The 71,366-nt window shown below is 45.0% G+C and overlaps 2 protein-coding genes and 1 pseudogene across 2 annotated transcripts; 2 read left to right on the top strand and 1 right to left on the bottom strand.

The window, feature by feature from the left end:
- Window positions 1–19,207: 19,207 nt before the first annotated feature.
- LOC127486733 (carboxypeptidase E) lies at window positions 19,208–46,416 on the top strand. Its single transcript, XM_070047263.1, has 8 exons — window positions 19,208–19,795; window positions 21,780–21,947; window positions 28,643–28,760; window positions 30,566–30,748; window positions 32,556–32,695; window positions 40,186–40,285; window positions 43,718–43,835; window positions 45,637–46,416. The coding sequence occupies exons 1-7, from the start codon at window positions 19,448–19,450 to the stop codon at window positions 43,807–43,809; spliced, it is 1,149 nt and encodes a 382-aa protein (XP_069903364.1). The 5' UTR covers window positions 19,208–19,447; the 3' UTR covers window positions 43,810–43,835; window positions 45,637–46,416.
- Window positions 34,499–36,967, bottom strand: LOC127489454 (suppressor APC domain-containing protein 2). Its single transcript, XM_051840921.2, has one exon. The coding sequence runs from the start codon at window positions 36,907–36,909 to the stop codon at window positions 35,887–35,889; it is 1,023 nt and encodes a 340-aa protein (XP_051696881.2). The 5' UTR covers window positions 36,910–36,967; the 3' UTR covers window positions 34,499–35,886.
- On the top strand, window positions 43,859–54,696 carry LOC127489659 (interferon-stimulated 20 kDa exonuclease-like 2 pseudogene; annotated as a pseudogene).
- Window positions 54,697–71,366: the final 16,670 nt, after the last annotated feature.

Below are 71,366 nucleotides of genomic sequence, written 5' to 3'. Positions count from 1 at the left end.
TGGCTCCGCAGGCCATGGCTTTAACCCGCTATGCCACAGTGCCAGCCCCGTGAATTTGTTTCTAAAAACCTTTTTAACAACCCAACTGTTGTGTGGACTCTCTGTTCCACCATGTGGAAACTCTCCTAGGAACCCCATGTACTTCCTGAGATGAACACTCTCATCAGAGCCGGGCTGCATGCCCCAGGGCTGTCAGGGACCAAGCAAGGATGCACAGGAGCCGTGGATGGGTACCCTCTTTCCAGGGTGTGCTGACCCCCACTCTACCCCCTGGCACGTGCACAGGGCACATCCTTTGCTTCTGCTCCTTTCCTGTGTCCAGGACTTTATCCTGGGCTTTTGACTAGATCCATTCCTTCTCTTGGCCAACGCCAAGTCTTGGAGGGGAGCTCAGCCTTCAAGATGGAGCGGGGTGGGCCAGTGAAAGGAGTTCCTGCCTAGGCGAATGAAGAGGTGAGAAGAAATTCCACCCTGAAGCTTAAGTGAGAAAATCTGCTGACGTAAGCAGAGAACTAGATGCAGTTTGCCGCTCCACAAGCACCAAGAGAAAGGGCTGGCAGGAGAAGCCGGGGCGGAGGTGGGGCGTGCTTTAGGCGAGCTATTTACATAGTCTCTTTCCTCTCCCAGCCATCAGTCCTCATGGCCACATGACTCCTGTGGGACCCTCATTCTCTGGCTGATCAGTGGGAGGAAGGACTGGGACAGAACTAGGCCTACACCATGCTTCTTCAGGGTTACCCAAAGCAGCAAGGCTCCTGACCCTTTCGATTCCAAGTTGTGTGAAGTTTCCTTAAAATTACCAAGACCTGCTAGAGTCCTGCCAAGAAATCCTTTTTTTTTTTTTTTCTTTTTGGTCTTATATGACAGTGAACAAGGTGTTTTCTATTTGCAACCAGGAGTTAAAGAAAAGTAATTGGAGGGGCCGGTACTGTGGCACAGTGGGTTAACGCCTTGGCCTGAAGCGCCGGCATCCCATATGGGCGCCAGTTCTAGTCCCAGCTGCTCCTCTTCCAATCCAGCTCTCTGCTATGGCTTGGGATAGCAGTAGAAGATGGCACAAGTCCTTGGGCCCCTGCACCCACGTGGGAGACCTGGAGGAAGCCCCTGGCTCCTGGCTCCTGGCTTCAGATTGGCGCAGCTCTGGCCGTTGTGGCCATCTGGGGAATGAACCAGTAGATGGAAGACTTTTCTCTCTGTCTCTGCTTCTCTCTGTAACTGTCTTTCAAATAAATAAAATAAATCTTTTTTAAAAAAAGAATAAATAACTTGCTCAAGACCATAACACAGTAAATGTTAGAGAGCTGGGACTCTGATTAGGCAACTCTTAGGTTCAGGCTCTTGGCACCAAACATGCTGTCACTTTTGAAGTTTTAAAATTGGCATCACCAGCTGGGTTCCTCCCCATCCCAAGTCACCTTGTTTCTAAACACTGTAACGCTGTCTCCTTTCACAGCAGATGTCAAGAGCACAGGCATTAGAATCTGTAGTTCAAAGATTACTGCTTCCTTTTTAAAAATACACTTTTCATCTTGGAATAATTTAAAATATACAGAAAAGTTGCAAGGATAGTACAGAGAGTCCTTGCTGTTTCTCCCAGTGTTAAGTTCGTACATTCCCATGATACATTTGTCAAAATTAAGAAACCAACAGAGACATTACTATGAACCAAACTCCAGACTTTATTCAGATTTCACCACTTTTTCCACTAACGTCCTTTTTCTGTTCCAGGATCCAATCCAGAAACCCACATTGCATTTGGACTGCCTCAATTTCTAACTTGGAAAAAAGAAAAAAACCTGAGACATTTAAAGCAACTGAAATTGGACCTAAATACAATGCTAGCTTTCCCATTTTTGGACACTCTTTCTTTGGAGACTCTCCTTCAGATTCCAAGTTGCTAAATATTCCTTAAGCCTGGAAGATGATAGATTTGTTACCTTTTCCACTTCTTTCTCCTTGTAATCTAATCTGGGTCATAAATGGTTTGCAATGACTCAGACCAAGTCATACAGCTTTCTTATGCTGTGCCACTTGGAATGCAAAATTTTCATTTTTTAAAAAATTTTCCTGATTTTCTACAGTAAGCATGGGATATAAAAGGGATCTTCAAAAAGTTCATGGAAATGCATAGTATGAAAAAACTATCTGGGGATTTCAAATTTTTTGCACCAAATAAACTTATTTTTAATTCAATTTTCTCATGATTTCTCAGGAAGTACTCTTGTGGAATTGGTTTTAAAAAGATGGAATATTCTATTGAGGTCGGTGGGTTCATCCTGGCTTTAAGGGTAACATGTATTAAAATTGTTAAGGTGTATGCCAGTATGTGTGACTGGGAGAGTACATGGAATTGATTTTGGATTTCTTGGGATTTGTGAATGGTGGAGTTTATGAGAGATTTTCAGGAAGTGCTTTCTCAAAGGATGGGCACCAGTGGCCAAAAACAGAGGTAAAGATCCTTAGTAAATGCTGGTCGTTGAAGTCCAGCAGCCTGGTGCAAATGCAGAATGAGGCAAAGCAATCCTGACTGATGAGTCCTTGTGTGTGTTTTCCCCTCCAATAAACCTTTTATTTAAGGAATACAAGCTTAATGCATTTCACGAGTACAACTTTAGGAATACAGTGATTCTTCCCACCAGAGCCGCCCTCCCACTCCCACTCCCATCCCTCCTTCTCCTTCCTCTTCCTCTTCCATTTGCAGTCCCATTCTCCACTAAGATCCATTTTTGTTTAACTTTGTACACAGAAGACCAACTCTACACTAAGTAAAGAGTTCAACAATTAGCACACACACACAAAAAAACTGTTGCTCAACAGTCCAGACAATGGCTGTTCAAAGTCATTGTATCTTGAAGTTAATTTCAGTTCTTCTTCTTTATCAGCTGCATAGTTTGCAAATAGTTTCTCTCGATCTTTTGGTTGCCTCTTCACTCTCCTCAGTGTTTCTTTTGCATACAGAAGCTTTTCAAATTGATGTGATCCCATTTGTTAATTTTGGCTTTGATTGCTTGTGCCTCTGGGGTCTTTTCCAAGAAGTGTTTTGCCTGTGCCAATATCTTGCAGGGTTTCTCTGATGTTCTCTAATAATTTGATGGTATTGGGTCATAGAGTCAGATCTTTAATCCATGGTGAATGGCATTTCTCTTGTGCACATTTTAGAATCTTTTATTTGTTTTACTGTGGGGAGTTTGATTACAGTGTGTCATGGTGAAGATCTTTTCTGGTCATATCTATTAGGAGTTCTATGTGCTTCCTTTACTTGGATGCCCTTTATTTCTCCAAATTAGGGAAGTTTTCTGTTATTATTTCACTAAAAAGGCCTTCTAATCATTTCTCACTTTCTACACCTTCAGGAACTCCTAGGACCCATATATTGGGTCATTTGATAGTATCCTCTAGATTCCTACAGTGTTGTTTATTTCTAGTTTCTTCTTCATGTTTTTCATCTAACTGTATAATTTCCTGCGTGTGTCTTCTGTGTTGGATAATTCTTTCTTCTGCTTCATTGATTCTATTGTTCAGGCTTTCCACTTCATTTTGTTTGGTTCTATTGAATTTTTCATTTCTAGTATCTCATTTTGATTTCTCTTTTTTTTTAAACTTTTTTTTGACAGATAGAGTTATAGACAGTGAAAGAGAGAGACAGAGAGAAAGGTCTTCCTTCTGTTGGTTCACTCCCCAAGTGGCCGCTGTGCTGATCCAAAGCCAGGAGCCAGGTGCTTCCTCCTGGTCTCCCATGTGGGTGCAGGGCCCAAGCACTTGGGCCATCCTCTACTGCCCTCCATCCTCCCCTGCCCTCCCAGTGCCACAGCAGAGAGCTGGACTGGAAGAGGAGCAACCTTGACTAGAACCTGGTGCCCATATGAGATGCCAACACTGCAGGCAGATTAACCAAGTGAGCCATGGCGCCGGCCCCTTGATTTCTCTTAAAGATCTGAATTTTGGGGCTGACGCCATGGCTTACTAGGCTAATCCTCTGCCTGCGGTGCTGGCACCCCAGGTTCTAGTCCTGGTTGGGGCACCAGATTCTGTCCCAGTTGCTCCTCTTCCAGTCCAGGTCTCTGCTGTGGCCCAGGAAGGCAGTGGAGGATGGCCCGAGTATTTGGGCGCCTGCACCTGCATGGGAGACCAGGAGGAAGCACCTGGCTCCTGGCTTCGGATCGGCGCAGCGCACCGGCAGTGGCAGCCATTTGAGGGGGGGGGCACCCCCTCCCATCTCCCGCTCCCTCTCCCATTCCATTCACATCAAGATTCATTTTCAATTATCTTTATATACAGAAGATCAATTCAGTATATATTAAGTAAAGATTTCATCAGTTTGCAGCTGGTACCTGTTTCTTACACGAATTTCATTTCCTTCAGCTATATAACCAGAAGAGGTAAAGCTGTTTTAGGGAACTCCATGCTGTTTTCTATAATGATTTACTAATTTACATTCCTACCCACAGAGTACAAAGGCCCACTTTTCTCACACACTCACCAGCACTTGTTAGTTTTTGTCTTTTTCTGATATTAGCTATTCCAGCAGGAACGAGATTACACCTAGCTTTGTTTTGCATTTCCTTGTGGCTAGTGGTATTAAGCATTTTTGCATATATTTGTGGGCCACTGATATTTCTTCTTTTGGGAAATATTTATATCTTTTGCCCATTTCTTCTTTTATTTTATTTACTTATTTTAAAATTTATTTGAAAGGCAGAATGGCAGACAGAGAGGAAGGGAAATAGATCTTCAATCTCCTCCCCAATCATCTTCAACAGCCAGGGCTGGGCAGGGTACAGCCAGGACCCAGGAACTCCATCCAGGTCTCCCACATGGGTGGCAGGGACTTGAACCGTTACCTGCTGCCTCCCACAGCGCACAGTATTGTCAGGAAGCTAGATTGGAAGCAGAGGTGTGACTTCATCCCAGGCACTCAATATGGGATTCAGAGGGCCCAAGCCATGGCTTAACCTGCTGCTCTCAATGCCCATCTCCTTTTGCTCATTTCTGAACTGGATTTTTTATTTTTGTTGTTATTTGAGTTTATTATATATTCTGGATATCAATCCTTTGTCAGATGACTAATTTGCAACTGTTTTCTTTCTGTCAGTTGTCTCTGTTGATTTTTAAAAAAAGATTTATTTATTTATTTGAAAGAATTATAGAATGGGAGAACAGAGAGAGAGAGAGAGAGAGAGAGAGAGAGAGAAATCTTCCATCCACTGGTTTACTCCCCAGGTAGCTGCAACAGCCAGGACTGAGCCAGACCAAATTCAGGAGCCAGGAGTCTCTTTAGGGTCTCCCACCTGGGTGGCAAGAACACAAATACTTGGGCCATCTTCTGTTACTTTTCCCAGGCCATTAGCAGGGAACTGGACTGGAAGGGAGGCAGCCAGGATATGAACTGGTACCCATATGTGATGCCGGCATTGCAGGCAAAGGCTTTATTGGCTATGCCACATCTCTGGCTCCCAGTCTGTTTTTACTTTGCTGTGCAACTTCTTAGTTTTATATAATCACGTTTGTCTACTTTTCGCTTTTGTTGCCTTTGCTTTTAGGGGTCTCATTCAATAAATTGCTTGGCATTTTGAAGTGTTTCTCTTGTTTTCTTCTAGTATTTCCATAGTTTCAGGTCTGATATTTAAGTCTTTGATTCATTTTGAGTTGATTATAGTATGGGATATACTATACATAGAAAGAGATGGGGGTCAGGCCGGCGCTGCGGCTCACTAGGCTAATCCTCCACCTGCGGCGCTGGCACCCCAGGTTCTAGTCCCAGTTGGGGCACCGGATTCTGTCCCAGTTGCTCCTCTTCCAGGCCAGCTCTCTGCTGTGGCCCGGGAGTGCAGTGGAGGATGGCCCAAGTGCTTGGGCCCTGCACCCGCATGGGAGACCAGGATAAGCACCTGGCTCCTGGCTTCGGATCAGCGCAGCGCCGGCCATGGCAGCCATTTTGGGGGTGAACCAACAGCAAAGGAAGACCTTTCTCTCTGTCTCTCTCTCTCACTGTCTAACTCTGCCTGTCAAAAAAAAAAAAGATTATTTTGGTGCAAAAATTTTTGAAATCCTTGTATAATTTTTTCATAACGTGTTTTCCATGAAATTCTTGAAGAGACATTGTTGGAAGAAAATACAGCATTTCTTAATTTGAAATTGAAATACATGGTGAAAGTATCTATACAGATAGAACTATATAGGCTTTTGTTTGTTTGTTTGGCTTGGCTTTATGCAAGTTCACGTGGAATTTTTCTGATCATTTTAAATACATTGTTTTTAAAAGTTTTATTTATCTCCATTTTATTTGAAAGAAAGAGATAAACGGAGAGAGAGAGATCTTCCATCTGCTGGTTCATTCCTCAAATGCCTACAACAGCCTGGGCCAGGCTGAAACCAGGAGCCAAAAACTCAATCCAGGTTTCCTATGTTTGTAGTAGGGACCCAACGAAATCATCATCTACTGCCTCCTAGAGTTCACATTAATTGTAAGTTAGATTGACAGCAGAGGGGTGGGACATGAACCTGGTACTCTGATATGAGTTGTGACTGTCCCAAGAGATCACTTAACTGCTGCACCAAATGGCCTGCCCAGAAAATAAATTCTTTTCTCTTGCTAAGCTTTGGGTATGGTTATTTATCTTTTTCTGAGTTGTTAAGCCATTAGAAAATCTTTTAAAATAAGACTGATATTTTCAATGATTTTTATCATCAAGTTTGAAAGCAGACAGTTCTTTGTTTTTTTCACAAAGAAATGTTTCAGTAAGGATCTTTTTGACAAGGTATCTTAAGCCATCCAGATTGGAATCTTATATGGTTTTAAAAGAATCACAACCACCATAATCCAAAAGCTGCACCTATGAAATTTATATTCATTAAATAAAAGCTTTCTAGGCCAGCGCCGAGGCTCACTAGGCTAATCCTCCGCCTTGTGGCGCCAGCACCCCAGGTTCTAGTCCTGGTTGCTCCTCTTCCAGGCCAGCTCTCTGCTGTGGCCCTGGAGGGCAGTGGAGGATGGCCCAAGTGCTTGGGCCCTGCACCCGCATGGGAGACCAGGAGGAAGCACCTGGCTCTTGGCTTCCAATCAGCACAGTGTGCCAGCCATGGCAGCCATTTGGGGGGTGAACCAACAGAAAAAGGAAGACCTTTCTCTCTGTCTCTCTCACTGTCTAACTCTGCCTGTCAAAAAATAAATAAATTAATAAAAGTTTTCTAAAACATAATCACAAACTTATTAGCAAAAACAATGACAATGTTCAGCATAAAATTTTATGTTGGTGTTAATGTTTACTTTGGAGGCACATGAAATTAAATATTAGTTAATATTTAGTAATATAGTAATTCTCTATTTCTTCATTGAAGTCAGGTGCCTTGTATTTTATTTAGCAAAATATATCAATATTTTAAATTTTGAATGGCTGTAGAATGTTTAAGTAATAGAGATCCATTAGTGGACCCCTAAGGGGAGGGACAGTTGGAACACAGTAGAAACTAATAAAAAGTATTGTATGTTCAGAAATCTCAGGTCTTTGTTAGGGGCTAAGTTTATCTGTTTAGTTATCTACTTGAACTTATGGTAGATTTTGCCTTTCATTTTACTGCTTTCTTCTCTTTATAGAAACAAATTTCTCTAAAGGTCTCATCTTAGTCTCCAGAGAAATAAATAAGAGTAGCAGAAAATGGATGAGACTGAGTGGCAGATAAAATTAGAATAATTGCAGTCAGTAAAAAATCTTGAAAGTACTTTAATGAGGAAGCCACAAACAAAATATGATACTGATACTCTATGAGGATCCATGATTACTCATAATTTATTCATAAGTGCATTAAAATGTAAAGCCATGCATAATTATTTAATGTATATTTAAAATTTAAATATAGAATTTAGAAATGAGATGAGCAAAACACTGCATTCTGAATAGTCTGGAGCATTTTAGGGTTATATTCCAGGAAACTCTATAATATTCTACTGTCTCCCTGCCTCGGATTCTATATGCGTTAGCAGATACTGGTTTTGGTCATGCAGTTTGGCACATAGAATGAGTCTCACATCTGAGGCCATTTAACTGCCCTGCAAATGATCCCATGTCACTTGAGTGCTTAAATTGGTTGGAATAACCAACCATAGGAGAAGAACTCAAGGCTTTGTGTTTTTTTTTTTTTTTACTATCTATTTAAGAGTAATATTCTCTCTCTCTCTCTCTCTCTCTCTCTCTCTCTCTCTCTGCTTCTCTGTAACTCTACCTTTCAAACCAACAAATAACTCTTTAAACACAATGCTCCAAGGATCTTCTGGGAAGAGATGGTTCACAGTGTTTACATTGTTGGTTTTGTTGAAGGTGGTTAACACTGCGACCTCTTTATCTGCTTGTTATAATGCCTCTGTCCACGCTCTAACTGACGTTTTCCACCCACACAGGTTCTGATGACATCACTTTTACTCATCCTCTTATGTACTTAGTTTTGCATGGATGAGCTGTTCATTCGTGGGCACAGAGTTGGTTGGTAGCAATAGACGAGTGTTTTTCCACTACTTTTGTAATCACGTCTTAGGTGTCTGGTGAACTGTTTTCTCACTGTTTCAGAGAAAAGGAAAAAATGTCAGCTGACCTTTATTGAGAACTATTACATATAGGACCTCCTTAGAAACTTCAGTTCCAACAGTCAGTCAAACAAGAGTTGTAGGCCCTGTTCTGATAGAGTTAACGAGATGTTTCAGAGATTGCCTGTCAACTTTAGGGCGTGCCTCTTAGCTTTCTGCTTGTGGGGGAACTAAAGGCTTCCCAGCAGCTGTCTTTCTTTCCTTCTTTTTTTTTTTTAAAGGATTTATTTATTTATTTGAAAGGCAGAGTTACAGAGAGACAGAAGCAGAGAGAGAGAAAGAAAGATCTTCCATCCGCTGGTTCACTCCCCAGATGGCTGCAGTGGCTGGACTTGGGCTGATCCAAAGCCAGGAGCCAGGATCTTCTTCTGTGTCTCCCAAGTGGGTGAAGGGGCCCAAGGACTAGGGCCATCTTCTACTGCTTTCCCAGGCCATAGCTGTGAGCTGGATTGGAAGTGGAGCAGCTGGGACTCGAACCAGGGCCCATATGGGATGCCGTTGCTGCATGTGGCAGCTTTAGCTGCTAGGGCACAGCGCCGGCCCCCCATCACCGCCTCTCCGTCTTTCAATAGCTCTGAATGAAAGAGTCTGTGCTTCGGCTCTCCTGCATGCTCCCTCTCTGGACCTTCCAGTTCCTGATGCTGGTTTTGTCCTCTGGAGCTTTGCAGGATGAATCAAATCCTTTTCCACACAGCCACCTTCAGCAACCTGAAGAACCTTCCACCTTAAGGAGCTTGATGCTGCCCACAAACCTTCCCAAGCTATGCAATGAACTCTTCATGGAAATGGCTCTGAAACACAACTCACAACCAAATATGCTAATGTCGGAATCAGCTGAGACCCGAGCCGGAATCACTGTGTATGAACCGGGTCCATTCATGCTGCCTTCTCCCCTTCCAGTGGCAGCTCATTTAGCTCTGCTTATTCTTCACCCCTTAGATAAGTCTATCTTTACATTTTGTCTTATTTTGCTCTATAAGAATATTAATTAAAGACAGCAGAATCTGCTGAGAGAATTATCTAAAATAACTAGAAATATTCTGATACCGTAAGCATTCTGATAAGCATTTGATGTAGACAGTAGCTATTATAGTACTTTTAAAAAAATAATGCTTGGTCTTTCTGGATGGCTAATAGCTACAGAAAGATTTCAAGTCATGAAACTATCATTAAAACAATCTCTATCTTAGCTAATATCTCTTCATTCATAATCTTATTGTCATATATAAGAGAACATTAAACTTATAGAAGCAGCTAATTTAAAATTAAAATTTCCAAAAATAATTCTGTAATATGTCTCTGCAGAATCGTTGTGTGATGCATGCCATTTTGACTGCCCATTAAAAAAAATATCAGATGCAGGCTTGGCCTCTGGCCTAGTGGTTAAGATGCCTGAGTCCCACGCAGTGCGTCTGGGTTAAATACCAGGCTCTGCTGTTACTTTCAGCTTCCTGCTCGTGTAGATACCAGGAGGCAGCAGGTGATGGCTCGAGTAGGTGGACCCCCGACGTACACCTGGGAGATCTGGATTGAGTCTCAGCTTCTGGCTTTGGCGTTTGGGAAATGAACCAGCAGATGGGAACTCTTTTTCTATAGCTCTTTCAAGTAAATAAAAGTCTTAAAAATAATGTGAAGACTTCATTTTTAAAATGTTAATTTAGTTGTTTTAAGATATGATTCTGAAGGAAGGAGAGGAGAGAATATGATGCTTTTTTACATTGTAATTTCTTTTGCAACAATATTTTGTTTTTCTTGGCTATTTCTTGGTTTCTTTTCCCTCCTTCTCTATTTTTCTCCTCATTTCTTCTGGAGAAAAGGAATCTATTTTTATAACCATACCCAGCCTCTTCCATTGTTTATTTGACCCCTGGAGATTGGCAGTTCCTTGAAGAATACGCTCAGCGTTTTAGGCTGCTCGGATGTGCTAAAACATGAGCCAGTTAATGACATGCTTATTGACAAGTTCTAGGAAGCTTGCAGAGTTCAGTTTTCTGTGGGGCTGGTTCACGGGCTATAACAGATTAGAATGTCAAACAGATGGAAACAATTAGTTGCACTAATGTCTTAACCCCAGGTTTACCAGTGAGGGAGGAAGATCATTGATTAAAAGGCCCGTCTGTTTCAGAGATGTTTCCGACTTGCTTGCATTTAGTGGTGCGTAATTCAGATCAATTCAGCAGTAAGCTTCTTTGGATAGCCGTTCACTGTTTATTGCTCAATTTCATTGCTCATGTGCTTATCATGACGTTATTGAGAAATGGAGTTGTATTTGGGATAGTATTGCTACCTAGTACTATGTTTAGTATGAGTGGATTTCAAAAAGTACCGAAAAATGGAATTAAAATAAAAGGTTTTTTTGCCAAAAACATTGAAATCCATACATATGAGGGGTCTTCAGAAGTCCATTTAAAAATAAGTGTGTCATGAAAAACGCCTTTATAAATTTCATAAATTTTTGCACCAAAGATAAACCTATATTTTATTTTGCAAAAGCTTTTTGAAGTTCCCAGGTATATTACTTGTGGCAGGAACATGTATTTTGAAAGTGCCAACAGCTTTGAGAATTGTGTAATCGGGGGCTGGCGTTATGGCATAGTGAGTAAAGCCACCACCTGCGACATTGGCATCCCATATGGGCACCGATTTGTGCCATGGCTGCTCCACTTCCATTCCGCTCCCTGCTAGTAGCCTAGGAAAGCAGTGGAAGTTGGCCTGTGTTTGGGCCTCTGCACCCACATGGGAGATCTGAAAGAAGCTTCTAGCTTCAGCCTGGCCCAGTGCTGGCCTTTGTGGCCACCTGGGGAGTGAATGAGCAGTGGAAGACCTCCCTCTCCCTCTCCTCCTCTCCCACTCACCCCCTCCTCCTCTCACCACCTCCTTCCCCCCTTCACCCTCTCTGTAACTCTGAGTTTCAAATAAAAAATAATATAAAGAAATAAATCTTTTTAAAAATTGCGTAATTAGTGAGTTAAATATATACCTTCCAAATTTGTTAGGGTACTTACATTTTGACTAAAGCTTGATGTTGGAGGAAGAACATATCCATTTCAGTGTGAGACTCCTTTCTATTTTCAGAAAGAAAGATGGGGAAATTCTGTTACTAAAATCAAATTCTTTCTTAAAATATCCTTAACCTACTTTTTTTTTTTTCTAAATGATGATGCCGTACTTCTTGCATAGAATTTCACAACTCACATTTTTTTTTTTTGACAGAGTGGACAGTGAGAGAGAGAGACAGAGAGAAAGGTCTTCCTTTTTCCATTTGTTCACCCTCCAGTGGCCCCTGCGGCTGGCGCACCGCGCTGATCCAAAGCCAGGAGCCAGGTGCTTATCCTGGTCTCCCATGTGGGTGCAGGGCCCAAGCACTTGGGCCATCCTCCACTGCACTCCCGGGCCACAGCAGAGAGCTGGCCTGGAAGAGGGGCAACCGGGACAGAATCCGGCGCCCCAACTGGGACTAGAACCTGGTATGCCGGTGCCGCAGGTGGAGGATTAGCCTAGTGAGCCGCGGCGCCAGCCACAACTATTTGTTACCTCATTTCCCTTTAGCGATTTTTCCCTCTGGTGTTTTCTTGCCATATGGAGGTCATTGAATGACTGACTCTAAGATTTAACAGCGGTCCTTGGGGCCAGCGCTGTGGTGTAGTGTGTAAAGCCGCTGCCTGCTATGCCGGCATCCCATATGAGCGCTGGTTCGAGTCCCAGCTGCTCGGATTCCCATCCAGCTCTCTGCTATGGCCTGGGAAAGCAGTGGAAGATGGCCCAGGAGCTTGGGCTCCTGCACCCACGTGGGAGACCCAGAAGAAGCTCCTGGCTGGCTTTGGATCAGCGCAGCTCTGCCCTTTGCAGCCATTTGGGTAGTGAACCAGTGGATGGAAGACCTCTCTCTCTTTCTCTCCCCCTCTCTGTAACTCTGACTTTCAAATAAATAAATCTTTAAAAAAAAAAAAAAGGCAGTCTTCAAAGCTAACTGATCAGTTGCTGTATTTAGTGTTTAGCCTGCCTGCTATGTCCAAGAGGAGAATATATTGGAAAAGGAGGTAGACTAAGCATTGAGCCAAATAATGGAGTGATATGGTCTCTTTCATGGTAAAGATGGACAACGGCCTGTTTCTTCCAAGTTCAGCCTACTGAGTCCATAGACCTATGCATTAGGAGCTCTCTGATGTCTTTAAGCTATAAATTCTCTTTACCATTTGGGGACATTATTAGCTTGCCTTTGGCATTAAACTTTATCCACGTGGATGTGGGTTTTTGGGGGTGTAAAATATGAGCTTTTTATTTTTATTTTTTAAATATTTATTTATTGGGACCAGCACTGTGGCATAGTAGGTTAAGCTTTTGCCTGTGGCACTGGCATGACATATGAGTGCTGGCTAAAGTCCTGGTTGTTCCTCTTCTGATCCAGTTCTTTGCTATGGCCTGGGAAAGCAATGGAAGATGGCCCACGTGCTTGGGCCCCTGTACCCACATGGGAGACCTGGAAGAAGCTCCTGGCTCCTGGCTCCTGGCTTCAGATCAGCCCAGCTGAGGCCACTGTGGCCGTTTGGGGAGTGAACCAGCAGATGGAAGATCTCCCTGTCTTTCTCTCTGTCTCTCTCAAAACATTTGTTTATTTATCTGTCTGAAATCTCTGAAAAATTTATTTATTTGAGAGGTAGTTACAGACAGAGAGGGAAACACACACACACACACACACACACACAGAATCTTCCATCGGCTGGTTCATCCTCTAGATGGCCATGGCTAGGGCTGGGCCAGGCTGAAGCCAGGAGCCAGGAGCCAGGCGCTTCATCCGTATTCCCATATGGATGACAGGGACCCAAGTACTTGGACCATCTTGCGCTGCTTTTCCCAGACCATTAGCAGGGAGCTAGATGGGAAGAGGAACAGCCAGGACTTAAGCTGGTGCCCATGAGGGATGCCGTTGTCACAGGCAGTGGCCTTACACACTATGCCACAACACCAGCCCATGAGCATTTTATTTTTGAGGCGTCAGATGTTTCTCTTTCTTAAAGTAGAGGTCTTTTATTGGATCATGGTAATACCACACATTGGCTCCTACCGGGATCTGGTTTCTGTAGCTGGACAATGCTTAGCTCCTACCGGGATCTGGTTTCTGTAGCTGGACAATGCTTAGCTTCCATTTGTCAGTGTGCTGAACTGTTCTTTCTCCAGAGATGTCATCCACATGCTCTGACATCCTTGTTGCTAATCACTGTGGCTTGCTGCTTCGATGCAGCTGAATTTGAAGCCAGGTCAATGTCATTCCCTTCAAGGGCTAGCTCATCTCTCTGAGCTTGAGATACCAAACAACCAACACCTGGCCTCAACCGAACCTTGCAGATACGTTTTTCACCCAAGAAATTCTGGCTTTCAGCAAGAGACCCATTCTCCTGATGAAGGCAGTGAGGGGGAAGTGAGTGCACACAGACCTCATCCAGTAACAGAGGCCGGTGTAGCACCCTTGATCGTGTTTGGTCCTGGACTCCAGACAGCGCGCAAGGTAGTCAAGGCCTTTCTCCTTGCCTGCCACTCGTCAGCCTGCAGCCTCTTTTTCTTTTCAAGGAGCCTGATCCTACGTGGATGTGACTGAAATCTCAGTTACCGTGAGTGTGTCCCTTTAGGGCCATGGAGACATTTCCTGGAACACGGACAGTCTCATTGCTTTGCTGACAGTGGTCTTTCTCGCAGTAGTTGTGGCAAAGAATGGACCTTGCTTTAAGTTTCTTTCTTTTCTGATTGATTTATTTTTTGATCTTTATAATATATAAGTTGGGCAAATTGAGAGTTAATTTGTACTTCAAATTCTTTGCCCACTGGAGTTTGGAATTAGTGTTGTTATTTCTTCATGAAAAGTGTGGAGCTAATTTTAAAAACTTAGAAATTATTCTTATTTTGTTCTGATGGGAAGGCAGATCCAACCAGGTCCATTACCTGTTCTGAACAGCATATAAAACTATAATATCCGGCCCCGCTAGGCTGGGTTGCATTTGTCAGATGATTGCTCTGTGTCACGGGAAGTCGCTGGAAGATCACGACATGACATTGTGGGGAGATGGATGCAGGGAAATACTCTTTCTGCCTAGCCACGCACCCTGTGCAAATAGGACTCCTCCTCCATTGCCAGATCAGCACCTCAGGATTACTGTGCAAGAAGCAGAGGTGAGGTCAAGAGTGAGCGAGACCACATATGAATGCACAGACAGCCGTCCCCAAGTGTCCCAGGAGCCCGGCTTCTTGCTGCCTTTTGCTCCCATTGCCAGGAGAGAGATGCGCTAGCTCTGGACTGCATGCATTGCCCAGCGCCTCCACCAGCAGTGACGCACCTGGCAGCTGCAGCCCTGTGAAACCTGGGGTTTGTCCTTCTGTAAACACCGTAAACAGGAAGGCATACGTCAGCCATCTCTCAGCCTGCTGTAAACCTGCCTTTTGTAGCTGCAGAAAAGAACATTAGGTGGTGATGAAGAGCTCTCCCTTTTTAAAAAAAACATTTCAAATAAACGGAAGGGGCACGGACAGAGAAGGGGTTCCCTCAAAACCCAGTGTCTTCCATTCGATTCCTATTTGTGGATTAAGGATGCTGCAGGCAAAGTTTCTTTGGAGCTCATTGTTTAGAATGTACAACAAAAATAGCCTCCGAGAGCTGCTTGCCAGGAGAGAGGCTTTGCCGTGACCATGGAGATTAATCTTCTTCATGGGAAATCAGCTGTTCACAGCACCGCCACAGAATGGCTCTTCCTGCCTGGGTGTTCCGTGGAGCAGCCAGTCCTGGGCTGTCGCCCCCTGATGCCCAAGTCCCTTGCACTGTTCCAGGAAGGTTGTCCATGGCTGTGGCCGTGGCTGGTTGGGGTGGGGGAAGCCAGACTTCTTCATTTATTCATTTACTCGTGAATTTACTGAATCATTGTCTGTGGCGCTCTCACTATGTTCCAGACTACGCTGGGTACAGGTGACACACGAGTGAGCTAAAGTTGACGCCATCCCAGTGCTGAGGGTCCTAGCAGTTCTGGGGGGACAGTAGGGGAGCCAGATGGCCCCATCATTAAATGTATGTTTACAGATTGAGGTATGAGAATTGGCAAAGGGGCTGGAACTAGGTGACAGTTACTCTGAGGAAGCTGTATGTGTGCGGTATTAGGATCTGAGGGCAGGGTGTGTGTCTGAGCAGAGAACATTCCAGGCAAGAGAGGAGGGAAGGCATGGGACCTCAGGGGTGACAGGAATACCCCAGGCCAGCCTGAAGAAGACAGGCATAGAGGTTAAAATTGATTAGGTTTGTGAGCTGTTAGACCACGCCTTCGGCATGCCCCTGTGTGACCTCATGCCCCTAACTGGCCACACCTGAGGGCCCACCGGCCAATCAGGTTAATTAACCACTCCCCTTTGGAAGTGGGTTAAAAGCCTGGGACAGGGTGTGTCCAGCCATTTACCTACTGGCCTCTAGCCAGTAGGGGGCTGGCTGCAGCCCTGGGCCTCCAGGGCACGTGCCCCCCACCCCCCCATGCTTCCTGGCCTAGATGCTTTTCCACGTGGCTGATTCCTGGTACTTGGTATGAACCCAGATCTACCTCTCTCTAGTAGGTAAAGCCCTCACTCTCCTATGCATCTTTTTTTTTTTAAGATTTATTTTATTTATTTGAAAGAGTTACAGAGAGAAGTAGAGACAGAGAGACACAGAGAGGTCTTCCATCTGCTGGTTCACTCCCCAGATGGCCGCAGCAGCTGGAGCTGAGCTGATCCGAAACAAGGAACCAGGAGCAGGGGCCCAAGGACTTGGGCCATCTTCTACTGCTATCCCAGGCCACAGCAGATCGCTGGACTGGAAGAGGAGCAGCTGGGACTTGAACTGGCGTGCATATGGGATGCTGGCACTGCAGGCCAAGGCTTTAAGCAACTGTGCCACAGCGCTAGCCCCTAACTTATGCATCTTTTGCACTGAATAAAAGTTTAAAATGTACCATGCTGCCTCATTCATGTATGCCAGTATTCAGAATTCTCTGAATATTAAGCAAGAACCCACACAGGCTTATTAATATTGGGAACTTATTAATAAGCATATGGTGATATTGTATGGCACCCCAAATTCCAATAACATGTGGCACCTCAGATGGGACTTTCAGGGAACTTTAAGGGACTACATTTTGATACATATTTTAGGGGGCCAAATTCCGATATCAAGACCATGTAGCAGTTAGAGATCTTGTAGAGAATTTTGTGTCAATTCTGAAGGCAAGTGGGAGGTTAGTGATGGGTTTTCATGTACCGGTGACCTGATGAGTGCTGTGTTTTGTAAAGATAACTCTTGCGGGGCCGGTGCTGTGGCACAGTGACGCAGTGGGTTAACGCCCTGGCCTGAAGTGCTGGCATCCCATATGGGCACCGGTTCAAGACCCGACTGCTCCACTTCCCATCCAGCTCTCTGCTGTGGCCTGGGAGAACAGTAGAAGATGGCCCAAGTGCTTGGGCTCCTGCACCCACGTGGGAGACCCGGAAGGAGCTCCTGGGTCCTGGCTTTGGATGGGCGCAGCTCCGGCTGATGTGGCCAATTGGAGAGTGAACCATCAGATGGAAGAATTCTCTCTCTCTGCCTTTCTTTCTCTCTGTGTGTAACTCTGACTTTCAAATAAATAAATAAATCTTAAAAAAATAAAAAGATAACTCTGGCTTTGAGGAGAAAGGGGCCTGGAGACAGTCCTGAGAGGCAGGTGGAACACTGCAGCTTAACACCGTGGGACTGGCTAGTTTCGTATCCGACATTCCTTGGTGCTCCCTCCTCTTTGAGCAGTGCTCAGGTGCTATGGGTGCTCCCCCAGACCCTGTATTCCTTGCGTTTGGAGACACACCTTATTTGCTCTTGGGGCTTCTGTAGTATCCTGGACACCAAGATTTGCGTCTACTCTGTGTGTCTTACAAAATGCCGTCTTTAAACAACGTGGCTAAGTGACTATGAGTTTGGTATTTCTTCTTGAAATGATTTTCAAACACTTGCTCCCAGAGAAGTAATAGGCAATGTTCAGTGTGCTCCTCTCCACTCCCGGGTTGTGGGCCAAGCTCAGAGCTGCACCAGCCTCTCCCGCCTCCCTGGCTGCTTGCTCTCCTTTTCTTTACATACAGGGCTACTGCAACTCCTCCTGTGCCTCAATGAAATTAATACATTGGGGGGAGGTGGTATAAAGTGCGTGAGAGACACAGGAAGAAGAGAGTTACTGTCACTTCTGAACTCAGAAGCCAAGGAACTGCTTCCTCTCATGCCTTCTCGTTTGTTCTCGCACCTTCTGGGCGAGTCTGGTTTTATTAAGAATCTCTCTGTCCAAGTCAAATCCGAGGGGGTATAAATAGCACTGCTCCTACCCCCATCTGACCCGCAGATGAAGATTAGCATAAACTCAGCCGGAGAGGTCAACAGGAGGACGAGGACCTGGGTTCTGGGTTAGTAGCCACTGAAATCAGACACTCAGAATCTCAGGCGAAGAATCTTTAGATACCAGGGCATTCACAGGAGAAAAGGAATTCCGGCTATTTTTCTCGTGCCAGGAGCAGGCGGTCCCAGATGGGAGAATCCTCGGACTGCAGAGGCTGGGCCTGTGGGCTGGATGAGCGTGAAAGGAGCAGAGCGCCAGGGTTACCTTGGGCCACTTCGCTCTGCCTTCTCCTTGCTCCTGCAAAACCGCGTCGGAAAGCAGCAGAGACAGGCGACTGCGATTTGTGTTTGGGTGCCGAGCCCTTCAACACAACCTGTGCTCTTCAGGCAGCCTTGGAGCCATAATGAAAACACAGTCCCTGCCTTCCATAGTTCAGTGAGCTGTTGTAAAGAAAAGCTAGATTATGTGTGCTAAAGCACCATGCAATGACAAGATAAAATGGGGGAGTAATAATACCATGATACCATGGAAAACAAGCGCAGCAAACACGTAGCTCTTGCTTATTGCCAGGCACTGTTCTGAGTTTACATTCACGATTTCACTTAGTTCTCACTGTAACCTTTTGAGGGGAAAGTCTGTTGCTATCTTTATATTTCAGATAGGTGATGAGAACCACGGAGACCTGGAGGAACTCTAAGTAAGCCATCCAGGAAGGACTGGTGCTAGGATTTGAACCCAGGCTGATTCCTTTTAACCACTATGGTTTAGAGGGAAAAAAAGCCACAAAAGCATAAACTTTTGCCCACACTAGAAGACCAGCATTTGAATCCTGGCTTCACGGGCTGTGTTGTGTGGTCAGACTCTTAGGCAGCCTGGCTCTCAGCATGCTCATCAATGAAAACACTTGTAGATGTTTGGTGGGGATCAAATAAGAAAACATGCCAAATATAGTGTTTAGCCAACAAGAGTCATGTTAGCAGCTTATTAATAGATTTTGGTGGTGGGGTAGTTTGGTCAGACTGTCACTAAAAAAGAAATACCACAGCCCAGGTGGATTGAACAACAGGTTTATTTTCTCATGGTTTTGGAGGCTACAAGTCCAAGATCAAGGTGCCACTGAGTGGGTTTCCACTGAGTGCTGAGGGCTCTTGTCCTGGCTTGCCATCACCTTCCTGCCATGTCCTCACATGGCCTTTCCTGTGTTGAGGGGAGGGAGGAGAGAGAGGGAGGGAAGGAGGGAGGGAGATAGAAATAGAGAATAGAGTTATCTTTTGTCTCTTCTTCTAAAGACATCAGTCATGTTGGATTATGACCTCACCTTTATAACCTCATTTAACCTAAATTACCTCTGTAAATGCCTTATCTCCAAATTACAGTCACACTGGGCACTAGGCCTTCAACCTATGAATGTCAGTGGACACAGTTCAGTCCCTAGCAGGTGGGAAGCTGAGGAGAGAGGGCTGGGAGAGAAAGGATGTTTCTAGAGTTTTAATGTGTAAGGTAGATGTCTCAGGCATCGCCTCAGGGAGGAAAGGAAGCTGTGGCTATGTGTCGTCCGGCAGTAGGGAGAAGAGATCGTCACCAGTGTGTGCTATTTGCTTTCTCTTTGGTATTATGGAAAACGTCTTTCTATTTTCTATTTTTGATCTTGCCAGGTGAGCCTGAATTTAAATACATTGGGAATATGCACGGTAATGAGGCTGTTGGAAGGGAACTGCTCATTTTCCTGGCCCAGTACTTATGCAACGAATACCAGAAGGGGAATGAGACAGTCGTCAACCTGATCCACAACACCCGAATCCACATTATGCCTTCGCTGAACCCCGACGGCTTTGAGAAGGCAGCATCCCAGGTGGGTGCCCGGCTGGTCAGGTGGGGCTGGCCTTCCTCGTGATCCATGTGCTTGTACATATGTACACATCTCTAAGTAATGCTGTCATCTGGAGTTTCCACAAGGCTCACTGGAGAGTAAAAGTGGTACAGAATTCAGCTGGCTGGTAAGAAAATAAGCCAGAATGTGAGGGGTTAAAGAATTTCTTCTTCAGCAGAGACTGAATGAGAAGTTTTGTTAATCAGTTAATTTTTAATAATGTTTTGCTTGTGTTGTTAAATAATTCCGATTAATTCATCCTCGTTTATGACTAGATAAATTTCCTTCTAAAAATTTGCCAGTATGAAAAATACTGCTCTGTATTGAAGGGGAATCCCTCGGCTAGGTCTGGATGAGTCAGGGACACAGCGCCCTCTACTGAAACCAAGGAGGAAGAGCTTCTGGCCAGACCAATGTTTTAATAGCTGTCTAATCTTTGGTTAATCATGAGAAAAATTAAAAAAAAAAAATAAATAAAAAAAAAAAAATAAAACAGAGGCCAGCCCCGTCGCACACTAGGTTAATTCTTCGCCTGCGGCGCTGGCATCCCATTTGGACACCAGTTCTAGTCCCGGTTGCTCCTCTTCCAGTCCAGCTCTCTGCTGTGGCGTGGGAAGGCAGTGGAGGATGGCCCAAGTGCTTGGGCCCCTGTACCCACGTAGGAGACTGGGAAGAAGCTCCAGGCTCCTGGCTTCAGATCAGCGCAGCTCCGTCTGTTGCGGCCATTTGGGGGGTGAACCAACGGAAGGAAGACCTTTCTCTCTCTCTCTCACCGTCTGTAATTCTACCTGTCAAATAAATAAATAAAAATCTTAAAAAAAAAAAACAAATAAAACAAAAAATAACTCGCCAATAAACTAAAAAAAATGTGATATACTTTGGCTGTTAGAGAGCTAGAAATGAATGGTATTTAAGAGAAGCTATAGAGTGTATTCTCATTTTGATTGGACAGGATTGGGGATATAATATTTGCGGTTTTCTTCAGTTTGAAATAATTTTCCTATTGTATGGGAACACAAGTAAAGCTTTTAATTTTTATTTTTTAAAGTAAATATTTTTTTTGTGTAGCTGCAATTAAGAAAATCCAGGGACCCAGTAGTTTGACATCTACTCACAGAGTAAATTTCTGTAAATAAGTATAATATTGATATGCTTTCCAAAGTTATAGGAGAAAAATTCTAGTAACAAAACTAAGTTATTTGATGTCTTAATGTGATATTGATCTTATAAGACAGATGAGTAAAAGATTATCATTGTTGTTTGGTGTCTTACAGATTTTTATTTCTCACAGTCTAAGGTATATAGGAGTACATGACTTAAAATTCCATCATAGACTTGAAGTAATTTAATCATAAAACAAAATTCACAACATTAAACCGAGTATCTTGGAAATTCATTAAGTTTCTAGGTTGTAGCACAGTGAAAAGAAGCATTTAAATTGGACAGAAATTCCTCAAATCGCAAGACTCTAGAACTTTTGTTCTAGAGCTTGTTTTTCTTCTTGAGGACTACTGGAAGGAGATGTGTTATTAAAACATGAATTATTCATGTTGGACTTATTTTAAGCTTCTAATCTTATTTAATGATTCTTTTAAATATTTAAAAATAGTTTGCTGTGATTTAGAGGCAACGAATATTTTAGTTAAATCTAAATACAGAATGTATGCTATTATTAATTAATATATACTGAATTTTTTGAAATTGAATGACACATACCTCTTAAATACTTATTAACACTTAAAATATGATTCATCGAAAATATTTTCAAAATATCCAAACAAGTACCTTAAATCGATACCTTCATTCTTTTGTAAGTAAAATGGTGAAAATTGCATTATGGGAGGATATCATTGAAATGAATACTTAATCCTTATTTTAAACTTATTTTAAAAACCATGAATAGAGACCTTATAGTTACACAATGCCGAATAACTGAGCATCTTTGTGATTTTTTTTTTTTTTTTAGCCTGGTGAGCTCAAGGATTGGTTTGTGGGTCGAAGCAACGCCCAGGGAATAGATTTGAACCGGAACTTCCCAGACTTGGATAGGATCGTGTACGTCAATGAGAAAGAAGGTGGCCCCAATAACCATCTGCTGAAAAACCTGAAGAAGATTGTGGATCAGAACGCAAAGGTCGACCATACGTGTCGTCGTCGTTTTCCGGGCTGTGTCCTCTAAGCTAAGGCGATGGGCCCTCACGTGTTTGTTCTTCCTGAAGGATGCAGGCATGCGGCGGGCATCTGCCCTGTCACCTGCCGTGGTTTCAGTTACCCACCACCATCTCAGTCCAAAACGATTAAATGGGCAATTCCAGAAATAAACAGTTCACTAAGCTTTACATTGCGAGCTGTTCAGAGTAGCGCGATGGAACCTCGGGCTGTCCCACTCCATCCTCCCTGGCTGTGAGTCGTCCCTAAAGCATCCACACTGTATCTGCCACCCCACCATTCAGTGGTGTCTCTGTTAAAGAGATCAGCTGTCATGTTGTCACAGGGTTTTGTTCAAGTCATTCTTGAACAGTTTCCGGGATTGGGACCCCGATGTGTGAGAATAGTGACGTTGGCTATTTTATTACAGTATATCATTATAGCTCTATTTTCTTGTGAGTTATTGTTAATCTGTGACTGTGCCTGACTTACAAATTAAACTTTATCAGAGGGATGGATGTCTAGCAAAAAGCATCTTATAGAAAGGGCTTGGGAGTACCTGCAGGCATTCACTGCAGGTCTCAGAAAAGGGGCGAAGACTGTCACGTGTGGAGTAGTTAACTCTGACATGAAAGTCATGGCCAGCGGGCTGGTGCTGGACGTGAGTCCTGCTCTCTGGAATTGGGTTCAGGGGTGGGGACAGAAGGGAGGAACCCAGAATGGGCATCTCAGTCACCACGGCCCTGGATCTGTGTCCCTGTAAGTTCTCTTCAAGGTCTCCTGGCTCCATCGCTCTAGCTCCAGACCTTTGGTGGAGCTCCATTCTCACTTTCACCTGCTCGCTGGGTCCCTTTGCCCAGTGGAACCCAGGGCCGCAAGCTTAGCTTCTCTGGAAACAACTATTTTCTCTTAGAGTCACTATTCTTCCATTATCCTGATCATGAAAACCTTTGATTTTTCTGCTCCCCGCCCTCACCAGCAGTGAGTTCCCACAGCTCCCACCTCTGCAGTCTCCTTTCCTTTGCAAAGACACCCCACAGCTTTAATTCAGGTCCCCACGGTCTGCTCTGCTGGGTGAGACTCCCACTCTTTGTGTCTAGCCTCTCTCCATTCTATTGAGTTTTCTCAGATTGCTCCACAGTGAACCTCTCCACCCCCCCCCCACAGTTACTCTTTTGCTTCAGACCTTGCCAGTGGTCCATAAAGTGAAGAATGCTGACAGAGTGAAAAGCCAGTATGGGAGAACAGTGTGATGGTGAAACTCGGAGACCCTGACTCAAGTTCTGGCTCCGAGATTTGCTGTGTGAACTTTGAAAGGTTACTTGACATCTCTGTGCTTCAGTGTCTTCATCGGGGATGTGGAGACAGCAGCAGTGTCCATCTCATAAGATGCTCATAGAGACTGAAAGAGTTAACAGGTGTAGGGCGTGAGGTCGGGAGCCAGAACTGTTATCATCTCCGTGTAATTTCTCAGCGCTTCCTGTTAGGGAGGTACTCAGGACTAGATGGACACATACTCACTCAGCACTGGTGTCTTCAAACCAACATTTTTTCAGTGCTGCAGAGAAGCTGAGCCCACAAGGAAGAAGCGCAGGAGGCAGCTCTCAGTTCCTGCTTGGTTGCCGCAGGCAATTCTTGCTCTAAGTGGGAGGGGGAAAGAGCCATTTCCCCACCTGTTATAGCTTCAGGGTCATTCACAAGTCCCTTGGCCCCTGGAAGCTGCCAGCTGGCTCACCCCTTAATCTGGCTTGGATGCTTGGTACAACCACACCCTCTCCTTGTTCCCAGGATTTTGTTTTCTGACAGTTCAGTGCCTGGCTCTGAATCGTCCCCAGGCCTGGGATCCCTTGCCTTTGCTCCCAGGTCCCCCCCGGGCAATGTCCCTCTGCTCTTGAGGATGCGTCCTGAGAAGCCTTGCTCTGTGTTCTCCAGGGCAGTGCTCACTGTCGCAGGAGCATTCCTCCTCTCACCGGGATTTGTTTATGTGGCTGCCTTTCTCCATGAGTCTGCATCTTACCCCCTTGTTCCCAGGGCCTGCTATGACTGAAGGTGCAATCCAGTCTCACAAGCAAATCTGAAAAATGTAGGATGTGAAAGTGCAGTCACGAACAATCCAGGCTGGGACACTGGGGAGAGGGTCCTCAGGCAGAGGGTCCCGGATTGTTGACCTAAATTCTCGACATTCTGCTGCCTGTGTTTAGGAGTCCTCCCAGAAACCTGGGCTCAGCCTACAGGCGGAGGCTGGGCTGCCTCTGGGCTGCCAAGGGCTAGGCTCTGGCAGGACCTTCTAAGTGAGTGACCAGAGCTTCCCTGCCTGGGAGTCACAGACACACTCGCTGCTTCTCAGCCCCCCCTCCCCCCAAAGTACCTTTTCCAGGGAGAGGGAGAGCTGGACAGGCGGAGGGCCAGCGAAGAGGGTACAGTCCTGTTAGTATGACTTCAGCAGAAACAAAACTCTGGCCTCAGACTTTCCCATCTTTGTCTTTGTTGAACCCGCCTTTGTTACATCTGAGAAGCAAGGAAAATAATTTCTGGCACCTGATATGGAAGAATTGTGAACTGAACTCATGTTGACCAGATGTTTGATTGGCAACTTTGTGCAAGTGACATTATTTCCAGCTTGCACCACCTTCTCCATCCCAGCTTTAACCGGGATAATATTTGTGTAATCTCTAGATATTTTTGTATTTCCAGCTTAGGCAATATTTGCTTAAATGATGCATGCTCATTGGTATTATTATTTTTTTTAAATATTTATTTGAAAGGCAGAATGACAGACGAAGAAAGAGAGAGAGAAAGAAAAAGAGACAGATTTTCCATTTGCTGGTTTACTCCCCAAATGCCTGCAATAGCCAGAGCTGAGCCAAGTTGAAGCCAAGAGCCTAGAACTCTATCCAGGTTCCCCCTATGTGTGGCAGGGACCCAAGTACTTGGCTTATCACCTGCTGCCTCACAGACATGTTAGCAGGAAACTGGATTGGCAACAGGGCAGGGAGTTGAGGGCAGAACTCAATCCCAGACCCTCCAAAATGGGATGCTGGCTTCCTAAGTGGTGGCTTAACCTGATTGTACCACAATGCCTATGCCGGTGGTATTCTTTTAAATAAGAACTTTTATTGAGGGGCTGGTGCCGTGGCTCACTTGGTTAATCCTTCGCCTGCGACACCAGCATCCCATACGGGTGCTGGGTTCTAGTCCCGGTTGCCCCTCTTCTAGGCCAGCTCTCTGCTGTGGCTCTGGAAGGCAGTGGAGGATGGCCCAAGTGCTTGGGCCCCTGCACCCGCATGGGAGACCAGGAGGAAGCACCTGGCTCCTGGCTTCAGATTGGTGCAGTGCCGGCCATGGCTGCAATTTGGGGGATGAACCAACGGAGTGAAAACCTTTCTTTCTGTCTCTCTCTCTCACTGTCTATAACTCTACCTATCAAATTAAAAAAAAAAAAAAAAACAAAACTTTTGTTGAAAAAAACCAAAAAACAAAAAATCAATGCCGCTACTTTTTCTAGATAAATGCAAATTAAAGAAAAATACATGGAAATCAAAGTTTAATCCCCTTCCTGAAACATAAAGCAAGATGTGTTTACTGTATACTGATTCTTCAGTAAAGCTGTTTATAATTGGGGGATGGTATTGTGCGTGTCTTGTGCCTTGTCTCCGTTTCCCCAGTTTGTCAGTAAGAATGTGGGAGTGTTAAGACCCAGCAGGGAAGAGACAGTTGGCAGGGATTTCATAAGCGTCACTATATATCCCCTCCCACTCCCTTCCCTTCGCCCCTGATACCTCTGTCTGTGTATATCACACCTAGGAATGCTTTGGAATCGCAAGGTTAGCTCTGCTGTTTGCTGGGCCAGCCTTCCCCTGTTAGAGATGCAGATTCCAGCTGATATGGCTCCATGGAGTCTGGGGTGTGTGCTGTGGCCTTGGTGGTGGAAGGAGTTGACATTCTCCACGAGCCCCTGGTGCTCCGGGGCCCCCCTGAGATGGGCCGCGAGGCCAACACTCTCCTGGCCCCTCTGAGCCTCTCTGCCTAGAGCTTCCTCTTGCTCTTCTTCCTGCTGGGTCGTTTCTCACCTGCTCTTGAACTGTCGGTCCAGCTGCCTCCCCTGTCATCCAGGCTCAGTGGATGAAAATGCATCCCATAATTTGTTGAGTTTATACTTACCTTTAATGGTTACCGTTGTGAAGAAACCTAAATCAAATGAGGAACTTCAAACAGTCCATGGAAAAATCAGGGAGCAGCTGTTTGGCCTAGCACCGTGCCTGGGTCCCACGTTGAAGTGCCCGAGTTTGAGTTCTGGCTCCTGCTGCTGGCTCCAGCTTCCTGCTAGCATGCTGGAAGGTGGCAGTGATGGCGCAGGCGATTGGGTCCTTGCCACCCATGTGAGAGACTCAAACTGTATTCCCAGCTCCAGGCTCCAGCTCTGGCCCAGCCCGGCCTCAGTTGTTGTAGGCATCTGGGGAGTGAACTGGAGGATAGGAGGTTTATCTCTCTCTGTCTCTGAAATAAAGAAACAAAAAAATTTTAAAGTTTATAGAAAAGTAGAGTTAACAGATATGTTTAATTTGGTGTAAAACTTTTGAAATCCATGCATAACCTTTTTATGGTATGTATTTTCTATACATTTTTAATACCACTCCTAGAGTTTCAACTTGTTTTGGGAGCCAAAGTCATCTAATGATACAGCCTAATATTTGAGCTGCATTTACAGTCTTTAAATGGAAGTTCAAAGTTAATGAAGAATTTATTTTTATTTGAGAGACAGAGACAGATGCACGTAGATATTCCTCTTCAAACGCCCTCAGTAGCTGGGGCCGGGCTGGCAACTTAATCTTAGTCTCCTACATGGCTGGCAGGGAGCCAAGTCCTTGAGCCCTCACCTACTGCCTCCCAGGGTGCACATTAGCAGGAAGTTAGAAATGAGAGCAGAGCCAGGACTTAAAGCCAGGCACTCTGATGTGGGATGAGGGCCACTCAAGTGATATCTTGGCCACTGTAGCAAATGCCTGCCCCCAAGTGCAGGCTGTAAAGATAGGCCACAGCTGGTTTTAGGTTCCACAGTGGCTTGATCTTAGGGGTGTCTTGGTGTCTTCTCGGTGGGCCACTTAAATGTGAGGAGTTCTCAAAAAGTTCTTTAGGTAGCAAAGTTATGAGTAATTTTAATTTTCTTGTTTGTGACTATCTGTCTCCTCTACAGTTTGTGCAGTGAGCATTTGTTAATAGTGAGGGTAAAATCCACCAACCAGACAAATAGCAAAAATAATACCCTAATCTTTTTGTAACCAACATACAATAAGTTCACGAATTTTTGGAGTATGGTATGATAATACAGCAAACACATTGTGGGGTGATCAAATCAGGGTATCTACTGTTTCTCTTTCCTTAAACATTTACCATTTCTTTGCATTGAGAGCCTCTGGACTCCTTTTTCTAGTTCTTTATACAACATGCAATAAGTTGTTGTAAGCTATAGTCACCCTGCCATGTTGTAGAACATTACAACTTATTCTTCCAGTTAGCCATGTTTTGCTACCCCTTAACAATATCCTAAATCACCCTTTTCCACAGTTCTGAGTAGCACATGTGAAGAATAGGAGAGTTTTCTGCAGTGACGCTGACATACTAAGAGTAATGTGTGTCTTTGGATTGGAATCCTCACCTGTGTGGACTTGTGCATGGTATTTCACACCCCCCAGCATCAGATTCTCCCCTGGGAAGTGGAGCTCCCTGTCTTTGTATACCCAGTGAGGTGTTATGAAGTGCAATAAAATAGCATATATGAGAACTGTTCATAAGCCAAACTGGGATACACAAATACATGATCTCACCCTGACCAGCAACCCATATGGATGCCTTTAGAATTGCTGTCCCAAAGAACAGTACAGATCACATCTCCAGGGACAGCTTTTTTCTTTTTACCACAGAAATACTTGGAGTTTTAGAATCTCCCCCACTGCTATTAAAAGCTCATCATATAAAAGTATCAAGTTTTTGGCTCCAGATTAATTTTTTGGTATAATTTTTTCTCCTTTGTTTTGCTTCCAAGATATGAGGGGATGTGAATCATTCAAAAAACTCAACATGAATTCCTGAAACGTGTGCTTTTGTTTGTAAATTTAAGATGATCATTCCAAAGTAAACTGAGATTTTATAGTTACCTCTAAAATAGACCCAGACTAATATTCTTTTATAGGGACAGTGTTTGAAGTAGTAGAAGAAAACTGGAAAAATAGTAAGCCAAAGTTGGAAATAAAAATCTACCACGTGTTTGAAGAACCTTAGATGAGGAACTCTGCTCTGTAGGCCAACTGTTATCTTCTCTCCTTATCTTATTCTTAACTATTACGAGCCGAGATGCATGAGCTATGACAGATCAGCTAAAGCTGTCCCGACATTTGTAAGTGATTTGCAGGTTTGTTTTCAATTTACCAAAGAGAGAAAAACAGACAGAACTTGTAAAGAAATTTAAGTGCTATTGAAATATTTTTTATTATACATCTGAGAAAGATAGATATGGGGGCTGCTGCTCTTACAGGAAACTTTTCCAATGAAAACAACCGCAAAGTGGTTGAAATAGGACCAGGTTCCAGTTTTTTTTCTTGACCTTTCCTATGTCTTTGCTGTCATGAGAGCGTACCAATGACTCCAATTCATAGTCCTTTTCCTCTCCAATCTTTCATATAGCTTGCGCCTGAGACCAAGCCTGTCATTCACTGGATTATGGATATTCCTTTTGTGCTCTCTGCCAATCTCCATGGAGGAGACCTTGTGGCCAATTATCCCTACGATGAGACCAGGAGTGGTAGGTATTCTTGCCTGTCCAACTGGTTCATGGTTTGCAATGACTATGCTCAGTGAGGGTATATAGGATGACTTGTGTGATACTCTTTTAGATAACCAGTCATTAAGTGATAGACATACGTATTGTTTAACAGGAACATCCCCTAATAATTTCATTTAGCAGTGGCACATCTGTTGGACATAAAAAGACTGTAATGTTTTTTCAAAGCTTAGGTGAATAGAAACAGGATTTTTTTCAAAGGTGTATTTGTTTAACTTGAGAGGGAGAGGAAGAAGGAGAGGAGAGGCAAAGTGGCGGAGGGGAAGAGTGAGTGAGTGAGAGAGAACCTTCCTGTTCACTGGATCAGTTCCAAATGCTTGCAACAGGCGGGACTGAGTGAGTGGCTGGGGCAGAGCCAGGAGCCAGGTGTGCAAGTTCAGTCTCCCACGTGGGTAGCAGGAACCCAATAACTTGAGAGATCAGTGCAGCACTGCTGCCTCCAGTGTCTGCATTGGCAGGAAGCTGGAGCCAGAGCCAGAGTTGAACTCGGGCATTCTGATGGGGCGGCCTGTGTTCCAATGGCTAGGCTAGATTCCTGCCCCCCGCCCCCAAACATGATGCCGATAGAATACTTCTGAAAAGAAAAGAAGACAGAAGTCACAAAATTGGGTCGCTCCTGGTCACTGGTAAAAGGGAGCGATTACAGAAATTACATAGGCTTGTGCGCCAAGGACTTCCATACAGAGACAGCCTCCTGGTGCCTGGGCAGGGCGCCGTGACTCTGTGTATCTTGGTGTGCGCTTTTTCTGGGGATGCCAGGAAGGGGAACTGTTGCTTGGTCTCCTCCATGAGTTTCAGTTGCACCTCAGGTAGCGCAAGCTTTAGCTAGTTATTTCAGCTTATTTTTTCTTGCTCCAGGAAGTTTCCCGCATCGTATCCATTCCTGGGGACCTTGAAAGAGTTAGCGCTTTGTAAACATGTGATGATGCTTTTAGATATCGGGAAGCTTTGGGAGTTGAAGAAAGGTTAGCGAAACAAAATTGTTAAATAAACTTAGAAATTTTGTGGCTTGTCAGGAGCTGGGAAATTTGTAGGCTAGGAATACAAGAGGAGCTCCAAAAACCTCAAAAAACTCCAAAACGTGCAATTGAAAGATAAGTTTATAGGAAGTTTGGAATCCATGCATAGTTTTCACATAATACAGTTTTCTGTGAACCTTTTGAAGTCCCCTCATATTTTATAGTACATAAGTAAGAATTCAAAGCATAAAATTAATATGATGTATTTCTTCAATGTACATAGGAGATTTAAAACGAAATCTAAAGTAGAATACTGAATAGCTTGTGTGAGAGTGGTTCATAGAGTCAGTGAGGTTTGTGCAGGTGCATTTTTAAATAACATTTAATCAGCAGGATTGTCTCTGTTATCCTTACCTGAGTAAGAGTTCATGGGAAATGCATATTATGGGAAAACTATGGTTGCAAAATTTTTTTGCACCACAGTAACCTTATTCTTTAATTCCATTTTTCATGAACTTTTTGAAGTCCTGTTTTATGGCCTTATCAGATTTTCTTGTGAAGTTCCAGTTAGTAAGTGGCATATGCATTCTATCCAACTTCTCCATGGCAGTGCTAGGAGTGGAAGTTACAGAACCTAAGCACAATGGGTAATAGTTTAGTACTTAACCCTTCACCCCATTTCCCCTAGTGACATAGCTGGAAAAAAAAAGTACCAGTAAAAACTCAACACGGAATTGCTCCTTGGAAAAACAAGCAGGGTATTTTGATCAGTGTCGAGTCCCTTCATCTTGAGAATTATTTTTTCAGGAAGTGCTCATGAATACAGCTCCTGCCCAGATGATGCCATTTTCCAAAGCGTGGCTCAGGTGTACTCCTCTTTCAACTCAGTCATGTCTGACCCCAACCGGCCACCCTGTCGCAAGAATGATGATGACAGCAGCTTTGTAGAAGGCACAACCAACGGTGGTGCCTGGTATAGTGTGCCTGGCGGTGAGTTTCCATTCTGATCTTTGTTTATGTGGTGGTTGCTTATTGACAGTTACCACTGAGAGTCAGCCATTCATCCTCCTCCATTGTTATAGAGTACATTGAATTTACAGTTCTACCAATAAATATCCTGTCTATTTTGTGCAAATTTTTTGGTAACTAAGGCATACTTTTTCATGATACCTGTTTTCCATGAATTTTTTTCTCATTTGAGAGACTGAGAGAGATACAGACAACAAAGCTCCCATCTGCTGGTTTATTCCCCCAAAGCCTGCAATGGCCAGGGTTGGGTGGTTGCTGAAGCCAGGAGCCAGGAACTCAATTCATATCGTCCATGTGGGTGGCAGGGACCCAACTACTTGAGCCATCACCTACTGCCTCGTAGGGTGCATATTAGCAGGAAGCTGTAACGAGAAGCAGTGCCAGGATTTGAATCCAGAAACTCCAATATGGGATGCGGTTGTCCAAATGAGCAGCTTAACTGCCAGGCTAAATGCCCACTCCCCCATGAACATTTTGCAGACCCCTCCTATGTAGCATCGAGCCTCCCACTCCATCAGGGATGTACTGTGATATTGGGGATTCAGGAAAGGGATAATATGTCAATCGTCGCACACGACTCTCCAAGGTCTTCCCTGATAGAAAGGTGAGCTTAGTGTTCATGTGTCCAATAGGAGAAGACATCAAAAAGTTCATGGAGGGGCTGGCGCTGTGGCTCACTTGGTTAATCCTCTGCCTGCGATGCCGGCATCCCATACGGGTGCTGAGTTCTAGTCCCGGTTGCTCCTCTTCCAGTCCAGCTCTCTGCTGTGGCCCAGGAAAGCAGTGGAGGATGGCCCAAGTGCTTGGGCCCTGCACCCACATGGGAGACCAGGAGAAAGCACCTGGCTCCCGGCTTCAGATCGGTGCAGCGCCGGCCATAGCGGCCATTTGGGGGGTGAACCAATGGAAGGAAGACCTTTCTCTCTGTCTCTATCTCTCATTGTTGATAACTCTGTCAAATAAATAAAAAATAATAAAAATAAAAATAAGAAGTTCATGGAAAACACAATACTAATTTGAAAATTCTATCCATGAACTTTTCTTTTTAGATAGAGATGATTTATTAATTATTTATTTGAAAGGGAGAAAGAGGCAGAGAGAGAGAGAGGGAGGAAAGGCGGGAGAGGTGGGGGGAGGGGAGAGAAAGAATACGAATTTCCCATCTACTGGTTCCCTCCTCAAAAGCCAGCAACAGCTGGTGCTGGGCCAGTCCAAACTGCAAACTCAATCCAGGTCCTGCATGCAGGTGGCAGGAACTCAAGCACTTGAGGCATCACCTGCTGCCTCCTAGGGTGTACATTACTAGGAAGCTGTAATGAGAAGTGGAAGAAGGACTCAAACTCAGGCAGTCCAGAATGCGATGTGAGCAAACCAAGCGCCATCTTTATAGCTGCACCAAGTGCCCACCCCTCCGTGAACTTTTTAAGGTTCCATTGTACCTTAGTAGGAATTGAATCTTTTACCTTGTTGTCTTTCTTGAAGCCCATTTCAGAAGCAGGGAATGTGGGTAACACCTGCCTTAGCACCCTGCCTCAGCAATGCATTAAGCTAAATGATCGCTTAAGAACCTAGGAGAGATGGTGCTTTAAGGGTAGTGACTGTCTTTTCTAAGTGTGTTTTTCAATACTGATGGTAGGAAGTTTCCTACAAACTTCCGCAAATGCACCAGTTGGTGTATCTTTTGCTTGGCCCTCAAGGTGGCAGAGTGGCCTGTGTAGAGTTTTAATCACCATGAGAGTATTTGATTTTCCATTTGGTGCTTTGGCAGGGATGCAGGACTTCAATTACCTCAGCAGCAACTGTTTCGAGATCACGGTGGAGCTCAGCTGTGAGAAGTTCCCACCCGAGGAGACCCTGAAGAGCTACTGGAAGGATAATAAGAACTCCCTCATCAGCTACCTTGAGCAGGTAAATGCAGTCCTCAGCATGCAATGGGAGATTCAGGAGCATTTACACTGGTGTACAACAGTCTCCCAAGAGGTGTTCAGTCCGAGGCATCCATCTGCCCCAGAATGAGGCTGTCTTATTTGGAAGACAGGTGCTGGCCATGGGTTAATTAGGCTTTCACTTGTCATAGCTTTTGTGCTTCATGACTATTCACTGAGAATGTCTACACAGGAGAGTTGTGGAGAAGTGAGGTAGAACCTTGTTTTCATCTGTATTATTCGAAACGAGCAATCCCGGACTCTCACCTTCCCTGAGCCCCTTCGGTGTGTGGCATCCCAGGAGGCCAGGGGCTGAGTAGGGAAAGTGAGGCCCACAGAGTGCACTTAACTCTTGAGCTCATGCAAGTGTAGCAGCAAGACTGCGGGTGAGTTTGTTCTTGACCGTATGTCCTGCATCCCTTGCTTGTCTCAGCCTAGCTCAGCTGCGTCATGGGTAATCACGATCATGGCAGCTTACACTGGCTGGGCACTTACTGTTTCCCAGTCATTATCCTAAATGACTGGCATGTAACAATAGTGGCACTTTGTCCTCATGACAACCCTATGAGGGAAGTTACATCAGTACTACCACTACCACCACCTCCACCACCACTACCACCACCACCATCACCTTCCTCAGTGTGTGAATTAAAGATGAAGAATCAGCTACACAGGGAGGTTACACAGGGAGGTCCTTCAGTCGGAATTTGAATCCAGAATCACTGTGCTCTATGCCTCTTATGACATAACTGGGACAGTCACCAGAGAGTCACTGATGCAGCCCTTCTGGTGAGATCCATGTAGAATCGCAGAGGTTCTCATCCTCTGCCAGCACTTCACTGCTTAAGACCGGGACAGCCCCTCGCTGCCTCACTCCCTGTACAGGATGTGACATTGGTATTGGGCAGGGGCAGTGGAAGGACGTAGACGCCATTCCTTGCCTGAGTGCCTAGACAGTATTTGAATTCCGTTCTGAATGTGGTCATTTACACCCAAAGTCCAGTAGAGTGATGTCAACATCCATGACAGCAGAAACACACATTTATTAAGCTAATCTGATATGAACAAAGGCTGTTAATATTTAGTCACTTACATATACACATGTGTTTGTATAAACATATATATATATAACCAATTCATTTTTCAAAAATCAAAGTCAGCTTAGCAACTCTTCTACACGTGTCAAACATCCGTACAGCCCTACTAACAAGGACTATCATGGACTAGAGCCACTGGAATGGACCCGATTACAGAATGCCCATTCCACAGGATTTTTTTTAAAGCTTTTATTTATTTATTTGAGAGGTGGAGTTACAGACAGTGAGAGGGAGAAACAGAGGGAGAGGTCTTCCATCCATTGGTTCACTCTACAAATGGCCGCAATGACTGGAGCTTTGCTGATCCGAAGCCAGGAGCCAGCTGCTTCTTCCTGGTCTCCCACATGGGTGCAGGGGCCCAAGGACTTGGACCATCTTCTGCTGCTTTCCCAGGCCACAGCAGAGAGCTGGATTGGAAGAGGAGCAGCCGGGACTCGAACCGGCGCCCAAATGGGTTGCCAGCGCTGCAGGTAGAGGATTAACCTACTATGCCATGGCGCTGGCCCCATTCCACAGGATTTTTTCAGTCAGGGGATTCCTGTTGCAAATTAGCATAAAAATATGTTTGAACCACAAAAGCTAAGGATAAGTAGCCATGTTCCAAACCCAAGATCAGGTTTGGTGGGAACCCTATAGGTCTTCTTTGAAGACAGCTGTGTTTAGATGGATTTTCTTTTTTTTTTTTTTTTTTTTTTTTTTTTTCACATTGAAGTCTCTTTATTCCTTTAGGTGTATAGAATGGGGTTACTATCCATCCTGTGTCCGCACCCACAAAGCCTCCCACTGCCCTTGGCCAGGCGGTTCCTCCGGGCTCTGAGCTCCGCTGCCTGCCTTGGAGCGGGGCCTGCACAGAGCTGGGGGCGGGGGCTCAGGTCCCTCTAAAGCAGGGTGGTCCGCCCAGCCCTGCCCGTCCAACCACAGCAGGGAGTCTCAGCCGGCAACTTTGTTACAACACCCAGGCGCCTGGGCAGGGGGAGGGCACCCCACACACAGCCCGGACTCTCCCCAGCAGGGCGGGGCCTGTGTGCTTCTCCCCTGGGGACCAGGTTTCGGCCCGCAGCTCTGTGTGGGAGGGGCAGCCGGGGGTGCCTGCCCAGGTGGGCGGAGGCGAGCAGCACACGCACAGCCCCCAGCCGTGGCCTGACCTGTCAGGGCCGGGGTCTGCCCTGAGTGGGGCACAGGTCTTTGAGAAGGGGGGGCACCGGGTCACAAGGCAGAGGCCGATCTGGGGGCGCTCGTGGGGCTGGGGTCCTGGGGGCCCCGGCCGCAGGCACTGTGTAGGGACACCTTGCCCTTGGCCTTGGTGTGATTTGGGTCTGACCCTGGGCACCCGGCAGCTGAGCGGGAAGCCAGGTCTGTGGGGCCACCATGGGCAGGAGGGAGCCGGCGCCACACCTGCCAGGGCCTAGCCTCCGAGGCGGGGGGTTCCAGGGGTGGTCCCCACACCACGGAGCTCTGGGGTGACCTTGACTGGCCATGGGCAGTGGGACAGGAGTGACGGTGGCGGGGGGCCCTGCCCAGCTGCTTCCTGTCCTCTCTCTGTGCACAGCCGGGTGGGGGGACTCTGCCCAGGACCCTCCAGTGGTGGGGTCCTTCGGTGGTGACCACAGGTAGCCGGCGGCAGCGTCCTGCCCAGGGGGGACGAAAAGTGGAGCTGATTCCTTCTCCACCTCTGCCAGGCAGGGACCCAGACCCCACCCCTGAGCCCCTCCTAGCTCTCCATCTGCTCCCATCAGCGCCTTCCCTTGAGGGAAGTAGCCCTGGACCCAAAGGGACACGGCGGGCTCTCCGGCTCTCGGAGGCCACTCCACCCTGGCTGCCACAAGGGGGCGCCAGGGGCACGAGCAGCGCTCACGCCGCGCCCTCTGCTGGCCACTGTCCGAAGTGCAGCCGGAGTGACCAGGGCCTTTCTCTGCGGATGCAGCAGCCCAGGGTCAGGGGAGGGAGAGCACCGGTCCTCGTAAACGTGGGGGCAGGGCTGCCTGGTAGCCGGTACTGCGAGGGGACCGCACTGTCCGCCGACCGGGCATGGCAGCCCCACCCAAGCCAGCTCCAAGTCCGCGTCCTGGCCTGGCCGCTAGATGAAGGTGGAGTCCAGAGGCCCCGCGTCCTGCTGGCTGAGCGCGCGGGCCTCAAACAGCTGCTTGATGAGCGCGGACTTCTCCTGCTCCAACTGCGTGATGCGCTCGCTCTTGTCGGTCACCTCCTGCGTGAGCAGCCGGTTCTGCTCCTTCAGCATGAGAATGGTCTGTTGCTGCCGGCCAGGGGCCGGGGGCGAGGTGGACGCCAGGGCTGGGCACTGCGGCCCCAGGGAGGACGTGGGCGGAGCCCTGCCCGCACAGGCCTCGGCCAGCAGCTCCCCCAGGCACCGGGCCACCTCCTGCACCTTGGGCAGCAGCTGCCCCAGGGGGCGGGGCCCCCCTGCAGCCCCAAAGTCCAGGCTGCAGTCCACGCCGTTGGTGATGGTGTGCCTCCGACGCTCCCCTCGGGCACGGGGTCCCCGCCGGCTGTCCCCTGTGCCCGCCTGGGGGGCCCTGCAGGCCGCTGCACCGGCGTCTGCGCTCCTGCTCCGCTCCAGCGCCGCGCCCTGGGGCCGCTCCGGCTCCGCGGGGCAGGGCGCCGCCTCCGCCGGGCCGCACGGCCGCTCGGGGCTCCGCGGGCCCTGGGGCAGGGGCCTCCTCTCCAGCACGGTGCGCGGCTCGTCGGCCGGAGCGAAAGCCAGACGCTGCGGCGGCGGCGGCGGCGGCGGCCGGGCCGGGGCGCGCGCGGGGCCCCGCGGGCCGCCGTCAGCGCTCAGCAGCGAGGCGCGCAGGCCGGCCACGAAGCGCTCGAAGGTCAGGTAGCCGCTGGCCGGGTCCACCTGGCGCAGGCCCTCGAGGACGCCTCGGGGCAGCTCGCGCGCGTCGGCGCCCTGCCAGCGGGACTCGATCTCCCGCAGATGCACGCAGCCGCGCCGCCGGTCGTCCAGGATGTCGAAGAGCGTGCGCAGGCTCTGCAGGAAGGCGCGCGGCAGCCCCTCGGTGCTCGGCCCGGGCGCGGGCGCGGGTGCCGGCGCGGCGGGAGGCTCGCGGCCCCGCTCGGCCGTCGCGGCCCCGGCCATGGGCGCGGGCTCCTTCCCCGCGCGCGCTGCCCGACCGACGGCGGGGCCGGCCCGGCGCGCGCGGCCTAGATGGATTTTCTAAGATCAAGTTTAACTGAGGCCAGCGCCACAGCTCACTAGGCTAATCCTCTGCCTGCGGCGCCGGCACACCAGGTTCTAGTCCCAGTCGGGGCACCGGATTCTGTCCCGGTTGCTCCTGTTCCAGTCCAGCTCTCTGCTATGGCCTGGGAAGGCAGTGGAGGATGGCCCAAGTGCTTGGGCCCTGCACCCGCATGGGAGACCAGGAGGAAGCACCTGGTTCCTGGCTTCGGATCCGTGCAGTGCACCAGCCATAGTGGCCATTTGGGGGGTGAACCAACGGAAGGAAGGAAGGAAGACCTTTCTCTGTCTCTCTCTCACTCTAACTCTGCCTGTCAAAAAAAAAAAAAAAAAAAAAAAGAAAGAAAGAAAAGAAATCAGCTGAAAAGAGGGATGAAGTTATGTACTCTTTTGGAAGTCACTTGGACAGAGGTTTGCTCTGTGATGCACATGACCTGCCCTGACACGGTGCTGGTGTTAGGGGTGCGAGCTGTGTAGCAGCAGATACAGTGGTCTTTTGTAATGAACAGGCTCATACAGCTGACACCATAAACACTACGTTTAGGGAATCCGAAGCTGATGAAAGATCAGGGAAGACTGCCAGGAGCTCTGCCTTGATGTGTTCTTGACAGTGGTGGTGACTACTGATTGAACACCTGGGCCTAAAATCTAGGCCGGGACCAGTTTGCACTTCATGGAAAGTAGGTGATTAGTGGCGCTAACTCTGGTTGGTTGGGAAGGAATCTCCTGCAGGGTTTTAAAGGAATGTTTGCAAGAATTGAGACCTGTGAAGCTAATTAGGTAAATGGTGTGCTGAGAAGTAGTGTCTCCCACTCAACAGCTTTGGAAAGGTCTATTACGAAGATTCTCAGGGGATCTTGCAGGACTGGTTCATGGGTACCTGTATCAGAATCATCTGAGTCCTTAAAAATGAATTTCTTGTCTCATGTGGAGTCACACTCTTTCAAAAACTCTTCTTTTTTTTAATGTTTATTTATTTGAAAGGCGGAATTAGAGAGAGAGAGAAAGAGCGAGAGAGCGAGAGAGAGAGAGAGAGAGAGACGCAGATACTCTATTCACTGGTTTACTCCCCAAATGTCTGCAACAGCTGGAGCTGGGCCAATCCAAAGCCAGGAGCTTCGTCCAGGTCTCCCATATGGGTGGCAGGGACCCTGGGGCTTGGGCCATCTTCCACTGCTTTCCCAGGTGCATGAGCAGGGAGCTGGATTGGAAGTGGAGCAGCCAGGACTCAAACCAGGACCCATATGGGATACTGGCACCACAGGCTGTGGCTTTACCTGCTATGCCACAGCACTGGCCCCTCAAAAACTCTTTGGGTGATACCTAAGTACATAAGAGGTTAAAAGCTACTGATACAAATAGTCCCAGCAACAATGGAGAATCTCTTGGATGCCTTTTAAACTGTGGTTGAAATGGAAACGCCCTAGAATCTGGGTAGAGATGATTAGAGGGGCAGGGGTCATGAACAGCCTCTCCAAGTTGTGAGTGAAACTTGAACTTCTGTGATTTCCTTTGCAAAAGCCATGCAGTGATAGTGTTTTCCAACCTGAATTCATGTGGGGTTCTGACAGCCCATAACCCTTCTGTTGGTATTTATTACTGCAGTGGAATCATTTAAACAGAAAAGTTGGCATATCAGAAAAAAGAATAAAGAAAAAATAAAATTGAAAGGATAAAAGAGAGAAAAATGCTGCCCACAATTGGCATAGTAGAGGGAGATGCTTTCAAAAAATATTTATTCATTTATTTTAAAGGAAGAGCATTGGAGAGAGTGATAGCGAGAGAGCGAGAGGGAGAGAAGGAGAGAGAGAGAGCGAGAGCGAGAGGAATGGCTGCAGCTGCCAGGCCTGGGCAAGGCTGAAGCTGGGAGCCTGAACTCCCTATGACTGGCAGAGGCCCAGGCACTTGGGCCACCCTGTGCTGCCTTTCCAGAGCACTAACAGGCAGCCAGGTCTGAACAGAACAGCGTGGACCTAGAAGAGCACTCCAACACGGGATGCCGGTGCCACAGGCAGCAACTTAGCCAGCGGCCCCTGATACTTACCTACTTACCAGGGTGTTGATTTGTACACTGTAGTAAGTCCTGTGACTTTACAAATATGAAAAACTTTATTTATTTATTCTAATCCAGAAAGTACTTCCAGGTCTTTAAGGTCTTTCTTTGACTCAGAACAAGATACAAATTTTCAGGAAGCTACTTGTCATTTCCTTTTGGTCATGCTTTGATTTTTTTTTTGCAACTTTTATTTAATAAATATAAGTTTCCAAAGTACAACTTTTGGATTATAGCAGCTTCCCTCCATAACCTCCCTCCCACCTGCAACCATCCCATCTCCCACTGCCTCTCCCATCCCATTCTTCATCATGATTCATTTTCTTCTTCTTCTTCTTTTTTTTTTTTTTTTTGACAGGCAGAGTGGACAGTGAGAGAGAGAGAGACAGAGAGAAAGGTCTTCCTTTTTCCTTTGGATCACCCCCAAAATGGCCACTACAGCCGTTGCGCTGCGCTGATCCGAAGCCAGGAGCCAGGTGCTTCCTCCTGGTCTCCCATGCGGGTGCAGGGCCCAAGCACTTGAGCCATCCTCCACTGCCTTCCCGGGCCACAGCAGAGAGCTGGCCTGGAAGAGGAGCAACCAGGACAGAATCTGGTGCCCCAACCGGGACTAGAACCCGGGGTGCTGGTGCTGCAGGTGGAGGATTAGCCAAGTGAGCTGTGGCACTGGCCAAGATTCACTTTCAATTATCTTTATATATAGAAGATCAACTTAGTATATACTAAGTAAAGATTTCAACAGACTGCACCCACACAGATACACAAAGTATAAAGTACCATTTGAGTAGTAGTTTTACTGTTAATTCGCATAGTACAACCCATTAAGGACAGAGATCCTCCATGGGGATTAGGTGCACAGTGACTCCTGTTGTTGATTTAACAATTGACACTCTTATTTATGACATCAATCTTCATCTGAGTCCCTTGTAACTGACTAGTGAGATGGCATTGGTACATGCCACCTTGATGGGATTGCATTGGAATCCCCTGGCATGTTTCTCATGCTTTGATTCTTTAACACTCAGGATCGACAGTATTTCGCTAGAAAATAAGGAATGCTTGGCATGGAACATTTGGAAGGCCACTTATTACAGGAATGTTTTGTTTGTTCTTGACTTTGATAGATACACCGAGGAGTTAAAGGATTTGTCCAAGATCTTCAAGGTAACCCGATTGCCAATGCAACCATCTCCGTGGAAGGAATAGATCACGATGTTACATCTGGTGAGTGCCTGCTCTGACCTGGAGCCCAAGGTACAAAAAAGCCTAATTCTCATTATTGTAATTACAATCTTACACTCCTGGCCTCCTTGTCTCTTTCCACTGTCTCTCCCTTACTTTTGACCTAGGCCCATTGCATTTGTGGGAACAGGTCAGGCACAGTGAAACGCAGGGTGGCTGCTGTGCCTGGAAGTCGGGGTGCAGCAGGTGGTGCCCTTTCTTCAGCTGTGTCTCCCCAGAGCTGCCCAGGAAAGCAAGGGGAAACAAAGCTGGCGGGAGTTAGCATACTAGTGCCTTTCCTAGTCTCTGCAATGAGCTGTGAAGGAAACTAGAAGGGTAGGGTAGAAGGTAACTGCTGGCGTAGAGTGTGTCTGGAATTTGCGTTCATTTCTTCACTTACTCCGTATCATAAATGCAGAGTTATTCAAGGTGAAACTGGAGGCTGTAGGATTCAAGTGGGATGTTATTTATTTCTTGGTTTAAAGCCCCACTTCCAGTTTCCCAGTTTGGGAAAAATGTTCTATTTTCCTGGCACTTCTCTGCACTCCTGCTATTAAACTCCTGTCAAGTTCATTTTAGGTTAACTGTCATCTGCTGGGATCATTGCGACATTTTTTTAAGTCATAAGGTTTTTATAATTTTTCTAGGTCTTACGCGTAATTAACCTTAATTTCCCAAACTGGTGTATATATCACTATTTCTTAATCTTCACATTCACTGCTTGGATTTGTTTTTTAAATCTATAACATCTGTCCTCTTAAATGCCATTTACTCACACGCCCGGCAGTATTTATCAACACCCCACTGAGGGCAGCATGCCTCCAGAATCTGGGCCAAGATATGGTCCTCTTACCTCTTAGCAGGGGTAGAACTCCGGCTTGGGGCCCTCTGGCTCCAGGACACCTCTTCTATCTGTGAACCATTGGCTGCCATACAAATATTACTTTCTCTTCACTCCATCATATGAAAAGTTTAGGAAACTCTGACGTAGGGAATCAAAGGGAATGAAATCTGAGGACTGGACTCTTGGATACTCCCGGTTTTCCTGGTTTTGTGTTTTTTTTGTTTTTTTGTTTGTTTGTTTGTTTTGTTTTTTTTTAGATTGATTTATTTATTTGACAGAGTTACCCAGAGAGAGGAGAGAGAGAGGTCTTCCATCCGATGGTTCACTCCCCAATTGATTGGCCACAATGGCCGGAGCAGCGCCCATCCGAAGTCAGGAGCATGGAGCTTCTCCCAGGTCTCCCATGTGGGTGCAGGGGCCCAAGGACTTAGGCCATCTTCTACTGCTTTCCCAGGCCATAGTAGAGAGCAGGATTGGAAGTGGAGCAGCCGGGTCTCCAACCGGCACCCATATGGGGTGCTGGAGCTTTAGGCCAGGGTGTTAACCTGCTGTGCCACAGTGCCGGCCCCTCCAGCTTTTCAAAGTCAAGGTGATGAGGAAGAAAGAACAAACAATGGCCTCCAAAGCAGAAGGAAAACAATATGCATTGTCCTGGAAGCCTGGGGGTGTTTCATGAAGGAGGGAGTGATAAGGAATGCCAGCAAGAGCAGCCTTGTGAATGCATCGCTGGAGTTAGCCACGTCATTAGGGGCACAAGTACCATGCATTTTATTCCAGGTTCTTGCTTGCCTAGAGATAGGAATTCAAAGCAGAGACATAAACACGGTACACATGTGAGAGATTTATTTAAGGGAGAGGGTGAATATACATTCATGCCAGAGTGTGGGGGACCCTACATGGAGAAATGCCCATCAGGAGTGGGCCAGAGGGTTGCCTATGAGGAGAGACGGGAAGGAGGCCAGAGGGCAACCCATGAACATGGCCAAGGGCAAAAGAAGGGTGTCTCCACATGTATCTGTTTTACGGGGAAGTGCCCTAATAGAATATACAAGTGAGGTGGAGTTTGGTGTGTATGAGGCTTCCTGGGAGTTCCATACCTCCTCCACCTGGAGCTTAACTTCCATGTGCCCATTATGGCATCTCCTCCTTCCTGGTCTCAGATGAGACACTGGAGCTTCATGGGAAAGTGAGCATACTGGATTGACAGGTAAGGGAGAGGAGTTACAATGCCTATGTGGAAATATTCTGGCTCAACTCTTCCTGACACCCTGCCCAGTTGCCCTATACCGGTGTGGATAGCTGTGACAAGATCTGTTTCCTGTGGAGTGCATAAGCAGAACCTGATTGGAGAAGTCCAGGAGAGAGTAGGAGGAGAATCATCAGTAACAGAGAACGCGGACAGATCTTTCCAGAACTTTGGTTATCAACAAGATACAGGAGGCACTGTCTGAAAGGAGATGTGGGGGTCTAGAGACAGACGGGAAGATGTGGTGATGGGGGCTTCACCTGCCCTGGTTCGATCTGTTTTCACCGTGAGATAAGATGGGAAGTATGCCCTGAGAGAGCGGGTGAGGAGGATGTGTGGCCCGACTCAGGAGAAGGAGGAAGTGTGGCTTGTCCTGGAGGACCTCCTGCAGAGAGTGTAGCTCCTACCACAGCCTCAGCACCACCCTGCAGAGGCAGAAGGCCCCTGTCTCGGGCCCACCCAGAGCCAGTGCAGCGGATTGTGCATTTTGTCAGGTTTTCCAGGAGGCTGGTATCCACCTAAGTTTGAGAAGCCTTGATGTAGGAAAACAGGAGATTGGAAGAACTCAGGAGACCCACCTGCTCTGAAATCTTTAGAAATCAGAATTTCTAACTAGATTCTCGGGAGTTGTGGGGATGCCGCCCTTGGGCTGCACTCTGCAAACCCCTGACCTGGACCTGCACCATCAGGTCTTCACCTAGCATGAATCAAAACGTGCTGCCAGGTGCTCTGACCTCCCCGCTCAGGACTTGATAGATGTCTTTTTTTTTTTTTTAAGATTTATTTATTTGAGAGGCAGAGTTATAGAGAGTGAGAGAGAGAGAGAGAGGGAGGGGTCGGGTCTTCCATCTGCTGATTTACCAGCTAGGCTGATCCGAAGATAGGAGCTTCTTCCAGGTCTCCTTCGTGGGTGCAGGGCCCAAGCACTTGGGCCATCTTCCACTGCTTTCCCAGGCCACAGCAGAGCTGGATCGGAAGTGGAGCAGCCGGGACTAGAACTGGTGCCCACATGGGATGCTGGCACTGCAGCCTGATGCTTACCTACTGCACCATAGTGTCAGCCCCACTGTAGACGTCTTTTTACCTGTATTTCTCCTGGTGTGATCAGAAGAGCCATGCTCTTAGATGTCTGCTAGATAACAGTAATGTCTGTAAAGCAACTGTAAGAAATGAGCATATTGGGAGAGCGTCTTTACCTTTTCAAGAGAACTTCTTCAAATTCCCTGTATATTTATTTTAAAAATAGGGATTGGAGTCTAACCAAGCAATGGTAGGTATTTCTTAGATGGCATAACTATGCGATCCACATGTGTGCCTTGTGATTTGATATTTTGTTTTCCTACAGCAAAAGATGGTGATTACTGGAGATTGCTTGTACCTGGAAACTATAAACTTATGGCCTCAGCTCCTAGCTATCTGGCAATAACGAAAAGGTAGCAGTTCCTTATAGCCCTGCTGTTGGGGTGAGTAAACTTAAGAACTTAGCATGGCAATAATAGCGAACCTAGTAAAAACTAAAAACTAACCATTGCCAGGCATATTTGAGTGACTTACATTTAATATTCATAATAAACCTATGAGGTGGGTAGTATTAGCCCCATTTAATAGATGAGAACACTGAAGCCTAACAATATTAGATGATCTGCCCCAAATCTCATTGAATGATTTACCACCAGTGTTACCATTTCTCAGTTTCTTAAAGATACATGAAAAATTACAATTTTATTTGCTAACCTGAATTTCAGTCTACATGGAATTTTGTTCCTTTCTGTCTTTATTTCCGGTGCATAGCACAATGCTTCACTCACCAAATATTTTAAAAAAAATGATGCCAACTAGATGATTTGGGGCTTTAACTAAACATTTGTTAAGCATACACCATGAGCAAGGCCCCTATGCTAAGTACTATTGAAACGTATATTTTATTCAAGCAGATACCATTAATTTTGCTAGAAAGGAGATGGTGATGAGACCACAGTATTTCCAATTTAAAGGCTTACCTGAAATAACTGTATTGTGTTTTATTTGTGCACCCAAAGTTTGGAGTATAAAAGTTTGTTTTCGGCAAACAAAATATATCGAGTGTTTAACTTATGCTTTGGTTTTGGTTGTGTGTGCGTGTGTATTAGGTTGTGTATACATTAAAATAAGGAGGCAAATTTTCAAAAAGTGCAAAAAATAGCCCCAGGAACAGTCTGTAAAGGTTCAACCATTTTGATCCTTAACTTTTCTGGCTGTCTTGGTTCCGGGATGTGTAATCACATTCCAAAATAACCAGGGGTGCAGGTGGCCACATTCAGAACTCTTGGTTTCATGTGGAGTGGGGCCTGAGGGTTGGGGCTGAGTGCTGCGGATTTTGAATAGGCTCTGTGCAGGAGGCCGCCTAGACCTGACGAAGCTCCCACATGACAAGGGCAGTGGTTTGGAGATATGTGTTTTCATTCAGTTTTTCAACAAACTCAAGATTTTGGAAGGTAGAATTTGATGGCTGGGGACAACAGCACATAGAACTGTATTCTCCCATATGTCTCCATCTAGTAAGAGAAAGTCCAAGCTGGCAGGAAAAGCTCATTCAATAGATAAAGGCAGAATATTAACTCCAAGTGACACCTTTTTATGAGGGGAAGAGACTGGGGCAGGAGATTTTCTTGAACTATACCTGCCTTTGTTTTTTTTTGTTTTTGTTTTTTTTTTTTTTTTGTTTTTTTTTTTTTTTTTTTTGATAGGCAGAGTGGACAGTGAGAGAGAGAGACAGAGAGAAAGGTCTTCCTTTTTGCCATTGGTTTACCCTCCAATGGCCACGATGGCCAGCGCACCGCGCTGATCTGACGGCAGGAGCCAGTTGCTTCTCCTGGTCTCCCCTGTGGGTGCAGGGCCCAAGGACTTGGGCCATCCTCCACTGCACTCCCTGGCCACAGCAGAGAGCTGGCCTGGAAGAGGGGCAACCAGGACAGAATCTGGCGTCCCAACCGGGACTAGAACTTGGTGTGCCAGCGCCACAGGTGGAGGATTAGCCTAGTGAGCCACAGCACCAGCCCTAAATCTGCCTTTAAAGTGATAAGAGCAAAGCACATTTCAAACATAATGACTTTTGATTTTTCTCCCTGAGAATATCTCTTGTTTATTACAAGAGATTTTTTTGAGGATCTACTTTAATTTAGGTGACTGAGTTGAGATTGTTATTTAAGCACTGAAACTGTTCATTTTTATGTCTATTTTTAAAAGCAATTTGATAAAAATAAGTTCTTGATTTTTCTCCCTTAGGTTGATTTTGAACTGGAGTCATTTCCAGAAAGGAAAGAAGAGGAGAAGCAAGAGTTGATGGAATGGTGGAAAATGATGTCAGAAACTTAAAATTTTTAGAAAGGCTTCTAATTAGCTGCTTTTAATCTGTCTGTATAATGTAGTATGATGTAATGTGAACATTTTATTTTAGGTTTTGTGCAGTTATTTAATATTGATTTTTGATCATTTAAATATTAAGCAAAATACATAAATAGACTTTTAGGCAAAAATATAAGAACTTTATTTCACTCTCTTATAGCATTTGTTTTCCTACATCTGCGGAAAGGACTGTAGAAAAGATTTATGTCATCTAGTCATCTTAGACAAACACAGTATTCCAGGTGTTATTTACAATACAGGACTTTTTGAGTAATTTTAGCTTTTAAAAATTAGTAGACTTATTTTAATGTATCTGGTGAGCCTGTCACATAATGAATGCCATTGAAAAGATCAATGGACGTTGCTTGGAGTTGTGAACACCCTATCACAAGACTTCAGTAGCTCAACAGAAATTATTATTTGTCTATTGTGCTGACTAGCTACATAAGCATGACCTTGTTAATGCATTTTTGATGGAAAAATACATACATGTTTACCAAGAGATTTTATGAAAGGAATAGAGACCGACTTCTTGCTTGTACACATAGGGGCACTATTATATCATTCAGCCTGTTAACATTACGTAAGAATTTAGCATTTTCTTTTGGTTGTAGATTGACTCAAAATTGCATTCTGAATGAATAAAGGTTACAAAAAATCTTCCTGGTGTGTATTTTGATTCTTCATTGTTTTTGGTTTAGAGCTGAGTTCTTATAATGAAAAAAATATATTCCCTTAATAGTGACTTCTTATTTGCTCATCTGCATTTTAAAATGTGTGGACTTCTATATGCCAAGCAAGGTGTTGGCATTGTGTATATTATTATGCTGGACAAAAGGTTCTGATTCCATGGATCTTATGGGCTAGCTGTGGATACAAACTTTAAACACACACAAAAATTAATACGTAATTAATGCATTCTGGTGAGTAAATCAATGGGAAAGAATAGAGTGTGGAGAGTAAGAATAATAGACAAAATTAAATTCCACTGGGTACGGGAGTGAGGCCTTTTATGCACATAAGCCCAGAGTTAAAATATGAGTAGATGGGAGCCTGCAGAGTGACTGAGTGTGTGTGTGTATGTGCGTGTGTGTGTGTGTATGCTGGTGGTAGTATGATTGCTCAATGTCGCAGGTACACATTTTTGTTAGGATAGTGCTAAATGTTGTAGCAGTGAATCTTCAGATACGCAAAGGATCTTCCAAAAGTTCATGGAAAATAGATAATATGATAAAATTATGCATGGATTTCCATTTTTTGTACCAAAATAAGCTTGTCTTTTAATTCTATTTTTCCATGAACTTTAAAAAAAAAAGACTGTTATATGTTAGCTTAGAACATAGTATATTTCTTGGTCCAGGGACCTGTACTGGGAAGAAGATAGATAAGGTGCCTTTTTACCACACAGTTGGGGACACATCCTGAATCTACCATCTTTTTTTTCTTTCAGAAAAATTTTTTTAATAAATATAAATTTCAAAAATACAACCTTGGATTATAGTGGTTTTTCCCCCCATAACCTCCCTCCCATCCACAACCCATCCCATCTCCCACTGCGTCTCCCATCCCATCCTTCTTGAAGAATCTACCATCTTCTGCATGTGCCCACCAGGACTGCATCAGTGGTCATCTCTATTGCTCCCAGCGGAAGAGAGGAAAGAGTGTGGTGAAGCATGGAGGGGATGTTTCACTGGCCAGGCCTGGGAGAGGGATAGATTACTCCTGCTCATGTCACATGCCTGTGATTACATTCCTCAGCCACAATAGCTGCAAAGGAGTCTGGGAAATATAGTCCAACAGTACATATAGGTGGGGGAGGAGAATGTGGACTTTGATGAACCTCCAGCAGTCTGCTGGCTAGAAAGATCAGCAAGTGCGAAGGAATCAGAGCAAAAAAGAATGTTTCTGGGGGACTAAGGACAGAATGAATGGATCAGGGAGATGTGAGATATGGGAATTAAAACCTGGGAGATGCACAGGAAAATATCATGCAGACCTCATAGACCAGATGTGAAGATTGAGGATTGAGTTCTTAGAATTACTGAGTATCTATAAGCTAGAAAGGGACATGATGTAACTTAGGTTCTAAGGAGTATTCTCATTGCTGTGGAGAGAGTAGAAGCAAGAACACAGAGCAGATAAGAAGCTATTACAGGAGTCCAAGAGAGAGGTGACTTGGATCAGGTGGTGGCAGTAGTGATAAGAAGAGAGTTTATATGTGAATATTTCACAGGTAGAGTTGACAGGTCTTGATAATGGATTGGATGTGGTGACAAGGGAGAGGCAGCTGTCGGAGATAATACTGTGTTTCCAACTTCAGCAAGTGGGTCTGTAGTCTATGGCTCACTGGAGAAGAAGCAGATTGGGAAAGGTGAGAAAATAGTAATTTCAGTCTAGGAAATGTTAAGTTGGAGGGCCTATGCTTGAGAATATGCAAATGGAGGTGTGTGGTTGGATCTTCCATGTGGGATGCTTGAAAAAGGGGGCTGGGATGGAGGTGGAAAGTCAGGTGAAATAAACATGCAGATGTTTCCTTTTAAATCAATCATCCAAACTGTGGCCCTTTAAAGAATGAAATGGACATAGCTGATTATGGGAGGGCATTAGGTATAATCTAGCATTTTGGGGGCAAAGTTTGGTACAATGGTCATCTTTAAGACCACAGGAATATACAAATTCCCCTAGGAGGAACTCAGAGCGAGAAGAAAAACAGGATCTGGATTGAACTCCAAGGAACTTCAAAGTTTGCTCCTTGTAGTTCTATATAAAACAGGATATATTAGGTTGTGCTATAATGAGAAGCAACCCCAAACCTCAGTGGTTTAACTTAATCATTTGTTCCCTATGAGAAGTCTGTAACATCCATGCAACTCTCCAGGAAACTTGTTCTGCACATAGTGACCCAGCGATAGGCTGTCAGCCTTGTCACCCGGACAGCTAACCCAAGGTTCTCTCAATCTCATTCTGGTCACACAGAGATAACTGAAGTCACTGCTGCCCATAGCAGAAGTGCCCATGGGCAGAATTAGTCACACAGCCCTGTTTAACCACATTTGTTGGGCAACCGTATTGCTGCCATAGTCCTCTCTCCTGGTCGCTAACAAGACTTTGCTCTCGGTTTTCCAAACATAGGGTTCACTCCACAAGGGGCAACTTAACGTCACATCAAACCATGGTTTTGAGTTTCAATTTTGGGATTTCTGAGTGATCCCACACTAGTGTCTATATCAGCTCTGAATGTGCCTACTCCTGCTCCAGACACTTAGGAACTAAAGAGAGAGAGAGAACAGTCAATGTGTCTATCAAACACAATGTTCACTTGAAGTGGTGAAGAATGACCGGTACAAGCACTCATCAGTATGCAGCAACTCTGAAATCTTGCCAAGTAGATATTTTATAAGCCTCCTGTTTGGGGGATGGAAAATGTTCCTGATCTCAGAATTGAGTCTACACTCTGTGAACAGCTTCCTTCTCTTACTGGTTTTCATGGTCTGACTTTGCACTTTTCTTTAAAAAATTTTTTATTTATTTGGGAGGGATGGTGAGAGAGAGAGAGAGAGAGAAGAGGGAGAGAGAAAATATCTCCCATCTATTTGTTCATTTCCCAACTGCCCACAACAGTTGGGGCCAGGCTATGTAAAAGTCTGGAGCTGGGAGCCCAATCTGGGTCTCCTGTCAGTGGCAGGGACATAGCTACTTGAGCTGCTTCCCAATTGCACATTAGCAAGATGCTGGAACTAGAAGCTGAGCTTTCAGCTGGATTCAAACCCGGGCACTCCAACGTGGGATGCAGGCACCCTAAGCAGTATCTTCAGTTCAGCGTGACTTTGCCCTCTTCCTCATTCATTCAGGACCTAGGTTGATCCTAGGTTGATGAAGGTCCCACTCTGCATAGCTGTACCATCTAGAAAGTGGGACTTCCCGATCCACTGAGGAAAAGACTAGAACCAAGAGCAGAATTGGCATTGCCTTAGTCTCACATGCCAGCATTGCTCCTATTTCCTTTGCCAGGACTAGTCACATGACCTTGCCTAACTGAACAGAAAGCAAGGAAGGTGAGGGAGCACACACAACGTGCCTCTCTGCCAATGAGCCATACAGACCAGCTGAATTACCCATACAGCTGTTGGAAGGAAGGTATTAATTCCCTGCAGTCTTGCTCTTGAAACCATTTGGTGAGCTATATGGCCTTGTGTTCTTACAGTGTACCAATTTTGTCTAATGGGGAGTGCAGGTTAAGTGCTCTTGGGAGGGAAGCTCCTTTTCCCTGGGTTCGTGTCTGTGTAGAAGGACCTCTCCTAGAATAAGACTCTTGGCCTCTAGTCCAACTCCTCTCTCATTCCTCCCTGTAGAGAAGTCAGTCACCTAATCATGAGGAGAACATGGTGCCTTAATTGGGTAGAACAAGTCTATCAGAAAACTGTAAACTTCCCCTTCCCCTCCCTAGAGCCAGCTCCAAACTCTCTTAGGTGCTGGCATAAGCTTTTGGGTGCCTGGGGACAAAAGTGGTAGTTGACTGGCACAGAGTACTAATGGAATCTTGGTCCTCAGATCTAATATCACTTTCTCGAAATAGATTATCAAGAATACAGTTGACAGCTTAACTTGTCTTTACTTTTCTACTGGTTCTGAACTCAAGAACAGGAGAAATGGAAGCTGAATCTATACCTTCCTTAAGAGATATAATTCATTAATATTTTAGATGTGGCCTTTGCAAAAGCACCTGTCTTACTGGAATACTGTCTTTCTCTTAAGACAGTTCAAGATGATGCTTACGTTTTTTTGGAAATGACATCAAATTGTTGATTCGTGTAAATTTAGCATAGATGAAAACTCTGATTTAGACTTTTGGTTTAGAACTGAAGGTTAGAGCAAGCAAGGACTTGGGCAATATGTAACTTGAGGATTAAACAAATCTGAATTGTGAAAAAGAGGGTCAAATTTATTTTATTTTCTTTTATTTAGGATTTCTTTATTTGAAAGGCAGAGTTAGAGAGAGAGGAAGAGAGAAAGAGAAAGAGAGAGAGAGAGAGAGAGAGAGAGAAATCTTCCAGCTGCTGGTTCACTCCACAATGTCCACAATGGTTGGAGCTGGGCTGTTCCAAAGTCAGGAGCCACGACCTTCATCTGGGTCTCCCTCGTAGTGCAGGGGCCCAAGCACTTAGGCAATCTTCTGCTCATTTTCCATTTGCATTAGCAGAGAGCTAGATTCATTTTAATTCATATTTTTATGTCCAATTCTTCACATAAACAGAGATAGAGTATTTGCAGAAAGGGAACTATGAGCTTTGAAATTCATATTTTATTTATATACTCAACCTCTGAAATCTTTCCATGATTTGGTGTTGTGGGAGGCTAAAAACCTATCATTCACTCCAACATATTACTCAACTTCTCTTTTTCAAAATTCTCACGAGGATTGTCTTCTGTGGTTAGGACTGGATGACATTTCAAATTTTTGCCTGAAAAATGTCAGGATACAATATGCCCAGATTTTTTTGTGCTTTACCTTATAAATAAACTACATCCTGACTTTGCTATTCTTAAACATCATCTAACATACTTACAAATGCTGTGATTCCTTACCCCTTATTTCTTTCTACTATACAGTGATAATTGAATCCACTTATCATGACTTGAGTTTCTACGATAGATTATAATGATAGTTTTATGTGATTAATTTAAATCATTGCAAAATTCCTGAGAATGAGTCTTTTCAAAGACAGGACTAAGATTTCTCTTTGCTGGGGTAGGAGCCATGCCTGTGGACCAAGCTGAAAATTGTATATGGTCTATAAGAGAAATCAGGGCAAGTGTTTGGCCTAGTGGTGAAGACGCCATTTGGGTTGCAGATATTTCATAAGGAGTACCTGGCTTTGAGTTCCAGCACTGCTAATGTGCACCCTGAAAAGCAGCAGGGATGGTTCAAGGCCTTGTGTCCCTGCTACCCACGTGGGAGACCCAGATTAGGTCCTGACTCTTGGTTTCAGCCTGGCCCAGTCCCAGCTGTTGTGGGCATCTGGAAGGTGGAATAGTACATGGAAGCTCTTTGTCTCTATGTGTAAAAATAAAAAAAAGACAAGAGAAGAAACATCACCTTGATGAAACTTACTGGAACACCTCATGATGCCAGGGGGCCCAAGGCAGTAACTTTGCAGAGTGCTGTACTTTCTCCTACTTCTTTTTTTATTGGACAGGTAGAGTTACAGACAGTGAGAAAGGTCTTCCTTCTGCTGGTTCACTCCCCAAGTGGCTGCAACAGCTGGAGCTGCGCCGATCCGAAGCCAGGAGCCAGGAGCTTCCTCCTGGTCTCCCATGCGGGTGCAGGGACCCAAGCACTTGGGTCATCCTCCACTGCTTTCCCAGGCCATAGCAAAGAGCTGGACTGGAAGAGGAGAAGGCGGGACTAGAACTGGCACCCATAGGGGATGCCGACACTGCAGGCGGAGGATTAACCAAGAGAGCCACGGCGCCAGCCCCCTACTTCTTTTAATCTAAAGCTGTCTTAGTTCTTTGAGGATGTTCTCTTACCTTTTCTTTTCTCCCTCCTTTTCTTTTGAAGATTTATTCAGCAAATACAAAACGCTCACCCCATGTTTTCCCCCAGGAAGGTGGCCTGTGGTCCTCCCCATCATTGCTGTCATCACTGTCACTATCACCCTTACCTTTACTGAGAAGTGTCTTGTGCTACCCTCTGTGCCTGACACTTGAAATGCAGTATTTTGAAACTACAGTTACAATATCTTAAAGTTAGTAGTGCTGGAGCCAGTGCTGCGGCATAGTGGGTAAGCGGCCACCTGCAGTGCCAGCATCCCATATGGGCACCAGTTCAATCCCCACTGCTCCACATCTGACCCCACTCTCTGCTATGGCCTGGGAAAGCAGTAGAAGATGGCCCAAGTCCTTGGGCCCCTGCACCCATGTGGAAGACCTGGAAGAAGCTCCTGGCTCCTGGCTGTGAATTGGGGAGTGAACCAGCAGATGGAAGACCTCTCCCTCTCTCTGCCTCTTCTCTCTCTGTGTAACTCTGACTTTCAAATAAGTAATAAATCTTTTCTTTAAAAAAAAGAAGTGCTACAGTCTTCCTATGTAACAGATGAAGAAAGATATTCAGAATTTAATTAAACTGCTCACTTCACACAGCTACTAAATGGCAGAGCGAGAGTAAAATTCATGTCTGCCTGCCCTTGTGCCAATCCTGGCTCCACTGTACCTCACGTCTTTCGTATGACCTAGAAAGAACTGTAGTCTTAATTAAATATACCCTGTTTTTATATATATATATATATATTTTAAATTTTTATTTATTTATTTACTTTTTTGATAGGCAGAGTGGACAGTGAGAGAGAGAGAGACAGAGAGAAAGGTCTTCCTTTGCCGTTGGTTCACCCTCCAATGGCCACGGCGGCCGGCGCACCGCGCTGGTCCGATGGCAGGAGCCAGGTTTTGACTTCCAATATGTGGGTTGCTATACTTTGGGCTTTGGAGTAGTATTTATTACTTATTCTGAAGGAAGGCCATTTAAAGATAATTTAAGAACCCTTTTCAAATCAATTCAACAAAATTTTTTGAATAGTTTAAGATTTATTTATTTATTCGAAAGGAAGAGATACAGAGAGGCAGAAAGAGAGAGAGGTCTTCCACCCGCTGGTTCACTCCCCAAATGGCTGCAATGGCTGGAGCCGCACTGGTCCGAAACCAGGAGCCAGGAGCCTCCTTTGGGTCTCCCGCGCCGGGCGCTTCTGTTCCTAGCGGGGCCGGTCTAGGAGAGCCTCATCCGTAACTCCGCAGTGGGAGTCAGCCGGGATGGAGTGCCCCATCCCGTCACCCATGAGCCGCTCCTCCCAGCTCCGCTCCTACCATCTGCTGTCCTCGCTTCTGCATTGCTGCTGACTCCGGGCTTTGCGGAACGGCCTCCAAAGGAAACACCAAGCACCGATGTTTTGTCAAGAAGCGGCGGCTCTTGGAACGGACAGGCTTTCTGGAAGGAAGAGAACAGCCCCCTTCGCCAGGCTCCTCCTAAGTTGCACTCGGACTCTCCGGAGACACGGGAGGCTCCTGCAGTGGATGGCGCTGGGAATACCCTTTCCCTCTCAAGAAAGGAGACAGGGGCCTATAGCACTGGGTCAGAGCAGTCCCTGGAGAAGAAAGCTGCGTGTCTGTGTCCTGGCTGCCCCCCGCCCCTCCCCAGAAGACCTGTGCTGTCGCTGGAGGGAGTTCCAGAGTGCCTTTCCGAAGATTAAGAGCCGCCCCACTGGCTCCCGGAAGAATGCCGCCCAGAGCCCACGAAGGCTCACTCAGAGAACAAGTTCTCCCGGAAGTTGCAGAGGAAGATGGTGGCAGTTGACTGTGAGATGGTGGGCACAGGACCCAAGGGGCCCGGCAGTTCCTTGTCTCCATGGAGCATTGTCAGCATCGTAGTGTTGTGGTACCCAGAAACAGCTATGCCCTTCAAGACTGCTCAGAGGCAGATCTTGAAGCTACCCACTGGGAAGATGTGGTGAGGTGTGCCATCCCCAATGACTTCAAAGCCCTCCAGGACTTTCAGCCCTAACCCGGGACATCTCCCATATCCCCTGCCCGCCTCAACTGGAAAGCCAACTTCCCAGAGAAAGCCACCATGTCTCTGAGGCAGCTCACCCAGAAGCTGCTGCACTGGGACACACAGGTCGGGAACAGCCGACATTCCCCTGTGGAAGATGTTCAGGCCACCATGGAGCTTTACAAGTTGGTGGAAGTCGAGTGGGAGCAGCAGCTGGCCCAGAATCCCCCAAAATACTAGCAGTGGTGGGAACATTGGTGATGTGAGCAGGCAGAGGAAGCCCCCAGGCAGAGCCAGGGCAGTGGGCTACGGATGGACGCTCCACCAGCTCTGCACCGTTGGAAGCTAGATTTTTTTGGGAAGAGAAAGGCGCCACCCTAGACTTAATATCCATTGAAACTTCACCTGAAAAAAAAGAAGAAGAAGAAGAACCTCAGGTGAGATAACGCTGGTAAATGTTATGAAAAACCAGGTATCAGAAGAGGGGTGGTGTAATACTGAGTCTCTGTTAGGTCAAAATGAGCCCAGGCACTTGCAGGTGACTTGAGCTTGCTGGTGGTATTTAGTGGAGCGTGGTGACAAAGAGATAAGGCAATCCTAGACTTCATGATAATAATTTTAGTATCAACTATAGTAGTATTCCTTAAAAATTATTTTTAAATGATTATGTTTTTCTATTGATGCTGCTTAATCAGCAACTGCTGAATATATATTTTATTGTTATTAAGAGGCAGAGAGACAAAGAGATCTCTTATCTCTTAGCTCTCTTCCCAAATGACCGGGTTAAAACTATAAGCCAGGAACTCAACCCAGGTCTCCCATGAGAATAGCAGGAACCCGATTACTTGAGCTGTCATCGCTGCCTCCCAGGCATGCACTAACGTGAGCTAGAGATGAGCATTGATCTCAAGTTCTTCCATGTGGAAATCGGCACCCAAATCAGCACCTTAGCCTCTAGACCAAACACTACCCAGTCAACCACGGAATATTAAGGTCAGAATGATAATGTGAAAAAAGAGAGAGAAAAGCATAGTGGGCTTATGTCGCTTCCCCTCTTCATGGAGGAACGACACTAAACCCTGCCTAGGCTTCATATCCAAGTCACAGCACCATTATGTCGCTCCCCCTCTTCGTGGAGGAGCGACACTGAATCCTGCGCTGTTCTTTTGTCTGCTTGGCCCTCCCCGGGTTTGCTGCTGGTTCTTCCCGGGTTGGCTACTGTCCCTTCCACCTCCGTGGAAGGGCGGTTCCCCCTGCCACTTTCCCCACTTCCATGGGGGAGCAGCACACTGCCGGCCAGCTCTCTCGGGGGCTGCACAGGTGTTCCTTCAGATAGATGTTCCTCTTAGATGTTCCTGGTGCATGTTGTCTCTCTCCTCCTTTATAGTCCTCTTCCACCAATCCCAACTCTGCTACCCACACGCCGAGTACGCTGCTCTCCTCCAATCAGGAGCAGGTCCTGCTGCTTATTGGTTGAACTGGAGGCAGTTGTGTAGAAGCTGTTTCCTCCTCTCCTAGCGCCATATTGTGGGAGAGCAGATGCATAGAATAAGTCTTAATTCCAGTAACAGTCTAGTCCGAGTTGCTCCCCACAGGCTTATACCTCAAGACTTGTGAGAGTAGTGTCTACCTTGCATTGTTAAAATCTGCCTGGATCGGTTGGTGCTTCTGAAGGGTTATCACCTAAGCATCCATGTGGAGACGACAGTGACACAAAGTGGAAGGACTCTGCCCAGACATTCTGGGTAACTAGGATAAATGTCTACCTTTAGATAAGAGGGTAACTCAAACAGTTCATGGAAAATGGAGTTAAAAGATAAGGTCATTTTGTCCAGAAATTGAGATACAAGCCTAGTTTTGTCGTAACTCAAATTTTCCATGAACTTGAAGATCCTTTGTATGCACGGTTAGAAAGCTTACTGGGAAATCAACATGATGGAACACTCATTACTCTTCCTTTTTCATTTTAGAAACAGAGTTTACCTGCTATAATTGCTACAAAACTGGGAGCAATGTGGTCATTTTCTCATTTATTTTCTATGTAATTTTTCAGAATTAAACCATTATTAGCTCTGTGATGCAAACTGATCAAGCTGAAATCCTATTCATGGACTTAAGAAAGAAAACTGGCCTGGTGGATATAATTACTGAATTACTAAGAAATCACTGGCTGATGAGCATAAGACAAAATACAGCACCCCACAGAGTGTGTAAATCAGAACATGAATAGCCAAACCAGTGGCCGAGTTTGTCCTTTTGTGAGTTTGAAAATTATAATAATGCACTCTTCTTATTGTCCTGACTACAGGACTTAAAATTTTCAATGAACCCTCTGGCTAAACTGTTCTTCCCTCTTACAATGACACTAATATTTATTCTAGAAATTACTGAAGATTCAGCTTTGCCACTGCTGAGCCCACTTCTATTCCCTACCCTTACAATGGTGCAGCTGGCAAAAGTCATTTGCCTTCCTCTCCCTTCTGCTCCAGAAATGTCACTGCAGCTTTTCCCCTGGGTTTATTTTAAACTTTCGATTTGAAGAACAGGATGGTGAGAAAACGGCTTTGAGTCTAAGCACGGCTTCATAGATGCGTTTGTGATGGCTTATCTGGCTTCATGAACCACTGCTCTAGGATTTGGGTCTGGGTAGGGAAGATTAAACTGGGAGGTGGTACAGTTTTCTTTGCTTAAATCCTAAAGCATACTCCTTGCACATTGAACACACAGAGGCATTTCAAAGCCAAGTGTGTGTGAAATTGAGGTAAGAAAGTACCAGTTCTATGGGTGCACCTTAAGCTCCAGGCTGCCACATGTGCTCTTTGTCAAGGCGCAGGTGCCAACAAGTAGGACTGATGGGAAGATATGAAGAGAAGCGCTGGAGGCTGGATGTTTGGTTGCATCTTCTGCTAGGTGAATGGTCCAGCAGGCTCCTGCCTGCACAACCCTGGGTGTGCTGGTCCTTTCTTTTATTCATGAATGCAGAAGTGAGGATATGGGCCCCATAATCACAGCCCCAGCCTCTAAACTCCAGCTTCTCACATGGGCTGTGGCGAGCCCTCATGCACCTAGGCTGGTGGTGGTATGTGGCTTACAGGTACATGGGTGGCATGCCAGGGACTGCCATCCCAGATTCTCTGGAATGACATCAAAACATAAGAAAAACATAAAAGCAAGAAAGTCATTTCTCTTTTCCCATTCAGGAATCACTTTCAAACCCAGTATCATTATTTAGGAGTTTTTATAACATAAAACATGGCACCCGATTTCACTTGCATTTCTACTTTGTTTTCTAATCACCTGTCATGTATGTTCTTTTTTAAAAAAATATTTTATTTATTTATTTGAGAGGTAGAGTTACAGACAGTGAGAGGGAGAGACAGAGAGAAAGGTCTTCCTTCTGTTGGTTCACTCCCCAAATGACCGCAACAGCCGGAGCTGTGCTGATCTGAAGCCAGGAGCCAGGAGCTTCTCTGGGTCTCCCTCTCTGGGTCTCCCTCACTGGGTGCAAGGGCCCAAGGACTTGAGCCATCTTCTACTGCTTTCCCAGGCCACAGCAGAGAGCTGGATTAGAAGAGGAGTAGACAGGACTAGAACTGGCGCCCATTCGGGTTCTTCCCAGTTGCTCCTCTTCCAGTCCAGCTCTCTGCTCGTGGCCCGGGAGTGTAGTGGAGGATGGCTCAAGTGCTAGGGCCCTGCACCCGTGTGGGAGACTGGGAGGAGGTACCTGGCTCCTGGCTTCAGATCGGCGCAGTGCGCCGGCTGTAGTGGCCATTTGGGGGGTGAACCAACAGAAGGAACACCTTTCTCTCTGTCTCTCTCTCATTGTCTATAACTCTACCTGTTAAATAAACAAACAAACAAAAAAAAGAACTGGATTCCATATGGGATGCTGGCGCCACAGGCGGAGGATTAACCTACTGCGCCACGGTGCCAGCCCCTGCCATGTGTGTTCTATTCATTCAAACTTCCATACTTTTCCTTAGGCTCTCTTTCTTTCTCTCTCCTTCCTCCTTTGCATGCTCTACACTGACTCTCTAGACATCTCTGGCTCATAACTGCATTTAGCCAGGAAAGTGACTGAGGTCAAATCGTATAGACTCTCCTCTTCCTCCTTTTTCCCACAGGCTCTCCCTCAGTAAGGGACCCTCTAAAGTAGAGCATCTTCCTCAGATCCTGTAGCTCTCGGGGGAGCTTGCTTTCTAGAGAGCTCCCCCTCCAACCTGTTCACCACCTTATAATTCTCCCAATCCAGTCCCCAGTACCAATAGCCAGGTCCTGGCTCCAGGCCAGGCGGAGGCCTCCCTGAAATCAGGTCTCCTGCATAAACAGAGATTGAGTAGAGTTAGATTGTTTCCCTCACTGTTGACAAATACCTGAAATTGCAGCTGACTAACTTGGAGTCACGGAGGAATCACTTGGATTAAGAGCATGGGAAGTAGAAAGGGCCCTGGGTGGGCTCAGAAGATATGAGCAGTAGGTGGAGCTGATCTCATAGAGGGGCTGGCTGCTTTGGGAACCTCAGTCTGCTTGTATGAGGGTACATCGAAATGTTGGTGGAGAGTGGAATAAAAATATAAATTTATTTTAGTCCAAAAATCCTCTTGAAATCCATGCATATGAGGAGTCTTCAAAGAGTTCATGAAAAAAAAGAAGATATTTCAAAACTTTTTGTGTCAAAAATCAATTTATCTAATTCCACTTTCATGAACATTTTGAAGTATACTTATATTTAGCTTGAAGGTATAGAGCTGCCATGATGATATTTTTAAAGGTCCTTTTCCTAATAATCTTTTGACTTTTCAAAGGAAATTTCTTTTGGAAAGTAAGAGGGTCAAAATGGAAGGTAATAAAAAAATCTTTACCTTGTGCTGTTGAGTATATTTTGGTTAAAGTATACGCTCAGAAACAGCTTTCTGTTGCCCAGAAAAATCTGTTCATGACAAATGCTGTTGTTCCTTACAGCCTGGACGTTGGCCCCCTGCGCAAGACAGAGAATCAAGTCCATGGACTTGTGACATGTCTTCCTGCTGCCACACCCCTCACAGAATGGATCTTGGGGTCATAAAGAAGCTCCAGCACGAGATATAAGAGCCTTGGGGAGGAATCAGTGAACATTGGTGCTGATATTGGAAGCCAGGAGCAAGGGCAAGAGGGAGAGAGCAGGATAGTGGGACAAAGGAGGTAACAGACAGGGATGCTCTTGTTGGCATCAAATCTAAACCATGGGATGATGCTCTGAGTCCAGCTATATCCTTTGAATCAGGAGGTAGACCTCTGTCAAAAGCTACACCCATATCTGTGTGTCTCTGTATCCAGCTAAGCCTAGGAGCTATTGGCACCTCATTACCAGTCACTTCCACTAGGCAGACCAGAACCTTGGTGGGGTCTCTGAAATCAGAGGACATGGAAGAGGATTGCTGCTCTCCCTTTAGTTCTCTGTGTTAAATATGAACTTACTTCAAAGAGGTAGTGGCTAAATGGAGTTAAAGATAAATTTATTTTGGTGAAAAATATTTCAAAATCTCTGTTTCTCATAACACACATTTCCATGAACTTTTTGAACCCCCTGCATATGCATGGATTTTGAATCTTTTGCATCAAAATATAATTTTAATTCCATTTTCTCTAGCTTTTTCAAAATGTCCTTATAGAATTACTTTATGTTTTTAAGAATGCCAGAGTTTTAAGCTGAAATACGCTGTCTTAAATCTCTCCATAGTTTAGGAAGCATGTTGACATAGTTTCTGGCTTGTTTATCACAGTAATGCTGAGGTACAGATGGGATTACATGAGAATTCTATGCTGTTGATATGGATGGGATCATGATGATCTATCTTTCCATACGTTTGTGTGTGCCCAGTAATAGAAAAATAGTTCAGATGCCATGGGGAGATTTGTGCAGGATTTCTGCAGAGAAAAGTTATCTTGAATTTTAAAAGGGACATTAACTTCATCAGAGTTGTTTTGCTCAAGGACAAAAGTGAGTGTATACCAGTGTCCGAGTGAGAAAATGACACTCCTCCCTGGCTGTTTATGGTGACTTGTAGCTGCAAGCATTCCTCATGGTATAAGCACCCTTTGTGGAGTTCAGATCATGTGATCTTTGAGCTTCAAAGCATTACCATTTACATGTACTTCTGATAATTTTGAATGTCAGGTTTTGTCCCGGCCTTGCAAGGTTTTTTTTTTTTTTTTTTTTTTTCTTTTTCCTTTAAAGGCCAGTGCTTAGGAAACAAGGCCATGGGAGGCTGCTCAGCCAGTGACTAAATATTGCAGGATGCCAATGGAAACCTCAACCAACAAGGCCTCCACTGATGGGAGGTAGCTTTGGGCTCTTGACATTTGCTGGAAGTCAGACTCCAGAAGGAATTCCTCCCACTCTTCTTTTTTTCCCAACCTTTCCACGTGTACATATGTTTGTGATCTACAGAAAGTGCTTAGCACAGTGCCTGGGTCATAGTAAGTACACAAGTGCCATGTGCTAAGTCCGTCTCTGGTTTATTACAGGCTTTGGCATACTTTTTTTTAAGATTTATTTATTTATTTGAAAGTCAGAGTTACACAGAGGAGAGGCAGAGAGAGAGAGAGAGAGAGAGAGAGAGGGGTCTTCCATCCACTGGTTCATCCGCTGTGCTGTCTGAAGCCAGGAGCCAGGAGCTTCTTCTGGGTCTCCCGCCAGGGTGCAGGGGCCCAAGGATTTGGGTCATCTTCTACTGCTTTCCCAGGCCATAGCAGAGAGCTAGATTGGAAGTGGAGTGGCCGGGACTGGAACCAATGCTCATATGGGATGCCAGCAGTGCTGGCGGTTGCTTTACCCACTACACTACAGCGCCAGCCCCTTTGGCATACTTTTGAAAGAGAAGCACAGTATTGTGGAACAGTAAATACTACCGAATCGGTCAGAATAAGCCTTGGCTGTAACCTAAGGCCTTGAAGGAATTTAGACAGGAGAGAAGGGACTCAGGTTGTAGCCCGCTGAGAACACCAGGGAAAGAATGCTGCATTCTTCCCTCTCCAGCCTGTTTAGGATTGGATCAGCATAATTTTCTGTGGAATCTCCTTTCTAGACAAGCAGAGTCCATTCACCCTGTACCTGTGCTGTCAGGTATTTCTGCCCTTGAGTTCTAAGACCAAGTTGGGAGGGTGGGGGCAAGCAGCCAATGACAGGCCAGTGTTGTGTCATAGTGGGTTTATGTGGGGAGCAACCCGGACTGGACTGAGTTACTGGAATTAAGACTTATTCTATGCATCTGCTCTCCCACAATATGGCACTGGGAGAGGAGAAAACAGCTTCTACGCAGCTGCCTCTTGCCAACTTGAGTGATGACCTCCAGGAGCTGATCCTGCTCCTGATTGGAGGAGAGCAGCGTACTCGGCGTGTGGGCAGCCGAGTTGGGATTGGCGGAGGAGGACTATAAAGGAGGAGAAAGACAACATGCACCAGGAACATCTAAGGGGAACATCTAAGAGGAACACCTGTGCAGCCCCCGAGAGAGCTGGCCAGCGGTGTGCCGCTCCCCCGCGGAAGTGGGGAAAGTGGCTAGGGGGAACCGCCCTTCCACGGAGGTGGAAGGGTCGGTAGCCAACCCGGGAAGAACCAGCAGCAAACCCGGGGAGGGCTGAGCAGACGAAAGAACAGCGCAGGGTCCTGTGTCGTTCCTCCACGAACATGGGGAGCGACAGGTTTAACTATATGAAAGTGCTGGATTGAGTCCTGGCTGCTCTTCTTCTGCTGCAGCACCCTGTTAATGCACCTGGGAAAGCAGCAGCAGGTGGCCACCCACATGGGAGACTCAGATGGAGTTCCAAGCTCCTGGTTTTGGCCTGGTCCAGCCCTGGATGTTGTGGTTATTTGGGGAGTGAACCAGATATTGGAAGATCTTCGTCTCTCTATAAGTCTGCCTTTCAAATAAATAAATAAACCTTAAAAAAAGCATATTAAAAAAGGGAAAAGTTGCAGATTTAGTAGCAGGACAAGGACTGTTTCAAAACCTACCTTTGTTTTATATTTTTATATTAAAATTGTTATATATAATTTTTAAATTATATATATGAAAGGCAGAGTCACAAAGAGGCAGAGGCAGAGGCAGAGGCAGAGAGAGGTCTTCCATCATTTGGTTCACTCCCCAAGTGGCTACAATGGCTGGAGCTGGGCTGATCCAAAGCTAGGAGCCCAGAGCCTCCTCCAGGTCTCCCACATGGGCGTAGGGGCCCAAGGACTTGGGCCAACCTCTACTGCTCTCCCAGGCCACAGCAGAGAGTTGGATTGAAGTGGAGCAGCCGGGACTCGAACTGGCGCCAATTGGGATGCCAGTACCACAGGCAGTGGCATATATATATATATATATATATATATATATATATATATATACACAGTTTGAGAGACAGAGAGAGAACACTCCCATCAGCTGATTCACTCCTCAAACTCCTGCACTGGCAAGGACTGAGCCAGGCTAAAGCTGGGAGCTGAGAACGCAATGGCAAGAATCCAGCTACTCAAACCATCACCTGCTGCCTCGTAGCGTCTGCACAGGCAGGAAGCTGGGATCAGGTACCTGAGCCAAGATGGGACCCAGATACTCTGATGTGAGATGCAGGTGTCTTAACCTGTGTCTTGAGTGTTAGGCCAAATATCTGCCCCTCAAAATTGTTTTCAAAGCTCTTGGAGAAGGAGAGTTTAGTGAGAGAAGTGAACACTCTTCATCAGGTTTTAGCTGTAGAAGTGTTAGGCAGAATCCTCCTCTAGGCCACCACAGTCCAATGGGCAATGTTCCCTACAATTACCTGTTAAAGTGCCCTAACATGATTTCTCATTGCTCTTTTTTTTTTTTAACATAGCCTTCCATTTTTATTTAATAAATATAAATTTACAAAGTATAAGTTCTGAATTCTTGCAGCTTTTCCCCCCATAACCTCCCTCCCACCTGCAACCATCTCATCTCCCACTCCCTCTCTCATTCCATTCTTCATCAGGATTCATTTTCCATTATCTTTATATACAGAAGATCAGCTTAGTACATACTAAATAAAGATTTCAACAGACTGCACCCACACAACCACACAAGATATAGAGTGCTGTTCGACTAGTAGTTTTATCGTTAATTCTCATAGTACAACACATTAAGGACAAAGATCCTACATGGGGAGCAGGTGCACAGTGGCTCCCATTGTTGATTTAACAATTGACACTCTTATTTATGATGTCAATAATCACCCAAGGCTCTCGTCATGAGCTTCCAAGGCTATGGAAGCCTTTTGAGTTCACAAACTGTAATCTTATTTAGACAAGGCCATAATCAAAGTGGAAGTTCTCTCCTCCCTTCAGAGAAAGGTACCTCCTTCGCTGATGGCCCGTTCTTTCCACTGGGATCTCACTCACAGAGATCTTTCCCTCAGGTCATTTTTGGCACTGTCTTGGCTTTCCATGCCTGTGAAACTCTCATGGGCCTTTTAGCCAGATCCAAATGCTTTAAGGGCTGATTCTGAGGCCGGAGTGCTGTTTAGGGCATTTGCCATTCTGTCTCATTGCTCTTTTCTATGCTGAGATTAAGATGCCAGAGAGCAGATGCTGAGGGGTAGCATGAAGAATCATGGGAAGGAGTCAGGCTCTGGAATGAGATGAACCTGGGTTCAAATCCAGGCTTGACCACTGATAAACCATGTGATGTTTCATAAGTTATTTATCTCCTTGAGGCTTAGTTTTATAACCCCAAAGCAAAAATAAAAACATATCCCTTGACTAGCTGTTATGATAATTACTTGAGATAAGGTACACAAAATCTCTACATATGGAAACCAGGGTTTTTTTCCCTGGGCAAATTCATGATTTGGAGAGAGCAGTCTTCTGCCTTTTTTTATAAGCCCTATGAAAAACTAAAACACAATTAAATATGTTTTAAGACCATGTAACCAGCTTAATTTACATAAAAACTAGAAACATTTTTCACATAGTTGGGTAATGAAAAATCTGGCCAAACCAAAAGAAAATCAAGTAGAGGGTAGAGACTTTTTCTTTCTCTTCCCACAATAAGGAAATGGAGACAGAATCCTGTCTGTCTTGACGATACTTGGTAATTCAAGGATAATGAGATGTCCATTTTGCATTTAGCTCCAGTTTGATCTATTTTTGTGGAAATGGATTCAGGTTGGTTTTAGAATTTTTGTCAAAGATCAGCAATTCATTTTCCTGCAAGCTCATAGAATCAGGTAATTTTAAAACAGAAAACTCAGAAGTGAGATGAGACGGTTATTCTGGGACAAATTAGTGATAGGATAGAACAACTGGTAGTAATCACAATGTACGTACCGTGATGAGGACAATAGTTAGCATTACTGAAGAAGTTACTGTTCAACAGAGAATGTGTTAAGAACATTTCGTACATGTCCTACGTTATGGCCAATACAAATGTTCATCCTGTTTTAATATCCATTTCAAAGACAGGGAAACCAAAGTGCTGTGGTCTCTACTAACAAGTCATCATCGAGCATCTGTGAGATGTGCCGTTATAAGCCATCTATGAATGTTGTCTGTTGGGGTAATGTGGATTTGCTCATTGTTTCTACAATAACAAATTATTTTGCCAACCCACATTCCTGGAATATTCCTACAGATTAGGTTTTTTTCAACCTTGACACTATTGACATTTGGGGCTAGAGGACTTTCTCGTGTGTTGTCGGATGTTCAGTAGCATCACTGGCCTTCACCCACTAGAGGTCAGTAGCACCCTTTATGTGTAACAATGGAAAATCTCCTTATATACTGCCAAATGTCTGCTGGGGGACAAATTGGCCCCTGGTGGAGAACCTCTGCTTAGGGTCTTTAGAAAAGCTTCTTATTTCATCACAAAAATAATTACATACAGTTGAATGATAGAAACGTATTGCTCAGTTACTGACCCTCTAAAAATTGTGAGCAGCATCACGTTCAGGAACATCAGTCAATCCCAATGACAATGCCCTCTCCCGTGCTTGAAAAGTAACTCCTTGCCTCTGAAGGTAGTTTTCCATTGGCAGTATTTCATTTGAAGCTCATTAACACATGTATGTTGATGCTGAGTCAGGAACTATCATCTATTGCAAACATGGTCTACCAGTTTTCCATCATTGCTGCAACAAATTACCACATACTTGGATGGCTTAAAACAATAGATTTTTTTTTATCTTACAGTTCTGGAAACTCAAAATATGAAGCCAAGGTATAGGCAGGGCTATGGTCTCTGAAGACTTCAGGCCAGGACCCTTTCTTGTGTCTTCCTAGTTTCTTGTGGTTGCTGGCAGTCCTTGGTATTCCTTGGCTTGTGGGCACATCACTTCAGTAGCTGCCTCTGTAATAAAATGGTATTCTTCTGTGTCTATGGATGTCCACCGAGTTTCCCTCTTTGAAAAAGACACTAGTAATTAAATTAGGTGCATCTATAGCCCTTTGGTTATCTTTAAAATATTTATTTTTTTGACAGGCAGACAAGTCAGGAGCCTAAAGTTGCATCCAAGTCTTCCACGTGAGTAACAGGGGCCCAACTACTTAGGCCATCTTCCATTGCCTTCCCGAGCTTATTAGCATGAAGCTGGATCAGAAGCAGAGCAGCCAGGGTTTGAACCTGTACCTCAGTATGAGATGCTTGTGTTATAATTTGCAGCCTACCCCACTGTGCCAGAATGCAGACCCCTACTCATTTTTTTTTTAAGATTTATCTTTATGTATTTGACAGGCAGAATTATAGAGAAGGAGAGAGGAAGAGAAAGAGAGAGAAAGATATCTTCCATCTACTGGTTCACTCCCCTGGTAACAGCCAGGACTGGGCTAGTCCAAAACTAGGAGCCCAGGTACATCCATAACTTGATGACATTTGCAAAGAAGGTAACATTTACATGATCAGAGATTAGGACTTAAACATATCTGGGGACACAGTTCTGTCTGTTACACTGAATAAATATTAAGGGGTTCTGGGAGACAAAGTGGAAGTTCTATGGTGTTACCTTCCTGGCTTCTCTGTTGTCTGTCCTCCTCCTTTTTTGTCTCTGGCAAGGGCACTTGGCACTGGATTGAGGGTCCACCTAGATAATCCAGGATAAGCTCCTCATACCAAGGTCATTAATTTAAGTACTTCTGTAAAGATCACTTTATTTTTCCAAATTAGGTAACATTCTTGGCATTAGGATATGGACGTATCTTTCTGAAGGGCAGCATTTAGGCCATCACATAGATGATTGAATTTAAAACAGAGTAGACTTTGACTTGTCTGCAATGGATTTGGTGTAGTCCTGTCTGAAGTGGAGTAGATCAAATTACCCACCAAGGTTATTTCTGATTGACTTAATTTAAGAATTCTGTGAGCATGTCAGAATTTTGGTTTTCAAGACCTTGGTTAAACAGGAAGAGATAACTGTAGGCAAATCTATCTTGAGTAAATCATACACCAGGGACTCTATTTTCAATAGATTTAAATTCATAAACATTTTGTATTCAGGACACTATGCAAAGGTACTTCAAAAAGGTCATGGAGAAATGAATTAAAAGATAATTTTGGTGCAAAATGTTTAAATTCATATATACTTTTTCAAAATCCATGCATACTTTTTCCATAGCACACATTTTTCATGAACATTTTCCTGTGCATTTTCCATGATCCTTGAGTATATTCATACTCAACTTTGGAATAAGCAATTTTTTTAACATTTAGAAATTTATTAAATGATGTAAATTTTGAAATGGATCAAGTTAAAGCCTGAATTGGTATTTACTTAGCATTAATCTTCCCAAATCATTTGTGTTATATAAGTCAGATTTGGATGGTTAGATTTAAAAGATATAGGGCCAAAAACAACCCACAATATATGACATATTACCACAGAATATAGAATATATGAAGGATTCTTGTCCTGAATTTATTAAATGATGTGAATTTTGATATTTCTATTAAACATTAAATTATTAAATGTTGAAGATGGGCCAAGTTAAAGCCTGAGCTGGTATTTTTTGACATTAATCTTCCCAAATCATTTGCTGCTTCTTGTGGCACCGAGAGCTGCAGGCTTTTGAATTGTGTGGTCTAAGTACTGGGAGAGTCTTAACAAACCTCCACACCTTCTTTGGTCTGTTTGGCTTGTGGAGGCAGTGAGGTCCCAGCATGTTGGAAAAGAAGTAGGAGCTGGCTGTTAACGCCGAAGGAAAACCCTCCCTGGCTGTCTGGCCAGCTTACCAGTGCAGGAAAGCAGGCAGAGCGTGAGGGTGCTGCTGACCACCACAGCTGGGCTATTTCTCAAGGAGGGAAGAAGAGCAAATGAGGCCAGCATCAGGTTTCATACCCAAGGCTGTGTCTGAGATCCTGAAGGCCCAGTAGGCACGTGGGAGGATGGAATCTCAAACTCAGCAGTCAGGGAACTGCGTATTCTCAAAAATCTTCTGTCTGTACCTCCCAGCAGGTGTATTTATGATTGAGTACGTGCTGAAGAGAGATTACCTAACAAATATTTTAACGCTACTAAACCAATACAGGAGAAAACATTTGAAAGTACTGTGGAGAGATGAAGCAGAAAATTCGACACTCCACTTCTTAGTTCTTACAAGCTGCAATAACAACATACCATAGACTGGGTGGCTTATGAACAATAGAACAACTTTTTTTTTCTCACATTATGGAGGCCGGGATGTGCAAGATCAAGGTGCTGATTCAGCATGGTTTAGCACAATTTTCTTGCTCTGTCCTCATATGGTAGAAAGGGTATGGGTCTCTTTGGGACCTCTTTTATAAGAACACTAATCCCAATCATGAAGACAGAGCTGCTTCAAATCACAGCCTCAAAGTCCAGCCTCTTAATACAGCCACACTGGGCTTTAGGGTTGTAATACATGAGTTTTTGTGGGGACAGAAACACTCAGAATTACACTTTGTATTGACATATTAGCCCCTTTCTTCTTCTGTACATTACTGAAATCCACTGTCTTGGGGGTACCTGGAGGGTTTACTATTCACTAAATTTTGACTTATGAGTATTTTCATATACATATATATTTGTCATGATTTTTAAACTCAATGACATTCAATTGATTTAATAAGCTGTGACTTCACACAAAGCAAGTACGCTATCTTCACAAGGAAACCAACGCTTAGAGAAGTTAGACTACCTGTATGACACCACACAGCTAATGAGTGCTTAGAACATGGCTCTCCTGCCAGTGGTTAGTACAGTGGATGTCTCACCACAAGGTACCATTCCTCTGACAATGGGAGAGCCTGTCTGAGGACATGATGCAATCAGAATTATCTTTGGAAAATGGGATTTGTGGTGGGGGCCATTTGACAGTATTCTCTCAGACAGAGAAGCTACCTCATTCTAGCAGAAATGAAAAGGTTTTTTTAAAAAATTTTTACTATCTGGGATTTTTTCTAAATATAGAGGATTACAGCATTTCTTCATGAATTAAGGCTTGAAAGTCATAGGGAAAGTATGATTACATTTATTTTACAGATGAAAAAACACAGGCTTAGAGATGTTACGTAGTTCACAGTGGAGTCTGGACTTTGCCTATAGCTTCTGGAGAGAAATTTGTATCATAACTATCTGGAATGTTTTTATTTGAGAATGTGGCTGGCCATGACTGATAATCTTCAGATGAGAGCAGACCACACCAGAAAGCTCAGCCATGTGATTTTAGAATTGGGTCTTTGAATCATGTGGTATCAGTTAACCTGGAGGCTGAATCTCAACTATAGAGGCAATCAGTCAATCCATCAGGCTTACCTAATAGGACCACATAACAGCTCTGCACACGGGGAGACCTGGGTCAGCTTCTCCAGTTGGCAGCACTGCACATGTGTTTATCACCACGAGTGCCGAGAAGGCAGTATGTGCTAAGGGCATGTGGAATCCTCTGTTCCCCTGCATTACAATTGGTCATCACCAGGTGTGTAACAGCCTTCCTGATTACTGTGGGCCTTTCTCGTGAATTAGCAAGCCCAAGGGTAGCTTTGGGAAACTACTGACTTTTAAGTTGGTGCAGAAGTCAGAGAGAAATCTTGTATAAATTTTCCCTTTTTACTTTGTAGCTGGACTGTAACTCCTTGCAGTGGGTGTCAGAAATGATCATGCACTCAAACTATAGTTTGGCTAACTCCACGTTAGTAACCAGAGCCAAAGCCTGAAATGGAACCCAAATGACTGTAACACAGGTGACACACAAGTGCGCATACAATACTACAATACTTTTTTTTTATTTACAAAATAGTGTTAATCAATCACCATAGTGCGTCCTACCAGGAATATCCAAACCAGTGTAGAAATTGCTGAAACAAACTTCAGTAGAAACGACAGTAACCAGAGCATCTGGAAAGTGGGGTGTAGTGGGAGGTAATAGGAAGGAGTCAGTCGGCTGGGGCACAAAGTAGCAGAACCCAGTGAGAACTAGTTCCTAGTTTTTGGCTTTGGCTTGACACAACTCCAGCTATTGCAGCCATTTGGGGAGTGAACCAGTGGATGGAAGATCAATCTCTGTCCCTCCTTCTCTCTCTGTAACTGCCTTTCAAATAAATAAATCTTTTTAAAAATTACTTTTAATTTTTTAAATTACTTTAAATTTTAATCATACTTTCTATAATGCAAGTATATCGTAAATAAGTGTATTTCACATTTTATTTGATTTGCATATTAAGCTATATGTTCATCCTCATAGGCTGGCTTTAACCAATAATACAATCAGCTAATGATAACAGAAAGTAGATGATCATATTGTCAATTCATATGCTACTCAGTGGAAAAGCAGTGATGTAGATTGCAAATCTCAGGCTTCAGTTGAAATTCTTGTTTGTTTCATCCATGACCATTTGATAGCCAGGCCAAATTTCCTTTACCTGAACATCTGCATGGGTCATTTTCACCTAAGAGAAGCAAGATATTATGACACTCCCTTTGCAATTTGTACTTTTTTAGGCAAGACAGTGATTCTCAAGTTAAAAACATTTAGAATCAGATCACATGATAAAGTTGACAGCAAAACTCATTAAAGGAAGAGAGAGATTCTAATACCACTTCAGTAGGGGAAAAAACCTATGTGCACTTAATCTGTTCCACTTATTATATAAATTTTCCAACAGTTATTTTAAAAGTTTCTTTCATTTTTAAGATTAGAGATCAGATACTTAAAAAAGCAAATTGATAGTTTATTTTTTTCTACAACTAACAATTTATTAGGAGCAAATAAACAAATTGATAGTTTATTAAGTTGTCCTAGAGACTTAAATGTCTTTGAAATCTTACAACCATGCAAAGATGTGCATTTGGAATCATGGGATCTGCATGCCAAACTACTTCTGGATATTCAGTTTTGCAAAAAGTTAAAGCCAGAGAGATGGTTTTCATATCAAATGGTTTCATAAGAGCTGAGTTGGTTCCAAAGAGGACCTCTGCTCTCGGCAGTAGTATCAGGCCTATGTTATCTGCTTCGTGACTTGTAATTGCTGATATGTAGCTCACAATTAGTACACAAGGCCTTAATATAAGTGATATAATTGATTTTCAGAAAAATCATTTTTTTATTCATTGACCTCTTTTGAAGAACTGGAATTTTTACCATTCCAAATACTCTGAATTAGAACTAAGCAACTATATTTTACTCACAATTGTGTGCAAACTAATAAGTGGAATAACCCCTGTCTCATCACGAGCTACAGTGAAACATTTTTCACTGTAAAATTATTTTTCTACCTGAACAAAAAAGAATTTTTTTAGTTTATAGTCGTCCAAAAATGACACAGGTTGAAACACAAAGTCTGGGTAGTAAAAATGTATTAAAAAATGCTACAAAAACCAGCAATTGTATAGGGAACACTTTTATGAAAGCAATTTCAGAAAATAAGTGAACACATTTATCTTTAAAATATAAAGTCTTTTCTCACTCTTTTTTTTTTTTTGGGTGGGGGGGGACAGGCAGGGTTAGACAGTGAGAGAGAGACAGAAAGTTCTTCTTTCTGTTGGTTCACCCCCCAAATGGCCACTATGGCTGCTCGTTGCAGCCGGCGCGCTGCGCTGATCCGAAGCCTGGAGCCAGGTGCCTCCTCCTGGTCTCCCATGG

The sequence above is a fragment of the Oryctolagus cuniculus genome, chromosome 8, assembly GCF_964237555.1.
Source record: "Oryctolagus cuniculus chromosome 8, mOryCun1.1, whole genome shotgun sequence".
NCBI lineage: Eukaryota > Metazoa > Chordata > Mammalia > Lagomorpha > Leporidae > Oryctolagus > Oryctolagus cuniculus.
This window is presented reverse-complemented; position numbering and strand designations above follow the sequence as displayed.

Coding starts and splice junctions, on each gene's coding strand:
- LOC127486733 (XM_070047263.1), top strand. CDS start 19,448: ATGTCTCAGGCATCGCCTCAGGGAGGAAAGGAAGCTGTGGCTATGTGT. Junction 21,948..28,642: donor TTGTGGATCAGAACGCAAAG/GTCGACCATACG, acceptor TCTTTCATATAG/CTTGCGCCTGAGACCAAGCC. Junction 30,749..32,555: donor CTGGTATAGTGTGCCTGGCG/GTGAGTTTCCAT, acceptor GTGCTTTGGCAG/GGATGCAGGACTTCAATTAC.
- LOC127489454 (XM_051840921.2), bottom strand. CDS start 36,909: ATGGCCGGGGCCGCGACGGCCGAGCGGGGCCGCGAGCCTCCCGCCGCG.